This window comes from Phocoena phocoena, chromosome 1 (genome assembly GCF_963924675.1).
Source record: "Phocoena phocoena chromosome 1, mPhoPho1.1, whole genome shotgun sequence".
Taxonomy (NCBI): domain Eukaryota; kingdom Metazoa; phylum Chordata; class Mammalia; order Artiodactyla; family Phocoenidae; genus Phocoena; species Phocoena phocoena.
The window spans coordinates 155,913,088-155,985,176 of NC_089219.1; the positions used below are offsets into that span (position 1 = coordinate 155,913,088).

General features: G+C 42.1%; 3 protein-coding genes across 3 annotated transcripts; all 3 read left to right on the forward strand.

Moving 5' to 3' along the window:
* The first annotated feature begins 18,522 nt into the window (after positions 1-18,522).
* Positions 18,523-19,879, forward strand: LOC136118276 (metabotropic glutamate receptor 7-like). The gene is made up of 2 exons (XM_065871565.1): positions 18,523-18,975; positions 19,679-19,879. Exons 1-2 carry the CDS (start codon positions 18,523-18,525, stop codon positions 19,877-19,879), a joined length of 654 nt encoding a protein of 217 aa, XP_065727637.1.
* A 109-nt stretch (positions 19,880-19,988) lies between these two features.
* On the forward strand, positions 19,989-58,613 carry LOC136118284 (UDP-N-acetylglucosamine--peptide N-acetylglucosaminyltransferase 110 kDa subunit-like). Its single transcript, XM_065871578.1, is given in 4 exon segments — positions 19,989-20,093; positions 23,188-23,819; positions 50,740-50,825; positions 55,612-58,613. Coding segments are annotated over 4 exon segments (3,825 nt in total).
* A 6,777-nt stretch (positions 58,614-65,390) lies between these two features.
* LOC136118291 (sex comb on midleg-like protein 1) lies at positions 65,391-66,323 on the forward strand. The gene has a single exon (XM_065871590.1). The coding sequence runs from the start codon at positions 65,391-65,393 to the stop codon at positions 66,321-66,323; it is 933 nt and encodes a 310-aa protein (XP_065727662.1).
* The last annotated feature ends 5,766 nt before the right edge of the window (positions 66,324-72,089 follow it).

A 72,089-nucleotide genomic window follows, 5' to 3' on the forward strand; every position in this document is an offset into this window, starting at 1 on the left:
AGAGCATGCAGAATTAAATATGACACAGTTCAAATGTTTATTTTAACGTGTATGTTGAGGTGGAGTTTTCAAGGTGCCAGAAAACGAGAATTCACCTTCCAGTGTGTGTTACCAGTTCTTTTCATTGCACAGAATCATCTTCATAAAACATACTGTTTTCTATGTACCTGGTATATATCTCAATTAGTTTGAAGAATTTCTCAGATACCTCTTAATATGTAGTGCTCCAATTCCAATCTTGCCGTGTCCTGTACCAGTGACACAGCACACAGGAGTTTTATTTCTCTTTATTTCTCTGGGTTGTTCAGAACCCAATGAAAGAACAATGGAATGGGATCAAAGAGATCAGGGTTCTTGTCCCAGATTTACCATAAAATAATTGTGTCCTCTTGGGAAAATTATAGTCATTCTAGGTCCCTTTTCTTTCCTTTGACAGAGCTGCACTAGATGACCCCAAATAATATAGCACTCTTTCAGTAGTAGCTTAGATGTCATTGGTATTCTGAAACAAATGAAGACAATGACACATGGAGCTGTGCAACATCTCTGTAACTCTGTTGTCTTAGAGTTGCCTCCCTTTTACAGATGATAAGATGACTGTGCATAGAAGTAGATGTTTGGAACCAGCGGTTCCAAAGTAAGTGGAGGTAAACCGCAAATTTCCTCCCTTTCTGAAGCTCACTAAGCCAAAACATAGGCTTCTGAATATTAAGCTGTAAAGCATATTATCAGTACATTTTAAAAGAAGCTATTCTTCTAGGATTTCCAATTAATAGCAGGAGGTTTTGAAATTCTTAAAATATCATCTAATTTTGTGAGATTTACAGCTCTATTTCCCTGTCAGGCAAGTTGTATTAGTGCCAGAGAGTCAGCTGAGCTTCTGGATGCTTCTCTGAACCTCTTGAAGTTTTCTTCTTGCTATCTGAAATTCATGCCAGATAAGCCTTTTTCTAGAGTGTATGTACAGACTTGTGTATTTTTATATAGGAAAGCGATGCAGTGAGTCCAGTCGGGGGTTAAGCCCTCATTCTCAGAGTGGTATTGAGCTCCTGGTGAAATATAATCATCATTTCCTCAGAAGCGAAAAGCAGTTATCTCAGGTGTATAATCCCATTAACTAGTTATACATGTACGTATGATACGTGTATTCATTGTACCTACGAGGTGTGTTCTCTTTGGGAAGTACAAAGCTCTTAGAGACATAGGTTGTTCATTTTTTGGTTTTCCCACAAATACTGTGACCCTTTGAGCAGGAAGGTCTATATTTTACTAACATCTAGAACCAGCAGTTAACACGGTGTCTGAGATGTAGTCAATAAATATGAAATAGATAAATGAACACATTTTTATGTAAGGGCCAGGACATGGACAAATAGAAATTTTTCATTTTCAGTCACAAAGCAACAACAGACATAATAATGATACAGACAACAAGTGCTACGGTCATTCAAAGAAGGCATAGAATAGATAGAAGGATCTCCTCTGTGGCACAGGGAACTATAATCACTATTTTGTAATAACATCTGTATGGGGCACCTGCTCCACACCAGGCCCTATGACAGGTGCTTACACACTTTCCCTCTCCCCCATCCTATGGGGAAAGTACCTCTGCTATAGATTTAACATTTGCCTCCCCCATTAATAACTTTTTAAAACATTATTCACATTGCATCAAAGGGATGCTTTGATGCAATGCTGAGGTCCTCTCAGCAAAGCTCATGGGAATTTGGTATATGAGGATCCACAATAGCGATCCATTTCATCGGTGTCAATCTTTCTGGACAGTTTGGGTGGAAAGGACAATTCCTGAAGGTGCGATACCTTCACCGCATGTACTAGCATTGGGTCTTGCTTGTGTGTGTGTCACCGACTTCAGCCTTGCTGTAGCAATAATAGCTAAGATACTGTAGAGCTGAGAGGCTATTTAAGTATTTATGGATATATACATAAGATAAAAGCACCTAACTTTTTTCTACCTATTGCTTACTTTCCACAGCGGTGTACACACCACACTTTAGGAAACAGTGATATAGTCCAATTTGTCTTCTCATTTGAAGTTGAGAAATGAAGGTCTGGAGACCTTTCATTGCTCAAGGTCATTCGAGTGTTTAAGGGCAGGGTGCTGGGCTTCCTGACTTCCAGGGAACCTAAATTTTCTCTGAAATTATACTGCCCCTTAATCTCTTAGCAGTACATAAAACAAATATTGGTGACCTCATGACATGCCAGCCCTTGGGTGAAATGGAGATCTGTGACTGGTTGTCAAACTTTTGAGAAATGGGAGTCTAGAAAAAACAACCCAAAACAGTCATGCAAAGACTCACTGGGCTGGAAGGGGAGCCCGTGGTCATCTAGCTCAGTGCTGGGCTGAACCCTGGATCGTCCAAGGAGGCTCTTGGAGGCCTCTCTGCAGGCCAAGTAGTCAAGGCATAAGGGGGAATCAGGCAGGTTTGCTGTATTTCTTCATGTTATTTTCATGTAGGATAGCACTGAAAACTTCAAAAGTAACACTGGAAATGTGCTGTGCTTGTCCGTTTTCATCTTATAGGTAATGACATGAAGGCTCAAAGGGGGATCATGTTTTTCTAGTTGATAACAGACAACATTCCTCATACAGCATTCCTATAGCTTAAAAAAGCAATAGAGGCAAGTGGGTCCATGAACGTGGGTTTTGTGGTCACGCAGATTTGAACTTGCATCCCAGCAGGGCTTGAATGGAGTTTTTCTCTCCAAATTAGGCAAATTGCTTCTCCAAGGCTCATGGGGTGGTCAGTGTTGTTATAGGGGAGTGAGGTAAAAGCATTTTCTTCACCATATCCTGCACCAGACATGTTATCTGAAAGGAAGGAAGGAAAAATGGGAGGGATATATGGAGAAAGAGGGAGGAAACTAAGATGGCAGAGAACATTCCTAAAAGTCCTCCATGTTACTTCTGCTGTGCTTCCACACGCTCCTTGGGACCTCGCTTGCCAACAGAAATGTTGATTAAGCACTCTGGTTCTTATGTACTTTCTGCATTGGGAACACTCATAGTTAGGTTTCAGGGCTCTGAACTCCCCAAACTGGGGAACTTGTCATTAAAAGGTCCTTTTAAAAAGCACAAGTGCCCCAAAGTTTAATGGCATTAGATTTTGGCAATGATTTCTTGAATATGACACCGAAGGCACAGGCAACAAAAGGAAAATAGAGAAATTGGACTTCATGAAAAATTTTAAAACTCTGTGCATCAAGACCCTATCAACAGAGGAAAAGGGCAATCACAGAATGAGAGGGGATGTTTGGAAATCATATATCTGATAAGGGATTAATATCTAGAGTGTACAGAGAACTCCTAAAACTCAACCACAAAGCAAACAACCTGGCTAAAAAATGGGCAAAGGACTTGATTAGACATTTCTGCTAAGAAGATACATAAATGGCCCATAAACACATCAAAAGATGCTCAGCATCAGCGATTATTAGGAGAATACAAGTCAAGACTACAGTGAGACACCACCTTACACACATTAGGGTGGCTACTATGAAAACAAAAAATAACAAGGGTTGATGAGGATGTAGCAAATTGGAACCCTGTGCACTACTGGTGAGAATGTAAAATGGTACGGCCATTGTGCAAAATATCATGGTGGTTCCTCAAACTTAAAAGTAGGATTACCATATGGTCCAGTTCCACTTCTGGGTATATACCCAACATAACTGAAAGCAGGTTTTCCAAGATACTTTGTATACCTATGTTCATAGCAGCATTGTTCACAGTAACTAAACTGTGGAAGCAACCCAACTGCCCACTGACAGATGAATAGATAAGCAAAACGGGGTGTATACACAACAGAATATTATTCAGCCTTAAAGAGGAAGTTCTGACACAGGCTACAACATGGATGAATCTGGAGGACATGATGCTAACCTACCAGTCACAGAAAGACAAATGCTCTCGATTCCACTTGTATGAGGCACCTAGAGTGGTCAAGTTCGTACAGACAGAAAGTGGAATGGTGGGTGCCAGGGGCTGGGGGTAGCGTTTGCTGGAGGGCAGAGAGTTCCAGTTTCTCCAGAAGAAAAGAGTTCTGGAGTTTGGCTGCCGCACAACGTGAATGTCCTGAACGTGTCTAAACTCTACACTCATAAGTGATACGATGATACAATTTTATGTGCATTTCACTACAATTAAAAACCAAACATGGACTTCCCTGGTGGCGCAGTGGTTAAGAATCCGCCTGCCAATGCAGGAGACACGGTTTCGAGCCCTGGTCCGGGAAGATCCCACATGCCGCGGAACAACAAAGCCCGTACGCCACAACTACTGAGCCTGCACTCTAGAGCCTGCGAGTCACAGCTACTGAAGGCCGTGTGCCACAACTACTGAAGTGCATGCACCTAGAGCCCGTGCTCCGCAACAAGAGAAGCCACCACAGTGAGAAGCCCACACACCGCAACGAGGAGTAGCCCCCGTTCGCCGCAACTAGAGAAAGCCCGCGCACAGCAACGAAGACCCAACGCAGCCAAAAATAAATTATTAATTAATAAAAAAATTAATTTTAAAATCTATTAAAAAAATAAAACAAACAGAAGTGCCCCTCGGAGACACAGTAAATATTTTTGTCATTCACAGTTTAGAGCTGCCTCATTGTCAGGGTGTTAGTCTTCAGTCAACTAGCTGAGAACTGATACGGAGGGGATGGGAACTTCCATGAAAGAGCTTCTGAAGCTAAGTAGCCTGGTCCATTTCCTAATTTCTTCAACGAATATCTGAGTGCTTGCTGGAGCCAGTCACTGTACTTGGTCCTCGAGATAGACAGCTGTGAAAACATTATACAGAGAGCCTTGCAATCTGGGAGTGAGAGGTGGGGTAGGGAAGGACCCGCAAATGAAAGCATGGAAGTTTTTAGCATGTTACCAGATGATGCAGGTTATGGGAACAATAAAGCATCAAAGGGAAAGAGGGCTACCGTAATTAGAAGGGGACATGTGGACAGACCAGAGAGAGCAGCCCCTGTAGATACGGAGAGAAAGAACATTCTAGGCAGAGAGAATAGTAAGTGCAGGAGGCTATGGGGAGGGAGCTGCTAGGAACAGCCAGGGACAGCGTGCCAGAGTGTCTGGAAGGGCTTGAGGGAAGGGGAGGGACGGTGTGTGTGTGTGTGTGTGTGTGTGTGTGTGTGTTTGTGTGTGTGTGCGCGCACGCATGCGTGCGTGTGTGTGTGTGTGTGTGTGTGTGTGAGGGAGAGACAGAGACAGAGACAGAGGGTGGGGATGGGGAGGGGGAGAGAGGGAGAAGACTTGCTTTTATTCGAATCCAGATGGGAGCCTCTGAAGGGTTTTGAGCTCCAAGCAACACGATCTGACTTGGGACTTACCAGGATCGCCGTGACCACTGTACCTAGAACGGATTGAATGGGAGGGGGCAAAGCAGAAAAACGCATTTGAAAGCGGTGCACAGAAGGGGTGAGCAGGGCTGGTGGGACCTGAGGGGAGAGGTTTTCTGTCTCTTGCAGGGTGCCAGCTAGGGTTTAGTCTGGGTGTGGCCGCCCCGCTCCCCGTCTGCAGCACTCTGCCCTCCTCACCTCCTGTAAACGGAGGCTAAGTGCATCCTTGAGGCTCGCCCAGAGAGTTGATGGCCTGCCTGGGACAGTCCTGAGGCACAGCCCCTTGGCTGCCACCAGCTCCAGGGATGCTCCTGTCCTGAGCATTAACCTCCCTCAGGGGGAGTCGTCATTCTCCAGGGAGGAAATGGGTATCTCACTGCTGCGGGATCTTAACTCCGGTAAAGCTGCAGGACAAATGACTTCCCTGAACATGCTTCATGCAGGAAAGAATGGGTAATCTCAGAGAAGGGAATAAAACGTCTCAAAACTCCGAACCAGGGGATTGCAGAGAAGCTCGCTGTCTTCTCTCTTGGGTGCCTGTGTGTGAATCTGGGAAGGAGAGGGCGGGCACCGACTTGGGTCTCGGTTCGCCCCCGCGGACCATTCTTCCAGGGCAAGTTTTTCTTAGCGTCACTCAATTTCCTGAAGTGGGAGAATGAATACCCAGTGTAGAAAAGGGGGAAGAAAAGCGTGTTAGTTAGCATGAAATATGATCATCTGATGACTTGTCCATTATGTATTTGAGGAAGCGGAGATTCTGAAGACCTTCACCTACTCAAGGAGAGGAAATTGCCTCTGTCTACACCAGGACCTCTTACTTTTGCCGCTGGTGACATTTTGTGTCCGATAATTCTTTGATGTGGGCTGTCCTGGGCATTGTGGGATACTCCTACAGTATCCCTGGCCTCTGCCCAGCGGACGCCAGCAGTCCTTCCCCAGCTGTGACAGCAGAAATGGCTCCTGAACTTGTCAATTGTCCGGGGGGCGGGGAGCTACGGGGAGGGGGGCAGAGTTGCTCTGGGTTGAGAGCCCCTGACCCAGGCTCAGCAGGCACATGGGTGAAGTCAGGACTGTGTATGTCATGTCCTCTCTGGCTAACAATAATCTATGGAGTTAAAACTAATAGTGGCTTCTCCTTGGTCACTGGGACAGCAGAGCATTCGCTGTTCTGCCTTGAGAGAACAAATTTCCTGTGTTTTAACTTATAAGGCCCTTGTGATGGCTGGATTCTGGGCACCCCAACTAATAAGCGTGCCTATAAGGCAAAGAAACCAAAACCAACGTCCTCCCTGATTGCCAGGGAGGGGCCATGTTTTCTTTCCCCTCCCTCTCCTGGATCCATGCAGTAATTAGTCAAAATAAAATGAATATTAGCTTATGCTTAATTGCCTTTACAGCGTACTCGCCAGCACTGATGCAGTAGTGCTAAAGCAATGTTTTTAAATAAATTTTTTTTTAATTTATTTTTATTTTTGGCTACCTTAGGTCTTTGTTGCTGCGCATGGGCTTTCTCTAGTTGTGGTGAGCAGGGGCTACTCTTCGTTGCGGTTCACGGGCTTCTCACTGGGTGACTTCTCTTGTTGCAGAGCATGGGCTTTAGGCGCGTGGGCTTCAGTAGTTGTGGCACGCAGGCTCCGTAATTGTGGCACACGGGCTTAGTTGCTCCACGGCATGTGGGATCTTCCCGGACCAGGGCTTGAACCCGTGTTCCCCGCACTGGCAGGAGGATTCTTAACCACTGCACCATAAGGGAAGTCCCTAAACCAATTATTTTTTTAACTTTATGGCTTTAAATAATCCTTGGCTCTGAAATTCCCTGTACCCCTCAGCTATGTAACCACAGGCCCCTCTGCCCTAAATCCTTTTCTTACACTTTGTAGCTTTTTAAGCAACGCCCCTCTTTAGGAAGACATAATCCCTTCTCTGTAGAAAACATGAAAGACCTGAACAAATCAAGATTTCTCCATGGAGAATTCAGCTAGTCCTGTGCTTAGCTCTGAACAAGGAAATCCATCTCTACACCAAGCATGCCATTGCCCAGACTAATGCCTGACTTGAATAACAAGCAAATTATTGTGCTTTTAATTGTACCCTGCTGGGTCACAAAGCACGTGTGAGAGAGGAATGTGCCCAGCTTCTCCAGGAGAAACAGGTCAGGCCTCTAATCCTCCTTTTCTGTCACCTTCCCCTCCCCCTTTCCAATCCTTTCTCTTCTCAGCAGAGCAGAGGGACAAAAAAGAGACAGCTAAATTATGTTTAAAATGGAAGAGTCTAAAAGAAGAAAAACGGCGGTCAGTACTGACTTGGGAGAGGATGCATTATCTATCCACAGCCTCTGCAGTGTGGGCCATTTGAGGACAATCAGTGTTCTCACTGGATTGCTGGAGGGTGATATCTGCGAGCCTAAACCAGGCTTTCTCAGCCTCAGCACGACTGCTGGGTGGGGTTGGATGCTTCTTTGCTGTGGGCCTGTCCTGCGATGGAAGGACTTTTAGCCTCCCCTAAGCTGTGACCATCCAAAGTGTCCCAAGACACTTTCAAATGTCTCCTGGGTACAAAATTGCCCCTGGTTGAGAACCACGGCCCCAAGCCCTTCCATATTGGGATGTACTTGCTCTCTCTCCCAATCTCTCCCCCCCCTCCCCAGTACACAAAACCCAAGAAAATCATGGTTCCTGTGTTAAAACTGGGGAGATCAACGTGCTCTTCATGTAGGTAGAATGAGCGGAAAGGAAAAAGACACTGACTTGTGTGTAGACAGCGGACAGAGTAGGAACCCCCTCAACGCCAAGAGTGAAAAGAGTCTTAGGATGTGGGTGTGTTTGTGGCTCCCTCTGGGAAGTGGCAATGCCCCTGGTTGAACAAGCCAACTTTCGGACGCCTCTACCCTGTGCACTTTGGAATCGGGCTTGCTGTGGGCGAGATGAGGAGTGATGGCGAGGCTGCAGAGATGAAGGCGCCTCTGAAGGTGCTGTCTCCTCCCACACATACTTGGGACAGGGGAGAACTACCCAGCTTCACAGAGATACCCATTGCTCAGACAATGACGATCCTGTCTTGGACCTAAACATCGGGATGAAAGAGGGCTACTGACAAGACAGACGTTGTGCAAGCATGGGGTTGCACTTTCATTACAGACATTGAGGCAAACATTTCACTCCTGGTGACATAATGAGACCTCCCCTATTTTTAGGAATTTACAAGAAGCATTATTGCTTGTCCTTACCGGCCAGAAGGAAAGGCGGGAGAACGAGCACAGTGCAGGGAGCCCCCATATCCACTAGATGGCGGTGTACATCTTCCTCAGAAGCCAGGCGGGCAGCGCTCCGGGCAGCTCCTTGGCCTCAGCAAGACAAGGGCCACTCTTCTTTTGGGAGACAGGCGTCTCCTGTCATTGTGGGCACAAACAGCCCCAAACAATTGCACTGACCACACAGCTCTAAGCCACGTTCCAGGGCACTGCCGTCTGTTCAGGAGTGAATGCTGGGAAAATGAACCACGCTGCTAATTTGCTTGATTGGGGGAAAAATAAGATCTCAAGTGACACTGGGTGTAATTTATTTTTCAAACAAGAATAGGGGCAAAGACATTTCATCCCCCCCCACGCCAACTGCTACCATAAATGAAAGGAATCACCTAATTAGTCCTAAATTACTAACTGGCAGGGTAAAGTTCTGCTGGAAGTCAAGCTGAAGTGGGGAGTCTGGAGAAAGGGAAGTGATTTCTGCAGGGGAGGAGGGGAGGGGTAGGGCGGGGTGGGAGGGGCGGGAGGCGAGGGGAAGGCCTGAAGCCCATTGTGAGGTCCTGCGCCCCTGTGGTCTGGGGGCCGTGCTGGCCCTGACCCTGGGGGAAAAAGAGGCTCAGTGATGTCTTCAGGCCGTTTATTTTGTGCAGGAGAATAACTTTATAAACTGAAGTAAAAAGAACCTGTTGGAGAAAACCTATCCGAGAGTTTCTCTGAAAATGCTACAGATGGAGATGAACTGGCTTGGGAAGGAGAGCACAGCCCTGTGGCGCCTGACCACCCCGCTGCTGGTGGACCCCCCAGGAAGGTTCTGTCACGGAAACGACAGGCAGATCTGAAACCAAGTTGGGCCTTACATCATTAAGAAATCCCCCAAAGGAATGGAATAAAGGCCTCCTTTCACACTTTGGGTTTTGCATGTGTCCTGAGGAAGCGCCTCTTCCCCAGCTGAGACAGCGCGCTGTCCCCGCGACCCAGTGAGCGGCCCTCGTCCTGCGGGGAAAGCAAAACAGCAGCGGGGTGGGTGAGCGCCCAGAGCTGCCCCTCTCGCAATTGATTTGTTCAGGGGTGACTCCTTGCGTTCTAGTTAGATGTGACTTTAATCGAAGTGCTTTCCTAAGGCGATATATCACATCTGTGAACGGTCAGTTTGCACAGCTGCTGCTCTTTTAGGGAAACGCACAGGCTCGGGAGGCGGAGGGGCCGGCGCGGGCTCCCCTCTTTCCCACGGACCGGCCCGCGTGGCCCTCGCCCACCAGAAACATGTGCGCCGCGTCCTCAGAGGCCGCCGCTTCGGTGCTCGGGCTCCTCTGCTGTTTCTGCCTGCTGAACAGCCATCTCCTCTCTCCTGGGAGGGGCAGCTGGTTTCCTTTTGGGGCGCTCCCCTTCTCCCCGTCTCAGCTCCTGCAGCGGAAACGAGGCTGCCCCTCTCTCCCTGCACGCTGTGGGCTGGGTGTGCAACCCGGCTCCGGCCACAGTCCCCCACCGTCTCCGCCGACCCCGCTCAGCGCCCACCACAGCCGGCAAAGCCCACGGGGGGGGGGGGGGGCAGTTAAAGCTGAACCGCAGATGAAAACCACGACTTTTTAGGGTGTCTTCAACATTGCATGCAACATACTTCTACTAAAAAAATTACTGTTTATCTGAAGTTCAGCTTTAACGAGGCGGGCATCCTGTATTTTGTCTGGCAGCCTTCTTGGTTCAAAAGAAAATGTTTGTCCAGAGCAGGTCAAATTGGAATCAGCCTGGGACTTTTAACTGGAGCTTTGGGGAAAAAATACTTAAAAGGTATCTGTTGGGACTGCTAGGCTGGTAGGATTCATGCTTGCAACCGCTGGGAGCCAGCTTTGTTATCATGCGGGGAGAGCTGCTTGAACTAGAAGCCAGCACCACAGAGAGCAGACCTGTTTCATTTGAACAGGTGGATCCAGCTGTTCTTGAAGTTGGCCCGGTGGGTGGTAGAGGTCAGGGTGCTGATGGCCAGGAGGGATAATAATTTCCTACCCCTCAAATCTGGGAAGTGAAAACAGCAGGGCTGAATGTGCCCACGGGGCATGGCTTCTGTTCAACTGGAAGAGTGGTGAATGGCTATTGGGTGACAAAAACAGCCGTTCTACTATATTCTTACTTTGTTTGCTAATTGTTTTGCTGCATGTAAACTCTTTGTTGCATTAGCTCTAGTTCATGACATCATGGCTGGAGACAGGGTCTGATAGACTTACATGTGGAATTGGAGACTTAAATTTCAAATCTGCCTCTGCCTGGTTGAGTGGCTTTAGGGTCCTCGTAACCTCTACAAAGTTGAGTTTCTGGGTCTGAAACCTAAGGACAGAGGTTATCGTAAACCATTGGGGCTGCTATAACAAAATACCAGAGCCTGGGTAGCTTATGAACAACAGAAATTTATTTCTCATAGTTCTGGAGGTTGGAAGTCTAAGGTCTGGGTGCGAGCAGATTCACAGTCCGGTGAGAATCCTCTTCCTGGGTCACAGTTGGCATGTTTTCTCTGTAACCTCCCATGGCAGAAAGGTTGAGGGACCTCTGCGGGGTCTCTTCTATGAGGGCACTAATTTTGTTCATGAGGGCTCTACCCTTATGACCTTATCACCTCCCAAATGCCATACCTCCTGATACCATCACTTTGGGGTTTAGGATTTCAACATATGTATTTTGCGGGAGGCAAATGTTAAATCTATAGCAGAGGTACTTTCCCCATAGGATGGGGGAGAGGGAAAGTATTTAAGCACCTGTCATAGGGCCTGGTGTGGAGCAGGTGCCCCATACAGATGGTTATTACAAAATAGTGAGTATAGTTCCCTGTGCCACAGAGGAGATCCTTCTATCTATTCTATGCCTTCTTTGAATGACCGTAGCAGTTGTTGTCTGTATCATTTTTATGTCTGTTGTTGCTTTGTGACTGAAAATGAAAAATTTCTATTTGTCCATGTTCTGGCCCTTACATAAAAATGTGTTCATTTATCTATTTCATATTTATTGACTACATCTTAGACACCGTGTAAACTGCTGGTTCTAGATGTTAGTATAATATAGACCTTCCTGCTCAAAGGGTCACAGTATTTGTGGGAAAACCAAAAAATGAACAACCTATGTCTCTAAGAGCTTTGTACTTCCCAAAGAGAACACACCTCGTAGGTACAATGAATCCACGTATCATACGTAAATGTATAACTAGTTAATGGGATTATACACCTGAGATAACTGCTTTTCGCTTCTGAGGAAATGATGATTATATTTCACCTGGAGCTCAATACCACTCTGAGAATGAGGGCTTAACCCCCGACTGGACTCACTGCACCGCTTTCCTACATAAAAATACACAAGTCTGTACATATGCTCTAGAAAAAGGCTTATCTGGCATGAATTTCAGATAGCAAGAAGAAAACTTCAAGAGGTTCAGAGAAGCATCCAGAAGCTCAGATGACTGTCTGGCACTAATACAACTTGCTTGACAGGAAAATAGAGCTGTAAATCTCACAAAATTAGATAATCTTTTAAGAATTTCAAAACCTCCTGCTATTAATTGGAAATCCTAGAAGAATAGCTTCTTTTAAAATGTACTGATAATATGCTTTACAGCTTAATATTCAGAAGCCTATGTGTTGCCTAAGTGAGCTTCAGAAATGGAGGAAATTTGCGGTTTACCTCCACTTACTTTGGAACTGCTGGTTCCAAACATCTACTTCTATGCACAGTCATCTTATCATCTGTAAAATGGAGGCAACTCTAAGACAACAGAGTTACAGAGATGTTGCACAGCTCCATGTGTCATTGTCTTCATTTGTTTCAGAATACCAATAACATCTAAGCTACTACTGAAAGAGTGCTATATTATTTGGGGTCATCTAGTGCAGCTCTGTCAAAGTAAAGAAAAGGGACCTAGAATGACTATAATTTTCCCAAGAGGACACAATTATTTTATGGTAAATCTGGGACAAGAACCCTGATCTCTTTGATCCCATTCCATTGTTCTTTCATTGGGTTCAGAACAACCCAGAGAAATAAAGTGAAATAAAACTCCTGTGTGCTTGTGTCACTGGTACAGCACATGGCAAGATTGGAATTGGAGCACTACATATTAAGAGGTATCTGAGAAATTCTTCAAACTAATTGAGATATATACCAGGTACATAGAAAACAGTATGTTTTATGAAGATGATTCTGTGCAATGAAAAGAACTGGTAACACACACTGGAAGGTGAATTCTCGTTTTCTGGCACCTTGAAAACTCCACCTCAACATACACTTTAAAATAAACATTTGAACTGAGTCATATTTAATTCTGCAAGCTCTTGTAAGTCAGCAAAATATTCCATATATCATTTAAGTTGTCACTCACTTTTTAACTTGACTTTCAATTTCTAAAAGTCTTTCCAAACATAAAACAGAGGTGGGAAAATGGTATATGGGAAGCTGCAGAGATGAAATAAGCTTATTTCACTAGGCATAAAGATGAATATCCAAACAACTGCTTCATGGCTGAAAGTGTCCAAATCTACTGTCTTCATTTTGTAGTCAAGCCTTCCGGAAAAATATGCTAATGGTTTCCTTATTACCCAAATGCCCCATATCAGTTTCAGTAGGTATCATTATATATTATGGAAATTTTTCTCAGTGACAGTGAAAGACATCCTGGCTGAACATCCCCCTGACCGTGACACAGAGATGATGGTCTCAAGCTATCTTGAAGGTATTGGAGCCCACACTATCCGTTACTAATATTAATGGAGGATAAAACTTCATATTCTGTTTGCTCTATATTTGTTCAATCACTTCTTCCCTTCATTAAACTGGACGGCCCATAATTGAGTCTGTAGTGTGTCTATCATTGGAAACTGAACAAATTTTTGTTGGTTTTATTAATATCATACGTTTCTCGGGAGGGTCTATTCAATAACTAAGTCTAGTTTCACAGTTACAAATAAATTAGGATGTAACTTTGAATAAATTAAGCTCATCATAAGGGAAGGATACTCATAGTTGCTACCACCCCTTCCTTAAGGGGCTTTCGTAAAGCACTAAGTAAAGTAACAGAGGTGTATATGTACACATATATTTTCAATGATATTTGTACAGACTTAAAAAGAACTCTACAGAATGCATTATAAAAACCTTAATGCTGTGTGTCCCTAGTTCCCAGCTCTCTCATTAAAACTACTTAAATGAACACAATCTTATCAGTTAGGATAGCTATCTGAGTACTCCAAATACTGCTTCTTGCAGTACCCTGTCCCAACCATTTGCCATCCTCTTCCCATTAGTCCTCAAGTCAGAAGCCCCGCAGATCTGTTCATTAATTTATGAATACATTTCTTCATCCAGCCAGGAAAATTGATTGACCCCTTACCAAATTTCAGGCACTATTCTTCAGTATGATTTATAGGCATGTTCAAGAAATACAGCAGTGATTAACACAGATGAATATAGTCTCTCTTGAGCTGAGGGGGGAGACAAAAGTAAATAAGCAAATATAAAATCATAAGTATAGGGCTCTCCTGGTGGTGCAGTGGTTGAGAGTCCGCCTGCCGATGCAGGGGACACGGGTTCGTGCCCCAGTCCGGGAAGATGCCACATGCCGCGGAGCAGCTGGGCCCGTGAGCCATGGCCGCTGAGCCTGCGCGTCCGGAGCCTGTGCTCCACGTCGGGAGAGGCCACAACAGTGAGAGGCCCGCATACCGCCAAAAAAAAAAAAAAAAAAACTATGAAAATAAAACCTATGGATGGAGACCTACATGAACGATGGAAGGGTATAATAATGGCCAGAGTACATTACTGTGGCAGAAGCAGCAGCCCTTAAGGAGGACAACTTTATAAATTACAAGTTCGATTTAAATAGACAGGGAATTGGAGGTGGAGACATTATTTTCTGCAGAAGATGATGGACAGGGGAGAACAAAGAAAATAAACCTGAGATTGTTAACAAGATACAATGCTAAGCATATAAGTTAGGACTGAGTCCTTCACTTTCATTTTTATTAATGAGTGGGTGAGTATAGATTACTGACTACACAGAACCAAGCCTGGGAACACATTTTATATTTATGATCTTTGTGCCTAAAACTAGATTCTCCTGCAACTTAATATGACACTAGGACAATGACTGGCCAAGTTTTAGATTAATCACTCTTACACAACGATTTTTCATTCATATAATCTCAAACAAATACTGCGTCACCAATTAAGTTCCAGATCCTATGCACTCTGCCTGAAGATATAAATATCTTGCAAGCCCAGCGTCACTTTCCTCTTTCTCTGGTAACAAATCACACTTTCTATTATGACAGTGGCCCCAGTTATCGGCCCAGGAATAAACACTTGACTCAGGAAGAGCCAATTAAAGCCCTCCTTTAGAGTTGATCGAGAGCTTTAAGGTTAGAGTATTTCAATCTTACGAAATTTTTGTAAAACAAAATTATTTCAAAATCTACTGATTATTCTTTAAGTTCTAGAAACTGCATTCTGTGACTAAGAGGACAATTTATTTGCTGTCGTTTCTGCTCTGCCCACTTTATGTTTCTGTTATTGTGAGATAAAGGCAGTGGGGAATGGCAAACCAATTCTGATTCATTCAACACATGAGTGCTTCTTAGGTACGAAACACCATTCTGAACATTGTCCGAGGTAAAAAGATAAATAATACCTAGCCCCTTATAATACCTAGCCCCTTACCCTCAAGGATCTTCCAGCTTAGCAAGGGAAATAAAACATGCACACAGGTGACTGCAACAAAAAGAAGATAATGATTGCTGCCAGATGTTTGGGGAGAGTGAGTAGAGCAAAGAGAGAACACAGAATAAGGCAACATTCAACAGCCAGCCAAGAACTATTTGTTGAGCAATTGCAAGCTGTGACCTGGAAATGGAAGAGGAGAACATAGATCTTCACATGGGCAGGTGAAAAATCACGTGTTATTACTTGTAACACAGCTCTTCAAATATAGTTTTTGGCACCAAGTGCCCACTAGATAGCCTTAAATTAAAAACTAAATAAGGATACAGTCTCTATCACATATAGCCTGAGGTACTGATGCCTAAATACTAGGATCACAGTATTTGTGTTCCCAAGGATGCCTTTCTATTGCTTTGCTTCTTTCCCCCTTTCCAAATTAGCTAATGCTGCCTTACCAGGATATCTATTTCACTTGTTCCAGCCTTTTTGATCCAATGTATTGAATAGCAGAATAGGTGAGTTACAAGAGGCTATTTTGACTTCAAACAACAGAAATAAAATACTATATAATTGAAAAAAAAGAGGCAATCTTTCAGGCACATGTGGATCCAGGAGTTCACATGTTTTAACCAGGTCCCTTTCTCTCTTCCCCACCCCTTCTTCTCTCTGCCTTTTCTCCTCTCTGGTATCTCTCATTATGGGATTCAAATATTTCCCTGTTTATGTGGGAGCTTCTGGCACAGCTGCGGGCTTATACGCTCGCAGCTCCAGGGCTGGCTGGAAGGGGCGGGCGCATCACAGCATAATGTTGCACAAGATGTGCACTTATATAGCAGGGCATCACATCTATGAGTGATGGATGATCACATTGTATACAGGGGTAGCTTCGCATAGTTTTTACATCACTTTTCTTGAAGATGGCAGTAAAATGGTATGTTTTTACAAAATCAAATAGTGTAACATTGTCCAAAAGATATACATAAAGCATTTAGAGGAAGGAGGCTCCATTTTCTTTTAACTCTGGCACGGATTGTCTATTGGACAGTGGTAACCCTATGTCATCAACCTCGTTACTCCAGCAGAAGTCCAGGGATTATTCCTGCATAACTCTTGTTAGCCTCTATTCCCTTCCTTGAACACTGTAGCCAGAAGGTTTTTTTCCTCCTCAAACCTTAAGTATTGAAACCTGGAGGAGGGGCATGTCTGAAAAGAAAATGATGGACTGGACTCTCCCTAGAAGGAAGATAAATGGGTGGTCAACAAGAAAAAAAATAAAATCCTCTGTACCAGGAAATGTTTGAAGTGTTGCTTGGGTATCAAAAAACGGGTGCCCTACACATAATGCAACAAAGGATATTGGTCTAAAAAGAACACCGTGGCCAAAGGTGCATGGCCTATTTCAACAGAGGATTTGAAAGTTAAAAGTTAACCTGTAAAACATTCAATTCAATTTCATCATTTTACAGATGGGCAAAGTAAAACTCAGGCACAGGAACAGAAGTGCCAAGGTCATACAGGCGGTTGGTGGAAGAGACAACCAACTTCCCAACTTCTGACTTTTTAGGTGTGTGTGTGGGGGTTGTTTTGTTTATGTGCAAGGATATTTTTCTTTAGTACACTAACATTACAACAGAAAGTATAGTCTTGTTTTGGTTTTCTCTGCGCCCTCAATTCTGTATAAGACAGTTTCGCTGCACTCCAACAGAAAGGCTCAGCAAGAGTAGAGACCACCATAAGCAGTACACGTGGGCACCAAGGGCAGATATATTGCCCTTCCTTGTGTAGGAACTAGGGCCACTTGTTGCTTTAATGGGCCAAGTTTGGGCTGGACCTGCAGGAGGGGACACCTTTGAAAAACAGCTTCCTAACTGCACTACAACCTGCTCTGGCATCCTGATTCCACTCCCCAAACCCCCCAAATCTTCAGCCAGAAAAAAAAAGAAAAAAGAATGGATCACTGGATCGATGGGGAGATTTCTGTCTGCTCCTCCTACTGTCACCTCTTTCTTGCTATTTCCTGCCCGAGGAAACCTGACATCAGCCCCAAAGCATCTCTGGAAATGGGTAGGAGGGAGCCTTACACCTGTCAGCGCCAGAGAAGAAAGTGCGCTCTGCAGAGTTCTCAGTTGTTCCATCTCTTGCGATGAAAGGAAGAAAAGGAGCGAATCCGCCACAGATTTACTGGAGACCAGGGTTGCTTCATCGGGCTCCGGCCACAGTAACCCCTGAAGACCAAAGATGCATTTCCATTCCCAGCATTTCTTGTTGGCGTTTTTCCCCACAGGCTAGCCCAGTGCCTGGCCCCGGAGAAGTCTCTGCGTAAAGGTTCTTTAGGTCATAAATCAGGCTCCTGTGTGTATGTGTGTGTTTCTTAGGAAAAACTGGCACAGACGAATTAGCAGTAGAGACTGGGGTCTCCCTACTACCCTTCATGCTTGGCGGCATCACCTTCGACTACCTCGCATTCTCCCGGCGCTGACAGCCCCGGCTCCGGACCTCAGGGTTGGAAGCAGTCAGCCCCAGCTAGAACCGCCCTGTCCGGGGCTGATGCCACCCTGTGCCTAGAATGTGCGTGTGGGTGCAGGCGGGCGAGCGAGCGGCTTCTACAGTGAGACCGAAACAGGAGCTCAGCCTTCGCCTGCGACCTGCAATCCTCAGATTCCCTGGGGACCTCGAAACTCCCAATCGGAGGTACTCCCCCACACACAGCCGCCCACCCATTCCCCCCCCCCCCCGTTACCTCAGCACGCAGCCCCTCCCTGCGTGATGATGCAAAACCGTGGGGAGGGTGGGCGCTGGGAAGGGTGGGGAGAGCCTGAGAGCGAGCGAGGGTGGGAGGGAGTGGGCAGAGGAGGAGAGGGAGCCGAACGCGCATTTAAAGCGATAGCCATCCTCGCTCTCTCCCCAGTACTGGGCTGTTGGAGAGCTCGAGCTGCAAGCCACCGAGCGCGAGCTCGAGTGCGGCGCGCTGGCCAGGAAACCCAAGAGCGCACGGCGCCCCAAGCTGGCAGGCGCCACGGGACCCCCCACCCTCGCCGGCTGCCCTTCCCCGGGCGCCCCTACCCTCCTCGCCCGCAGGAGACCCTGGGCTTCCCCGGAGGAGCTCACCCCAAGGGGCCAGGACTCCGGCGAGCCCGCCACCGTCCCCTCGAGTGCCGCCGCCACCACCGCAGCCGCGGGAGCAGCATGGTCCAGCTGGGGAAGCTGCTCCGCGCCCTGACTTTGATGAAGTTTCTCTGCTGCGTGCTGGAGGTGCTTCTGTGCGCGCTGGCGGCGGCGGCGCGCGGCCAGGAGATGTACGCCCCGCACTCCATTCGGATCGAGGGGGACGTCATCCTCGGGGGGCTGTTCCCGGTGCACGCGAAGGGTCCCAGCGGAGTGCCCTGCGGCGACATCAAGAGGGAGAACGGGATCCACAGGCTGGAAGCGATGCTCTACGCCCTGGACCAGATCAACAGCGATCCCAACCTGCTGCCCAACGCGACGCTGGGAGCGCGGATCCTGGACTCTTATTCCAGGGACACTTATGCGCTCGAACAGTCGCTCACTTTCGTCCAGGCGCTCATCCAGACGGACACCTCCGAAGTGCGCTGCACCAACGGCGAGCCTCCGGTTTTCGTCAAGCCCGAGAAAGTAGTTGGAGCGATTGGGGCTTCTGGGAATTCGGTCTCCATCATGGTAGCCTGTACATCCTGAGGCTTTTCCAGGTGGGGGGCGCTCCCTCCGGGGCAGAGCGCGTCGTAGCTCCCCGCGCTCTTTATCCTGAAGGCTGGCTTGGACTCCAGGGGTGCGGGGTCTGGTCAGCCTTCGCTCATTTCCACCCTGGAGATCCTGCCGAATCCCTCCCACCTCACGCGAGGAGGTACTTTCCCTGCTTGATTCATTTCCCTTCCATCTCTCCCCTGTCCGCGCTCCACTCCATCCGGCTTGACATTCTGGATTTATGGCCCCATTGACAAGAAACAGTCTCCGAAAAACAAGGCGATGATTTAAATGGGTTTGCATTAGAGTGAAATATGGTTCCAAAACAGGCTTGTAAAAGTGCCGGGCTCCTGTGAGAGCCACTTAGGCGCAAAGAATATGAAAGATGAGAAGACGCCTAGAAACTAGGCATTTCTCAACTCCTCAGCTTCCCTGCCCCAAGCCGCCCGACAAGCTGCAGCTGCCTTGGAAATTTTCGAGAAGAGCTTAGGGAGGCAGTTCTTAAACCGAAGGCTAGGTCTTCACCTACATTTGGACGTGAATTGCCCATTTCGCTCGGGTTGGATTTCCCGACCTGTAACCTGTCTCTGCGAGGGCATGGGGCGGAAGGCGTGGGGACTGTGCTCAAGCGGGGAGAAGCCACCCGCAGACGTGCCCCCAGGTGATTTGCTCTGGGCAGTTGTTTGCACCGTCTAAACTGCCTTTGCGATCCGGCCACTGGCAGGAGCCGGGCGATCAGCTTTCTACTCCTGCCAGCTCAGAGCCCGGAGGTGAGCTCATGCTAACTGCGAAACACAGTCGCTTTTTCTGCACCCACCCTGTGCCCATCCTTTCCCACGACCTCCCTAACGCAGCCCCCAGCCCCAGTCCTGGGTTTTGAGGACGATTCTCAGAGCCAGACAAGAAGGCGCCTGGAGGGAGGCAGTAGGGTGCGCTGAGCAAGGCCGGGCGGTCCTCTAGCGGCGGGTGCAGGCGGGCAACGGCGGAAGATGCGAGGACGGCGGATCGGGCCCGCTGAGCGGTGGGCGGTGCTGCAGTGCTCTCTCACCGCCTGCTCCCGCAGCCTCGGCCCCAAGGCTCCTGTGCCGCCCTGGGTATAGATGGATGGCTCTGGATGAAGAAATTGAGTTTCAGGGTCTGCGTGACTATGGGTTCTCTTGTTTCTCTGTCTTTCCTTGTGTGTCTCTCTCCCTGTGTCTCTTTCTCCCTGCTTTTTTTTTTTTTTTGTCTCTGTTTTTATGTTCTCCCTTTCAATTTCTGCCTCTCTTTTCCTTCTCTACTCCTATCTCCAAGTTTTTTGTTCATCTCTGTCTTGAAGTGATCTTTTCCTAATGCACAGCTCTCTCCCTGCCTGGTAGGACCCAAGCTCAGTTAGTCCCTTCTCCAGATGTTCTGGCTGACCCTTATGCTCCCCGTAGCTAAAAAGTTGGCTCCCTCTCAAGTGCCTTTCCTGAAGCACGTTGGGTTTCTGGAGGGGACTCCTTGTGAGATTCAAGCTGTCACTACATCAGCACCCAGGGGTATGAAGTTTGTGTTTGTGCTAGAAGGAGGGGTGCCTGTCTAAAGCTGCAGCCTGGTATGGCCCCTCTGAGCCTCTGAGCATCCCTAGCACCTGTTGAGTATGCCACCTCTAGATGTTTGCAAGGCCAAAAGTGCTCCTGGGCAGCCTTCACTTTGAGGTAATGCTTTCAGGAAGAGCCTGGGTTGTTGTAAGCAAAACCCAGAAGCACTTCCTTTACCTCTGAGCTTAAACTAGAGAACCTGAGGAGGCAGCGCTGCAGGGAGGATGAGGCCAGAGGTCACCTGAGAACCACGGGGGCAACTCACAGTATTTTTACTGGAGCTCTGGGGGTTGAAGGCACATTTGCTGTTTGACATTTTTAAAATTATTTTGGTGCCTTCACTTGGAGCTTGGGAGCTTGCAGATGGGCCTGCGTGTCGAAAAAAGAATGAAATCTTAAAGTCAAGAGAGAGCTTGCAGACTAGGCTGAAGGATTGTGTTTGCTGAAAAAGATTCCAGGGGGAGCTGATTCCTTCTCTGGTGTGTGGATCTGAGGCACTTGCACGAAAAGAGAATGCTTGCCTTATGCTTAGTTCCCCCGTTCCCTGGGCTGGGAAGGAAAGGAACTGAATGCCAGCATTAGCAGTGCGCGTTGGGACCAAAACCATTCAGAGAAAACATTGTCATTTTCCTCTAATTTGCAAATTGCAGCTATTCGTGTTGGATTGAACAGCTGAGGGAAAAGAGCCCCCAGTTTTCACCTGCATTTATTGAGAAGAGGCTGGTAGTAGGAGGGATGCACCAACTTGTAGCTTGTGCTGCAAGCTGGATATAAGCTTGGTGTGAGCATCCTGGTTAACCACTGCCCATGTTCAAATATACAGAGATAGATTCCAACAATCTCTTCCAGTAGCCTTATTTTTGCGTGTGATCTTAGAAGCTCCTGGCATGTAAGTCCAGTCCCCAGTTTCCCAGCCTCTGTAAACCTGCAAAATGAATAGAGAGAATAGTGGAACACAGACCCATTGTTCAAAGACACAGTCACTTTAGGGATAGAGGAAAAGAACGGGTAGGTGAATCTTCTCTGGGATTGCAGGGTTCAGCTCAATGAAGACTGTCCTGTATAAAAGAAACTCCTCTAAATGGTTGAATTCTTAGCTCTCCAGAGATGTGAGTTTTCTTTTCCCCAGTCCCTGTGGGTTGCTGTGGGGAATGTGCCTAACCTATCATTTGAGATAAAAATTTATGGTAAGGTAAGCTTCTAGGCTGGGGGAAGGAAGACTTAGTGACTGAAATGGGGGATGCTAAGCACTGGGGGGCAGGAAGGAACAAGGAGCTAGTAATGGATGTAACAAATGCTGCAGCTGCCAGCAAAGCCTGGATTGAGGTTCCTTCCTGAAAATGAGGACCTGGGCAAGAATGACCAGTCAGATGTCAACAGTGTCTCTGACTGGGAATTCTCATCTGCCTGCCGGTGGGCCAGAGCTGAGCAAGTCCTTTCGCTCCTCTGTATGCACACTGAATTGGTTAGTAAGTGACATGTCAGAGGACAGGAATCATATTCAGTGGATCTTTCAAATCCAGGAGTTTGAGGCTAATGAAATTAGTGTGTGGCCAGGGCTCTGCCAACTAGAATTAAGTCACTGCAGCCACCCTGCAATGCATTTTCAGCCTGAAGGGAGCATCAGGGAGGAATTTCGGGAGATTTGTTTCTGAGCCTGTACAAAACAATACTCTCCTAATGCTAAGAAAGATTAAATGTAAATTAATATTGACTACGAGTAACATATTTAAAAAATAATCGCCGAGTGGGGGATGGCTTAAAGTGGAGAGATTATATAATATGGTGTCCAAAGAATAAATCTCCTCTGACCACTGTTTCATGGGCTATAAGTAAGATATATTACAATGGAAAGTAATGGGAACGTTTTTATTCAAGGCTCCTCTGCTATTGACTTGAGAGCAAACACTCTGAGAGTATAAATTACTCTTGCTATGTGCTGACTCTGAATGAACAATATTTCATGTACAGTGACATGGTCTAAGCTATAGACTTGGAATTGAATGGCATCTGTTTCAATTGTTTTGTTCTCTCAAGAGCAACTAGATAGAAAAAAGTGGTCAATTTGACCCTCGTGGGAGCGTGTTGCAAATCTAAACCTGTGTCCCTCATACCATAAATGAAATACATTTGTAAATTTGTAAGTGTTTTCCTTCTGTTCATTGATGCTTGAGTATAATCTCAAACCTTGGGAGCAACATTTTATACATAAGTACTTGGTTTTCTTCCTTTCTTCTTTCTCTTTCTCCTCTCTCTCTCTCTCTCTCTCTCTCTTTCTCCATCTTATGTAATAGGATAGAACTGGAACCTAGGATGATGTGGTGTTACTATAGTGGGATTTTTTTTTAAAAAAAAACAACTCTAACTTACCCTTTTAAAAATTTCATAAATACTGGTGTCAGTGCCATTTGGAATAGTCTCTATAACAATTTCTGTCTCCACATTTACTGTTTCCGCAAATTTACCTAACAGATGGTGAGTGGCAATTTTTAAAGGGGCATTTTTTAAAAGAGCGGAGAGGGAAAGAATAGAGACAGGCACATACTATATTTGAAGTTACCTCCACGTGTATTTTATGTATGTATACCCATACAATTAAGAAGTCTTTGGATGTTTTACCTTCAAGAATAATTCAGATAATGGATTACTTGAATATCATAAACATTTAGGGTTTAACAGATTTGTTACATATAGACGTTGTATCACGGATTTAAAAGACCATAGCCAGCGGGCAGCGGCGGGCGGAGCGACCCAGGGGCGGCGCGGGCTGGGCGGCGGGTGCGGGGGCCCGTGCTTCCTCGCGGTAGAGGGCTGGGGTTCGCGGGGGACGCCGGGTTGCTCCGCGTTGCCAGGTTACCGAGCGCGTGCCCCGCGCCCGCTCTTCCGCCCGGGCCGCCCTCGGCGCCGCCTGAGCCGCGGTGCGGGCTGCGTGGGGCGCTGGTTCCGCGGAAGCCTGGGTCGGGCGCTGCGTGCGGGACTGTCGTCGCTCGTGGACGGGGCGCGAGCGCGCGGGGTACGTAGGGCGCCGACCTGGGCCTCCCCGGCGCTCCGGCTCCGCTCAGGGCGCCCGGTCAGGGGCCTCCGGCGCGAGGCCCCCTTGGTGGTCAAGATGGCCGCGCCCAGGCGGGCCGCGCCCAGGGGGGCCGCGCCCAGGCGGGCCGCGCCCAGGCGAGCTGGAGCCGGGCTCGGAGAGAGGCGAGTCAGCCACGCCCAGGACTTGGCCCCCGGGCTGGTCTCCCGTCTCCCGGGGAGCCGCGGGTGAGTGGGGGCGGCCGCGCGTAGGTCCCTCTCGTGGGGTGGTCAGCTCTTCGTGCGTCCGCAGACTTCTGTCGCCTGATAGTCAGATCTGGGGTGGCCCAGGTTGGAGGCGAGGGTGCTTGATTGGGGAAACCTGAGGGGTTTAAGGACTCTATTGGGATCCTTTCAGACCCCAGCAAGAAGCTTAGCAAGTTTCCTCCTGACTCTCTTCCCTGCTAAGTTTTCTCCCTTCTCTGAGGGCGCCAGCTTTTCTGAATCACCTTGTTACTTGGGGGGATACAGTTGGTGGTTCTGACCGTGGAACGTAGGACCCGGCGCGGGGAAGCCTGAGCTGGTTCTAGTTACTTTGTTTGCAAAGAACTTGTCTTGTCTTTGGAATCTTTGTGTATGTAACCAACGTTGGGAAGAGCCAGCGTTTTCTCCTCCAAAACACTGCGAGGGATAACTTTATACGTAAGAAACAAGTGGGCGTTCACATCGATCTCTTTTCCAAGCACTGAGTTTTGGTTGTGTTTCCTTTCTTTAAGTTTGTCTCGTTCTGAAGTGATAACAAAAAAAACAAACAAAAAAAAGACCATAGCCAATTACACAAAGTATACTCTAGTCTCAGTCCTGCCATTAATTAGCTTAAGTCATTTAATTTTTCGAGGCCTCATTTTTCTCATGTGATGTTTTTTCTTTGAAAAAGCATAGTTTCTAGAAGTCTCTAATCTCTGTGTCATAGTTCAGCTTGGAGAAAACCTGTTCTTATCCAAACTCCATGACATTGTATTTCCAGCTCCAACTTTGGACTTTGAGTGAGTTGGGGGCAACTTTTTAAGGATATTTTCACACAGCTTTTTTAGTTAATATCAGTCTAGCTGACTTGTCATACTCAGACTTTCTCCCATATTCTTTTACCAGTGTGTTCCTTAGTCATATATATAAAGACTGTTGTGGGAAAAATGACCTCCTGGGTCAGCTTACTGCATGGTCATCGACACAGGGCAGGGAGTAAGATTCTGTGGATTTTACAGAAGCAGATACAGGTTTCATTATCCATGTCCTCTCCCCTTTCATCTTACAAAAACAGCAGGCTTTTCTTGGAGAACTGCCAGATAATGCCATCCTGCCTCCTCAGGGGCCCAGGGGATGAGTCGCCCAGGGACTGAACTCCACTAAAGCAGGTGATTGGCTCATGGGTAAGCATCTGACCTCGGCTAAGTCTATCAGACTCCTCCCCAGGATGTTTCTCTCAGAGCAAAATGGAAGAATTGTCTTTTCTCTCTGGAATTTCTAAGCTGGGGAGATATGACTCTGGGACTCACAGTGACCATCCAGCACAAGAAGAGACTTTCTGTAAAATAAAGTCTTGCAGAGGTAAGCAGGGCTGAGCGATGGAGAGAGAGCTGGAACCCTGCTGACACTCTGGAACTTCCAGATCCAGCTGTATCTGAATATGGCTGCATCCCTGAATTTCTAGTACTTGTTTGTTGAGGTGGTTGTTGTTGTTTGGTTTTTGTTTTTAAATTTCCTTTGACTATTTTGAATTTGTTTTCAGCCATGTGCATTTGAAAGCATCATAGCTAAAAGAGCTAATTTCCTACATTAGTGTCAGGTTTGCTGACTGGCATTCCTTAAGTGAAAAATCATATCCGCTCTTTTCTTTAAATAAAGTCCTTATAGCTCAGGTTTGAGATATTCAAAACTCTGCCTCCTACCCCCCTCTTTTCCAACATTTACTATATCACCTTGAAGCATTTGTGACCACATCTTTCCCCTCTAGACGCAGTTGAGAGAGAGAGCAAAGACTTCTGATATAAACTGCAACCTATACGCCTCCTACCTGGAAGCTTTAGAACATACTTGATTCTTGTCATTACAGCAAATCTTTTGTTGTTGTCTCCAGGGCACAGAAGCATTTTCATGGCATAACGGAGTGCAAAGTACATTAAGCCTAACTCTACCTCTCACCCTCTTTTACTTTAAATAGGCGGAAAAGAACAATCTCAAACACATTTTCCCAACAAATAAAATACATATGCAATTATGTTTAGAAGACGTTTATGCAACATATAGTTAGACTGATTAATTAATGGACCTTTCGCCAATTGGCACAGTAAATATATATGTTCAATGTGCTCAATTAAAAAGAAGGCAATAACATATTTTTACAGGTTAATTATCTGAGAAGAGTATTGTGCCAGCACACTTGATACTACAGTATTTCATGTTTGACAGGTAATCTTCTTTCAGTTATATTTACTGCTAAATGTTTCTTGGATCAAGCTATTAAATTATAAGGTCAAAAGTAAAATGATATGAAATTACAATGATAAAGGGACACATATCCCACTTTATGAGAATAGAAGTTCTAATTTCTTTTCAATACTACTAGTAGTGACCACAGTACTAATTTGAGCCCTTACTATGAGCCACTGTGCCCATATACATTTAGTTCTTACAGTAGTTCTGCAAAGGGCATATAATAATCCACACTGTAAAGCTGAAGAAAGTGATTCTCATAGCTGAAAGTCACACAGCTGGTGAGTGGCAAAGTCTAGATTCAAACTTAGAGTCGTCTGACAATGCCCAGGTTGTCGACCACTATGTACACTGCTCAATTGTTGCACCAATAAAGAAGTGCTTGAAATAATTATAGATTTGCCTACCCTGAAACTGCAGTGATTTAAAGACACCAAAGTTGCCAGTTGCTTAACCACATCTACTTACAGTAAGAAATTAACATTTTATTTCATTTCTAAAACAAGATTAATTCTGCAGGCCCATCGAAACTTGAGCACACAAATCCTACCTCCAAATGAAAGGTGCTTGTTTTCCATTATTCAACAGATGGCCCTGTACAGAGACAATAAATATATAGTAGAATTTTCATTCAAATAAATGAGAAGAGAGGTTTCTTCTTGTCCTGATTCAGTGCCCATCATTATGGATTATGATGGCTCTTCCCAAACTTTACTTCATTCACTCCACTCTTTCTACAAAACTCCAGTAATGGAATCCATCATTCAGATATATGTGCAAAGCGAAAGGACTGTATTAATACAGTTGCTGAAAGTCAAGTTGCTAGAGCACAGGAAATACATCCTAATAAATGCAACATTAATGTTTGTGTGGGCCTTGGAGTGAGGGGTAGAAGAATTTTCAGTTTAATGGAATATTTTGCCTCTTGCTATGAAAGTGTGGCTTAATAGTCTTGTAATTGGTCATTTACAGAATCCTCCATCTCTGGGTTTCATGCTTTCTTTACTCTGTCATTACAGAGCTGTTGATTCCTTCTCTTGTTCTGGATGGAAGATAGCAACGAAGCCACTTCAAAGGGCTCAGCCTGCCTTTTTGTGTTATTGTTTAGATGAAGATATTTCCATTTATTAAAGCACACTATTTAAACATTTTTATCATGTTTCAAACTTGACTGTGTTCTGAAGGTATGAACACAGGCAGACATAATGGGGGATGTTTTCCAGGAGAGAACATACCCTTATCAAAGGAATTATCAGAATTTTCATGCATGGATTGAGAATCAAATTCTGGAGTTAGACCTGAATTTAAATTCATACTCACAGCTTATTACCAGTCTCATCTTGATCAAACGGTTACCACACTTCTCATCAATTTCCTTATCTTTGAAAGCGGAATAAGAGAAGTATGCCTGGTGGAGTTACACATAAAGCTCATCTGATAGAATATTCATAAGGATTTTGCACAAAATTTACATGGAAATATTTTAGCACCGAGTTTAGCATGCGATTCGTCTTCAATACATTTAAGAGCTATTATTTTATTATTATTATACTATCATTAAATATCGCTATTACTTAAATGTCATTATTGCTAAAATTGCTGTAAAACTACCGCAATAACCCATGATGAATTCCCCTCTTCTGTTTCCTTTGTTTAAATGGAAAAAATATATATAAATCTAGACAGAGAACACTTTAGTGATCCTATTCAGTGGAGTGAGAATTTCCATGGCACTGATTAAAACAAATCCTGAATTGCATGGACTTAAGATAGCAGAGAGGGGCTTCCCTGGTGGCGCAGTGGTTGAGAGTTCGTGACCCGATCCGGGAAGATCCCACATGCTGCGGAGCGGCTGGGCCTGTGAGCCATGGCTGCTGAGCCTGCGCGTCCGGAGCCTGTGCTCCGCAACGGGAGAGGCTGCAACAGTGAGAGGCCCGCGTACCGCAAAGAAGAAAACAAAGATAGCAGAGAGGCTAAGAGATTTGAAGTTAGACATCCCCAAGTGTGAATTCTACTGTGACCCTCTTCTAGCTCTATAACCTTGAAGTTTCTTAAATTTTCTGAGCTTTACTACTAGTTTCCTCATCTGTATCTTATTCAGGACTATTTATCAAGCATCTTCCTGTTCTCTATGCTTGGACGTATCAATGAATAAATTAGACAAGAGCGTTTGCCTGCGTGCTCCTTCTTGCATGCTTTCTCCCTCCTTACACTCTCGTGTGGAAACGGATGTTATAAATAAATTCTATGCTTTGTCACAGGTTGATGGGCGCTACGGGATAAGGAAAAGGATGTGAAGCTCACTGAAGAGGCTTGGGTTGGGAGTGCTGGAGGAGTGTACAGGTAGGTTCTGATTTTAGATAGGGTAGTCAGGGTGGATTTTATAAGTTGACATTTGAGCAAAGACTTGAAGTGAGGGAGTTGTCAGAATGTATGATGGGGAGACCACTCCCTGGGAGCAAGAATAACCAGTCCCAAAACTCTAAGGCAGAAATAGGGCGGGCAGCTTGGAGGAATATCAAGGAGGCCACCCTGGCTGACTTAGTCAGTGGGGAGGAAGAGACAGCAGGAGGGCTGGAGGTCGGATATGTGATGGGATGGATTGGGTAAGTCCTGGGAGGCCATCACATGCATTGTGTCTTTTACTCTAAATGTAGGCAGCCAGGGGCAGGATTTTAGCCGAGGTGTGGCATGAACTGTCTCTTGTTTGAAAAGCATAACTCTATCTGTGGTCTTGAGGATGTGGCAGAGAGTGGAGTCAGGGAGAATCTCGGGAGGCGACTACAGGATCCTCGAGGTCTATGTTGGTGGCCTGCACCAGGCTGCTAGCGGCTGGTAATTCTCAGTAGTGGCACATTGGGAAGGTTGTGACAGTATTTTGTGGTAGATTGAATGCAAGAATGGAAAGGAAGAGGGGGTCAAGGGTGAATTCGAGATTTAGGGCCTGGGGAACTGGAAAGGTGTGGTTACTGTCACCTAAGATGGGAAAAGTTTGGGGTAGAGCATGTTTGGTGGATTAAAGACCAGTTTTGGAGGTATAAGATTTGAGATGTTTTCGTGACGTCCAAGTAGAGATGCTGAGTACACAGTTGGATACACAAGTCTGCAGTTCTGAAGAAAGAACTAAACTAGAGATACACTTTAATGCAATGGAGATATTAAGAATAATTACATGGAAGCGCTATTTTAAAGATAAAATGAAGTAATGCAATTAGCATTCTCAAAACATTTAATAACTGTTATCTAAAATAATTACCTGAAATGAAAAAATACCTATAGTTTGTTTTGTTGTTTGCAGTAAAAGTGAATAAAATGTCACAATTATTTTAATAGTATTTGTGACACAGTAGTTTTAGTTAAGACACCATGACTACAAATATTTACAATAAACCTTTCAGTCTCCTACTTTTCACTCTGATAGGGTACTTGGAACCATATTTTGTAAGGTTTAAGTTATTTGTCATAGGGTACCTCTTTAATTAGAAGTAATTCTGAACTGTCTAGTTCCATGCAGTTTTATATATATATATATATGTATAATTATTATTTTATGATTTATCAAACTCAGTTGAAAATGTGCATCACTGATATACATTAGAATTTAAGCATTTACCCAGGTATTCAAGGAAAAAAATGTACTTGTAATTTCCATAGGGGTATGTACTTTCACATCTTCCCTTCACTTTGCAATTGAAAACATGGCAGGGGAAATACTATCTTACTGGTCTTTGAGTTCCCCTTAGCTATCTGCAAGTCCTTAAACAGCCTTTGTGGCTTAACCAAAATTCTCTTCCATCTTCATTCCGCTAACAGATATTGGTCTAAGCATGTACTTATACGAAAAAATGCATGACCACGTTGTCTCTACACATCTATAATTTTATGTTAACACTATCATTATGTAAGCTATACTTTAATTGTAATTATAACAGATTTTATGTCAACACACATCCATTTCTAGTGTTCATCTGGTGTTCAAGGGGAGAGCAGCATGCCGTAAATTTTATCAAAATATAACATCTGAAGAATAGAACAGAGGGTAATTGTGTAATTCTGTATTCACTCTAATTAAGTTCAGTGGAGTTGGCATAATAGAATTAAGATGAAAAAAGAAAAAGACATTGAGGTACCATGGCTCCCTCTCCTTAACACACCCTTTCGTATCCGAGAGCAGAGACTCAGCACCTTTCTGTACAGAAATGGAGACAGGAAGAGGCCAGCGGATGAATGACAGGCACGAATGAGGTGGAACTTTGAAGAGCAACATGGAAATGAAATACTTCTTTTGTATTTGGTAGGTGGGGAAAATGTACCAGCGTGTATGCCTACTGGGACCACGTTTTCCAGAACAGTTAGGCCCAGTGTCAACTATGCTGTCCCACCTTCCTCGTAAGTAGGAACATACTGTTACTTGAATCTTTGCTTCCTGTTTCTTGATACCTGGTTGAGAAGATTATCACAGGAACTGCATCTTGTTAGCAAACACACTGTTTTGAAATGATTGACACTCACTGAAGAGTGGCAACTCCAAGCTGCCTCTCTCTTGATCTTGGACTATTTAAGTCTGGAGTGCAGGAGTGGGTTATGGGGAAAGACCATTGGAATTCTTATGTCTTCAGCATAATGGTTATAGCATAATGGTTAGGAGTGTAGGTGCTGGTTCAAATCTCTGCTTTCCACTTGCTAACCATATGAGCTTGGGCAATTTACCTGATTACCTGAACCTCAATACTCCTGCCTATAAAATGATGTTAATAATATTTCATCCTCATAGACTTGTTTTCAATGTTAAAATGAAGTCACTTACACCAAGCACTTAATACAATGCCTAGAGCATAGTAAAGCCTATTATTATTACTATTACTACTACTACTACTGTTATTATTATTACTGTCACGATGCCAGGTGCTATTTTTCCTATGCCTTATTCCATTATCTTCTGCCCTGTCCCCCCATTTCTGTCTTGTTTCCGTACAAGGGTAGGTTTGTCACAGAGCATTTTCTTTCCCTAGTGTCTGACTCTTAGTCATCAAGGTGACTGGTCCACGACCCGGCATTCATTGCTGCTCGTTGAAGCAACCCATTTTGAGAAGGGGAGTTGGATATTGATGCCAAGTTGGGTCAAGGAGAGAGAATTTTCTCTCTTCTGCACTCAGAGAGCTAAGTGAAATATTCAGGCCTCAGAAGGAGAATCAGGCAAAGGGCAACATGCTTAATTTCATACCTTAGTGATTAAGAACAAGTCAGACAGGCTGGATTTGAACTCATTTCCGTCATGTACTGACAACGGGATCTTAGGTGCTTTTGTAACCCGTCTGAGGCTCAGTCAACATCTGAAAGAGACGAATAACATTATCAGGACCTAGCGTATAGCCTCGTTGTAATAAGTGAGTAAATCCTTTTAAAACGTTCAGCACGTTGTTTGGCATATAAACACGTAATAAAATTTAGCTTCTTTGACTACTACCGCTGCTAATATTATTAAGTAGCTGAGCAGATCCGAGGCCCATTTTTTTCTTAGATTGCACATAATCATTTGGACAACCAGCTCACATTGATCAACCGTTGCTTATATATAAACCCCCATGAACCCAAAGGTGCTTTAACTCTCTCCCAGTCAGAGCCTGTTCTGGGGGCAGAAGCAACACCAGCACTACCCCCGTCATCTTTGCCTTTATTGTCACTACACTCGCCTGCCGTACTGAGCACTTTCTGTTTGCCAGGCACCAAATTTAGCCCTGCGTATGCACTATATCATGTAGTTCTCACACTCAGGTGGGAGACATTATCATCATCCCCACTTTTCAGATAAAGACGCTGAGGTGTTGGAAAGGTGAGAAACTTGACCCACAGCAAGAGATGGAGCCGGAGTATTCAAACCCTTCTCTCTGACCTCAAGAACCCTTAAATATTAGCATACTACTACATCCTGGTAAGAAAATCTGCTTCCAGCCACTCTGGTGAGAGTAGAAATGATTCTCAGTCCCCACATTCCTCTATTGCCCATGCCACCCTAGCCTCAGGACTAGGGGGGAAAGGAAGTGATCTCTTCAAAGAGCAGCCAAAGGGAACCTACTCCCTTCTGCCTTTTCATAATCAACTAACCCATATTTTATTTCCTTCTTAAGAGTCCCCACATGTTCCTTTTGGTACTTAGCTTGGCCTTTTAGAATTCTGACATTCTGTACATGACTCATCCACTGTATTTCAAGTTAATTTATTGAGGTCAAGTATAGGGTCTTACTCATCCTGAAGTCCAGTTATCCCCTGTCACATCTAACTCTGTTCTTTTCTTCTTGTAGGACATCTGCAGATATTTATTTGAATTTTGTTGAATTGTTCTCATCAATAGTACATTAAAAGTTATACAGAAAGTGCTTTCTTATAAGGAAAACCATCTAAATAGATTTCTAGCTCTTTACTTTTTATAGCTCTGTTGTAGAGATTATAGATCTCCAGGTAATATTTTTTAGATTGAGTTCTTCATATCATCTTATTTTTACATATAATGATAAATCTGAATTTTCTCTATCAAAGCTCCGAGACTTCACTGGCTTGTAACTTAGCTTGTTGATTATGTGTTGTTGACTTTTCCATTTACAATGATATTTGATCCTGGTAAGGATGGGGCTGGGTGGGAAGGTACATCTTAGGGCCATGAATTGGTTTTGCAGAGAACTAACATAAAGATCTAAAGTCTCATCATATTTCTGCAGAACTCGTGAATCATTTTATTATAATTCCATTCATTCAGGGAGTATAAAACCATTTTCAAATTGTTATTCCTAATTTGTTCATCTTCTCTTCCTTAGTCGTAGTGAGAAGAGAGCAGGCTGAATGGAATAAAGTCATTATGACCACTGGGGCCACTAGGGTAGGCATCAGTCCCAGAGTTTTGTTATCATCTCTCCGCTATTAATATTGGCTAATGTCTTGAGTGCTACTTGGTGCCAATTACTTAGCCGACCATGGCAAATGGATTGTGTCATTTCATCCGCTGATAGTCATACAATTAATGTATGTATTCTTATGATATCCCATAATGCGTACATGGAACAGAGCCTCAGAAGTGGTTATTTGCTCACAAAAATATGGTAGATGTGGAATTTGGACTCAGGTCTGATAGACTCCTAAATCACTCCTAGTGATTTTTACCACGAAATTAAAAGTTGTATATCTCTGGAGAGTAGATAGTTTCTAAAATTTCCTCAGCTCTAACGTTTTATAATTAACTTTTTGTCTGATGGCAAGCTTAACAGTTAAGATGGGTAGGAAGGAATGCCAGCCTGTTGAATGGAATTTCCCTGAAATAAGCCTGTTTTATGACACCAGTTCACTCATTCATTCACTCAGCATGTATTGAATGTTTGCTCTGTGCAGAGGCATTTTAGGCATCACAGTGGAGTGAGCGCCCCTTCCATAGACTCTCCTGCAGCACTCAGAGAAGTCTTGGACTAGTTTGCCTGTTATGGAATGGGGCTTGGTGATAGAAGCCTGGTTTGTCCTCCACTGATAAAACTAAGACACACTCATATGAGTTTATAGGTATCTTGAAGCCGTGGGATAGTAACACACATGAATCTTACCATTTTTGCCTGGGATTAATGATATAAAGGCTTTGGATTTGGGTATGGAAAATGGGTGCAATTATGGGCGTGTTGGTTCTACATATATATGGACATCACGTGTCATCAGCCTGCAGCTACCTGCCATTCCTCACTACTCCTTCTTTTCACAAACCAAACAAGTACCTTCTTATCTGTCCTGTGGATAAGCTCTTGACAGTGGCACTAGGGCCTCCCTGAATAAGTACATCATTGGCTAAACCAGTGGTTTCTCAGATATGCTCATTGAACAACCCTTAAGGTGGATTGACATTCCACTGCCTAGAATAGAATATGGTGTTCTTTAGAAATCGGGGGGAAAAAATAGGCCACCAGATGTACTTTCTTTAATTTAAATTGTTCATATATACATATATATATATATATATATATGGACAATTGTTATATATGTGTATGTATACTTGTTCATATATATGAATGATTTAAAATTGAAGAGAGATATATATACACACACACACATATATATATATATGTATATTTAAATTTTGGCTTCTGTTAGCAAGTAGTAAATTATTAGCAGATCCATACTGCAGGGAAATAACCAATCAGATTTCATTCAATAGCTTGCTTTTTTGTAGATTTATGGTTGTGATTTTATATCTGCAGGTATGTTTGCTGAAGAAAATATTTCTACCACTTTACACAAAATTAAATTCATTTAATACCAATGCGGCATGTCTCAAATGTCTTAATACAGTTTTAATCTTGAATCGCATCAGAAGTATGAAATTAGAAACATACCCCAAAATCATTTGAAGATAAATTACTTTCATTTCCCTTATACTTTTGAGACTTTTGAAAAATAAGTATTTAGTTGTACTTATCTGTTTCTGTCTCTCTAAGGATAGCAAACACTGAAACACAATTCTTTTTAAAAGTCAATATTAAAAATATATTGTCCAAGATGATCAAAACTAAGGAAGTGGCAAAGAAATTCAAAAATTTAAACTTTCAAAGGGTGCTTTTTTTGTGAATGTGTAGTACTTGTTCTTGTGAAGGAATTAATCTTTTTAAAAATTTAATTAACTTATTTTTTATTGAAGTATACTTGGTTTACAGCGTTGTGTTAATTACTGCTGTACAGCAAAGTGACTCTGTTATACATATGTATATACATTCTTTTTCATATTCTTTTCCATTATGGTTTATCACAGGATATTGAATATAGTTCCCTGTGCTATATAGTAGGACCTTGTTGTTTAGCCAATCTATATATACCAGTTTGCATCTGCTAATCCCAAACTCCCAGTTCATCCCTCTCCCACCTGCTTCCCCCTTGACAGCCACCAGTCTATTCTCTATGTCTCTGATTCTGTTTCTGTTTCATAGATAGGTTCATTTGTGTCATATTTTAGATTCCACATATAAGTGGTATCATGGTATTTGTCTTTCTCTTTCTGACTTACTTTGCTTAGTATGATAATCTCTAGTTGCATCCATGTTGCTGCTGCAAATGGCATTATTTCATTCTTTTTTTTATGGCTGAGTAGTATTTCATTGTATATATGTACCACATCGTCTTTATCCATTCATATGTTGATGGACATTTAGGTTGTTTCCATGTCTTGGCTATTGTGAATATCGCTGCTGTGAAGATCAGGGTGAATGTGTCTTTTTGAATTATAGTTTGGTCTGGATATATGCCCAGGAGTGGGATTGCTGGATCATATGGTAGGTCTATTTTTAGTTTTCTGAGGAACCTCCATACTGTTTTCCACAGTGGCTGCACCAACTTACATTCCCACCAACAGTGTTGTAGGAGGGTTCCCTTTTCTCCACACCCTCTCCAGCATATGTTATTTGTAGACTTTTTATTGATGGCCATTCTGACTGGTGTGAGGTGGTACCTCATGGTAGTTTTGATTTGCATTTCTTTAATAATTGGCAGTGTTGAGCATCTTTTCATGTGCCTATTGGCCATCTGTATTTCTTCTTTGGAGAAATGTCTCTTTAAGTCTTCTGCCTATTTTTTTGATTGGGTTGTTTGCTTTTATTGTCATCAAGTTGTATGAGCTGTTTGTATATTTTGGAAATTAAGCCCTTGCTGGCCGCATCATTTGCAAATATTTTCTCCCATTCTGTAGGTTGTCTTTTCATTTTGTTTATGGTTTCCTTTGCTGTGCAAAAGCTTGTAAGTTTGATTCGGTCCCCTTTGTTTATTTTCATTTTTATTTCTATTGTCTTGGGAGACTGACCTAAGAAAACATTGGTATGATTTATGTCAGAGAATATTTTGCCTGTGTTCTCTTCTAGAAGTTTTATGGTGTCAGGTCTTATGTTTAAGTCTTTAAGACATTTTGAGTTTATTTTCGTGTATGGTGAAAGGATGTGTTCTAACTTCACTGGTTTATATAAGGCTGTCCAACTTGCGGAAACGACTGTCTCTTTCCCATTATATATTCTTGCCTCCTTTGTCAAAGATTAATTTAACTGAGGTGTGTGGGTTTATTTCTGGGCTGTGTATTCTGTTCCATTGATCCATATGTCTGTTTTTGTGCCAATACCACGCTGTTTTGATTACTGTGACTTTGGAGTACTGTCTGAGTCTGGGGTGGCTATGCCTCCAACGTTGTTCTTTTTCTTCAGGATTGCTTTGGCAATTCTGGGTCTTTTATGGTTCTGTATGAATTTTAGGATTATTTGTTCTAATTGCGTGAAAAATGTCATGGGTAATTTGATAGGGATCGCATTAAATCTGTAGATTGCTTTGGGTAGTATGAGCATTTTAACAATTAACAATTAATTCCTCCAACCCAAGAACATGAGATATCTTTCCATTTCTTTGAATCATCTTCACTTTCCTTTATTAATGTCTTACAGTTCTCAACGTATAAGTCTTTTGCCTTCTTGGTGAGGTTTATTCCTAAGTATTTTATTTTTGGGGTTGTGATTTTAAAAGGCATTGTTTTTTTACATTCCCTTTCCGATATTTCATTGTTGGTATAAAGAAATGCAACCAATTTCTGTATGTTAATCTTGTATTCTGCTACCTTGCTGAATTCGTTTATCAGTTGTAGTAGTTTTCATGTAGAGTCTTTAGGGTTTTCTATATATAGTATCATATCATCCGCATCTAATGACAATTTTACCTCTTCCTCAAGGAATTAATCTTGAAGTTCTACTAAGACTTTTGGGATACCTGTTTTAATGAGGCACTACTTCCTGCCTGAGATTGCACTATGCACAGAGGCACCAGAGATTCTAGAATTAGCATAATAAAACTAATAATGCAAACAACAACAACAGATCTTCACAAACCTTCCTTGCAAGGAAGTAAAGTCCACTGGAAAAACAGACAGGTGAAACACACATTCCAAATGGCAGTGATTCTCAAACATTTATGTGCTGAAAAATCATGACAAGCATGATAACCAGGGCAATCACTAGACCCCTTCTCCAGCTGGTCAGGTGTAAGGTCCTGTATCTCTATTTTTGGTGAATGCCTCCAGGAGAGTCTGAGACAGATGTTCTCAGTTGTCGTCAACCTTTAGTGTGCATCAGATTTGCCTGAGAATATTGTTAAAACACAGATTGCAGGGCTCCAGTGCCAGAGTTCTAACCAGTTCCCAGGTGTGGCTGATATTGCTGGCCCAGGGACCACATTTTGAGAACCACCTTTCAAAACTCTGCAGTATGCAGTTGTGTGTGTTGTGAATGCAGTATGCGGTTGTGTGTGTTGTGAATGAGCCGGGCCCAGAGAACCAAAGGAGGGCAAAGGGACTGCCCTAAATTAGTCAAAGGTAACAATAGCAGCTAGAATTGATTGACCCAAGAAAAAATTATAAGAACTTTACCTGCATTTGCTCATTTAATCCTTTCAGTAAGGTACATAGGTGCTACTTAGTGTTCCTCTTTTACAGGGGTGTCCAGAGAAGGCAACTACTTTGCCCACGTCCTAAACTGGTAAGTAACAGATTAAGAATTCAAGTCTAGGAAGTCTGATTCCAGAGCCCACACCTCTACCCTTTCTGCATGTAGAGAGGAGTAAAGGGTTGTCAGTGAAGCCTTCCTGGGGGCCCTGGCCTCTGAGTGTAGATAGAAGGATGAGTGGACATAAAGCTCATTATTTGTGTGTGGTGGGGGTAGGGGAGGAAGTATGAGGGCTTCCAGAAGAGCCCGCCCTCCCCATACATCTGCTATAAGCAAGTCTGATGATCAGGAGTCCGGAACATGAGTATGACTATGGGAGACTGAGAAGGGTTCTAGAACCCTGAGGTTAGAGTTCTGGATCAGTTAGTAGGTAACAGAAAGTGAATGAGTGATCTACCTTACTTTCCACGGGTAGCAGGAAGTTTGGAGATAGTCCCTCTAGCGTTAGTCCAGCTGCTGAAGGGCATCACCAGGGGACTGGGTTGCTTCGCTCTTCCAGCTTCCACATCTCTAGCACGTCCACATAGCTTCAAAGTGACCCCAGAATCTCCAATAGTGTTCCAACAATTTGGGCAGGAAGAAAGAAAAGGAAAAAAAAAAAGAAATTAAGTAAGAAAAAAAAGGCAGTGTCTAACTCAGAGAGCAAATTTTTTACCACAGATGGTCAGCAGACTTGCACTTAGATCTCATCAGCTCGGATTTTAAACTGGCCACCTTACCCTTAAGGATAATGGGGTCTCCTAAACCAGGGCTCTGATAGTAAGGAATAAGGAGAGAATGGTACTGATTAGCAGTGCCTGCTGTCCCAAACAAATATTATCCCCAAACTATTTTTTTGTATCCTATATTTTACTTTAAAGAATGGAGGGGAAACATTATGTATCTGTAAATAGCCTTTTAGAAAGGGTACAATTATATAGTTATACAACCCCCTGGAGGGCTCCTTTCTTCTAAAATCTCTTTAAAAACTGTTCAAGGTTAAGGACATTTTAATCTTAATTTAGTAACTTGCAGTCGGTTATCTTGGAATGACATCCTCTCTCTGCAGATGTTCTGTCAAGCTTTAGAAAATTCTAGAAGTGGGCAGAGAAGTGTTATGGTGCATGTATTTGCAATATGCACGTCTTTGAAATGAAATCCATTTAGGGACCAAAAGGCATTTCACGTCTTTGCTATACATTTTCACATATTTGCCTTTCCAGAATTCCTTTGAGCAAATCTGTTAGATGTAACCCATCCGTTTCTCCCATCTGAATTCTTTATTACTAAACATTCCTCAGTATGCTCTCACTCCCCTCTGTCAAAGGCGTTTCTCTGGGTCCTCACCCTTCTCATCTCATATGTGAATGCGTATCTTAAACTGAAGCAACAGTCTGCTATGACTTCCCCATAACTTGAAGAACCCGTCTTTGTGGGAAAAAAAGTAGACTTACTAACTTAAAAGGTAAAATGTGCGCAGTGTTTCTGAGAATTAAAAGCTAAGATAAAAACATAAGCAATGGAAACAACTTACAGTGGATCCTTTTCAAAGACTTTATTTTACAGAGAAGGCAACTGAGGTTTAAAGAAAAAATGCGTTAGTTAAACACTAAATAATAAACCTTAAACCTCAGTGGAGCAACACATGGACAGTTCATTTCTCACTCACTCAGGAGTGTAGTATGGACTTTGGTGGTCTGAGGGTCAGTTTTCTGCTCAGTTATTCAGGGACCCACCACCTTCACCAAGTGGCTCTACGTTTGTCCTAAAAAGGAAAGGAGAGAGGAAGCTGCAAGCTACAATTATCAACTCGTTATCCTTCAGACATAAACTCTTCAGGTCACCTCTGGTCACATTCTTTGGGATAGAACCATACCCAGATGCAAGCGGAGATGGAGAATGTTGTTCCTATCTTGGTCCTAGTGATGCCTCTACAGGCTGGAGGAGCTAATTAAAGTGTAGTCAACAGCTCGTTGTTTCTGCCACAATGAGTGATTAGCCTAAGACTGTGGATTAATTATGTGTGTGTGTCACATATACATATAATACACACAAACATATATATGTGTGTGTATATATACATTTTTTAGCATGAGTTGACACAGGGGGCTTCTGCCGTATCAAAAGAGTACAAACTGCCTCTTGTTGCTTTTTCTTAATTGAAGTTGACTACTACTATCTATTTCCGTTCGTTTTGCTACCCTCCCCCACCTTTCAGTATTATATGAAAATTCTGAAAGAAATAATTTCAAAGTTTCCAGTGCTTTTAAAGGTAATAGAATACTCAGACCTTAACAATTTTCCTGTGTGAAACTTTTGCCAGACTAAAATAGTTAACTTATGAAAAGTAAATTTAGATTGATACAAAAGAGAGAATAAGCTGATTTTTTTTTTTTTTTACACAAATGCCCTGAGCCAGGGTGGAATATAAATGGAAAACTGGAGGAATTTAGATCCTTTTATTGTAATTTTAAATATTTTTAATTGTAAAAATAATACAGGCTCATTGCAGAAACTCCAAAATTGAAAGGATTTAAAGAAAAAAGGAAAAATAACTCAAAATCCCATTTCTGATAAATCATCTCTGTAACATTTTTGAGGGTATCTTTTGAAACTTTTTTGTGACGGGGTGCATATAAATACAATGCAAGTATAAAATACCTTTAATTATTATATCCAACTACAAAACAGTTCTATAACAATTTTATTTAGTAATATAAGTATGATTACTCATCACCTAATAAAAATCTGCAGCATCATTTTTAATGGTTGAACAGCATTCTATTATTTATTTAACCAGTCCCTACTGTTCAACATTTAGATTATTCCTGTTTTGCTTTGCTAAACAATGAGACAAGCATCCTTGTTCATATGTCTTTGAGCATTTGTTTATTTCCTTGGAATGGACTTCCAGAACTTGAATGGCTGGTTGTCAGTTCTGGTACATACTGACATCTTGTCTTCCAGAAAGGTTACCGTGCTTTTTATTTCTACCAAGAATTTAACATCCAGTGTGGTTTCTTACACACACTCATCAGTACCAGTATTATCAATATCAATACCAGTATTATCAAGTTTTTTAAAACTTTGTCATTCTAGTCAGTAAAATATGACACCTGAATTATTTTATTTGTATTTCTTTGATTAATAATAGCAAGGTTGAACATATTTTCCTATCTCTATTGGCTGTTAATACTTTTTAGTTTGTGACTTTATGACATCCATTTTTCATCGACGTATAACAACCTTTTATATATCAATGTGTTTATTTTGTTGTTGTAAATGCAATTTTTTTCTCTTCATTTATTAATTTTTATTTTGTGTGTGTTGAACTTCTTTAATACTGTCAAGTCTATTCAAAAACCCTTTAATGAACACGACAAATGTGGAAAATCAGTCATTCTCCTGCATTTTGTAATCAAAGTATTTCCTTTTGGGCAGTATGGAAATGTAAGTTCTTACTTCATCTTATGGTTGGAAAGAATCTATTCCCTCGGAAAGGGATTATAGTCTCTATGATGCAGTAATGGGAGATTTTATAGGGTAGGCAGGGTCTACAGAAGAAAAAACCCTAAATCACACTCCATTGGTGGCTGCCTTATTTATAAAAATGGCATTTGAGGTTGTGTGACTGCCATCAGGTAAGCAAAATTAATTTTTAGCATGAAGTACTCCTATCAGCAAGAACAGCCTAGGATAGGCTAGCGGTAAGAAGTGAGGGGTTATGGGATTGGGGCATAGCCTCTGTTTCCTCCAATGCAGCTGGAAATTTAAACTCTGGGGCTCCTGCTTGATCCAATCAGCCCAGCTAGTATGTGTTGCCAGGTAGGGTGAATAGACTCAGAAGTACAAGAGCTCATCCTTGGTCCCCTCTGGAAATGAGCAGAGAATACTGTGTCAAGCAGAGGTGATCAGTCCATGGTCTGGAGACTTGGATCTCCTCACATAGTCCTTAAAGTCAGGGTGAGACAAAATGCCAATACAAATTATATTGATGACAGTATCAATGAGGTGACATTGAGTCCTTTGACCCAACGTGTGTCTGCAGTATGCCATCCATTAGTAAATGGGCAAAGCCATTTGACAGATCTATCTGATACAATGAATGAATCTGACACTCATATTTTGAAAACTGAAACTGTATCCGTTTGTCAAGAACAGTGGCTACTTGTTCTGCTTTATTCCCCCTGGTAGAACTAGGTAACATTGCAGGCAGTAAGACGTTCCGGCATTTCACCCTGGAGTAGCCCCAAAACTGAAGAAGCTGTCTTATCAGTAGTTAGCTCCTTGTCACCAAGAATATTAAAGTAGATTTGTATGTTTAACAAATTAAAGAGACTGTAGTGCCTACCACTACTGTATTCACTAAGGCACCCAAGTTATTCTAAAGAAATCCTAATAATACATTAGGACCGTTTTGAATATTTTTATTTGATTAGCCATAATCTTCTAGTTATAACATCCATCACCATTTTGACCACTGAAACTTGGCCTTCTTTTCTTACAGCCTAGCCCTGTGGTCTTGGGCTAATCACTAACCTGCTTAGATACAATTTTCTTCTCTATGAAATAGAAACAATATTATATGCTTTGAAGGGCTGCAGGAAGATGAGCTGTAATGTTTATCAAGTGCCTAGTAAGTAGCCTGGCCCATAATAAATACTTGGCTCATTGTAGATGTTAGTTTCATTTTTAGTTTTATTTCCAAACATTGCTCTTTACTTTTGGAACTCTAAAATTTGTTTTGAGAGTGGAGGACTTGTTGTTTGGATTCCTCCAACACTCTCTGTATATTGTGTACTTCTCTCCCTACATCATTTATCTTAATGGAGTAAATGATCTTTGGTCTGGTGATTCCAAGGTGACGAGGAGCTAAGTGGAGGTTCAGTATACACCTGGAAGTATGGATTTTCATGCCCAGTGCAAATGTGAGAAAGGCATTATTCCCACATTATAAAGGGGGTAAAGACCTCCAACTTGAGGAGACTCTGGGTTGAGAGATGAGAGCTTTACAGGTACTGTGTTTATCCTACAGGGTACCACAGGGGCTTTTATGTTCTGTAGCAAGAATTTGCACCTTATACCCTTGTAGTTAGAAGTAAAGCATACCACATAACTAATACCTAGTAAGCATTAGAGTTAGAATAAATACCATTTATTGAACGTTTCCTTTGTGTTAAGCATTTTACAGTTACAACATATGGATGGATACTATATTGTAAAGGTTAAGAGTGTAGTTTTTTGAGCTGGATAATCCTGGATTGGAGTCTCATCTTTATTACCCCTTTTTTTTCCATTTTATTGAGGTATAATTGACAAAATTGTAAGATAGTCAAAGAGTATATCATGATGATTTGATATACATACGCGTTGTAAAAGGATCCTTCCCATCACGTTAATTAATACATCTAACAGCTCATGACACCTTTTTGCTTTTTTTCTTTTTTTGGTGAGAACACTTAAGTTCTATTCGCTCTGAAAATGTTAGTTATACAATACAGTATTATTGACTGTAGTAACTATGTTATACAGTAGATCCTCAGACCTTATTCATCCTGCAGCTGAAAGTTTGTACCCTTTTACCAGTCTTCCCCTCTTTTCCCCACCCACACCCCAGCCCCTGGCAACCAGTTTTCTACTCTGTTTCTATGAGTGTGGCTTTTTTTCTTTTTAGATTCCATATATAGATGATATCATTCGTATTTATCCTGTCTGGCTTATTTCATCAGCATAATGCACTTCTGTTTCATCTATATTGTCACAAATGAAAGGATCTCCTTCATTTTTTTAAGGCTGAATAATATTTCATTACCTCTTAAATGGGTGACTTTTGGTACATTGTTTACACTTTTTTTTTGTTTGTTTACACTTTCTAAGCCTCAGGGTTTCTTTTCTTCTGTAAAAAAAAAAATATATATATATATATAAATATATATATATACACTAACAGGTTATTTTCTGATACGTGGAATGTTTGTTGAATCAACAAATAATTAGTTGAGATCATAAATGTGACACTTAGCACTGTATTAACATTTATTAATACTCTCCCTGTTAATTTCTACAATAAATTGTATAATAAGTAACAATAATAATAGTACTGCTAGTAGTTTTAGAAAATGCATAGGATGTGCCAGGCATCATATACTGTACTGTCCTCCTTCATGTGCACCACAAGTTACATGTGGATATCATCTTCCACGTTGTTTCCTTTAAAGAAAATTGAAGCTCAGCAAGATTGAGTAGCTTGCTCCGGATGTGAACTCAGGTCTGAATCACTCCACATATAGGTTCTTAATGACTCCATGTCTTTAATTCCACATCTGCATTTGTTTGTTGTTGTTGTTTTTAACTTTCCAAGCATGTGATGTGAAATTCCTTTCTCTTTGGGGAATTTTCCACTTTGTGGGTCTTGGTGAGAAACAGAGCCTTCCTCTCCTTATACAAGCTGAACATGTCAGATACACTGTTTACTCACATGCTCAGTCTCCCTTACAGATGGAAAACAGTCGGGCGCCCTCGGGTTGGCCAACTGCACCCCTCTCTTGGATTTTGAATTACAAGTAAATGATGTAAAGAAGCAAGGCCAGCAGTGCTGGGTCAACCTCCTGTTTCCTGATCCTGCTTGGTAGCAAGGCCAGCTAGGACTTATAACATTCCTTTGGCCTGATCCTATAATTGAAATAGCATAGCGTTGGCTTTCGGTTGTTTAGTCTGCTTCTAGTTACTGAGACCTAACCATAAACTTCCAGAAGTTTCCTTTTCTACTCAAATTAGCTGGATCTGGTTCCTGATGATTACAAATAAGACCTTTCCTGATATACAATGGTGACCTACTTATCCAGGCAGATGTAACATCGTCCTGGCGGGGACAGAGGTCAGGCAAGTTCCTTGAACAGCTGAACAAGAAGAAAAAGACCTAAGAAGGAAGAATTGAAGCCAGTTCTGCTTGTGTTATAATTCTGCCCGCAGCTGCCTCTGTTTCACAGACCACATGCTAAGGACCACGTCCCTTCCCCTGTAACAGACGAGCAAAGTAGACCCAGGCCTTCCAACCCAGAGACCAGCTGAGTTGTGCCGTGGACAATCTAGGATGTGAAAGACTTCACTCAATGTCTTTGTCACTTGACACATTGTTCCTCTCTTTGGGAAGTAGCTTCTTTGTGTGACAAGAATATGCTAAACCAACACTTAAGTGGACAGAGGTGAAAGATGCCAAAATTAGCTACAGAAAAAAAGGCGTAAAGACTTGTATTTTCTGTTATTTGAAGGTGTTAAGACCCCACATAGAATATGAGTCCTTTAAAGGAAAGTTGTGAATGGCCCAGGGAATGTTGAATTTCCATGTGGCAATATGTTCTTGATCGGTCATGATGATGATGATGGTAGCATCAGTAGCATTTATCAGTGTTTCCTGGGTGAGAGGCACTTTATCCTAATGACCTTTTATCCCCATGACGACCCTGTGAAGTAGGAAATACTGTTTCAGCATCTTCAGCGTTTTTCTTTTCTTTTTTTTTTTTTTTAATCAGGAATTTACCCTAGATCACAGTTGGGTGGTAGAACGACGAGAACTGGACACTAGCCTTTCCTGAATTCCCAGAGTGTGATCTTAGCAGTTGTATTGCCTGATGCAGAGCCATGTAAATGTTGCCAAAGCAATGAAGCGTGTACCTATTTCTAACAGATTCTAACTCAGAAGCTCTGGGGTTTAAGTGCAGAGCAGTTGAGTGTGATTGTCTTTACAGACAGTAGATAACTTAAGAGAAGTTGTTTAAAAGTATATTTGCATATTGCACTACACTGTCATATCTGTGATTGGTTAGCTATTGAGTAACTAACACAAATCTCAATCCCATCTCTAATCTCATTCATCTCTTGTATGATATTTGACCTAATTGAGGCAGTATTTTTTTGTTCTTTCCCACAAATACACATCGAACATCCAAAACATGCTTACCATTTGTGAGCATATTCTCTTAGTTATTTAGGAGTTGAGTAAAAGTGAGAGAAAAGGGCTTCCCTGGTGGCGCAGTCGTTGAGTGTTCTGCCTGCCGATGCAGGGGACGCGGGTTCGTGCCCCGGTCCGGGAAGATCCCACATGCCGCGGAGCGGCTGGGCCCGTGAGCCATGGCCGCTGAGCTTGCGCGTCCGGAGCCTGTGCTCCGCAACGGGAGAGGCCACAACAGTGAGAGGCCCGCGTACCGCAAAAAAAAAAAAAAAAAAGTGAGAGAGAAAAAGACACATAAATATGAAATACGGTCATCATTTTTTTAATATCCTTTATGTTGTTAATCCCTCTTAGCATTTACTGCCATTCACTCATTTGTATTATTTGGGGTATAGCAGTTTATTCACACAGCATTCTTACATATGGCTTATCATTTGTATTCTATTTTAATAACACTAATAATTATAGACTATTGACAAACTCATCAGATCCTACATATTCATTTCAAAATCATGAAAATAAGGTGGAAAATGAGGTGTAAAGTGGAAAATCTATGTGTACGTTTTCATTGGTGGAATGAGGAGCTACCTGAATATCACTCCTTTAGCTTTTCCTTCAAATGGTGCACTTTTTCCTCCATGCATAGGAGTCACTTCCATTAGGTAAACAGTAGTCTTGAGGGCAAACCTCAGAAGTAGAAACAGGAGAACTTTTCAGTTATGGTAAAATCAAACATATTTTTCTTCAGTAGGGGAAAAAAAATTCTTCATGAGAAGTTCAACCGCCATGAGTTCCATGGTGAAAAACTTTCCACTTATAGATGCAACTTCCCCCAGAATTCTGAGAAATGTCGGTAGTAGAGAGGGGTGTTGCATACACCTGTTTCATTTCCCTCTGACTTTTCCTTCTCCTTTCTCTATTGACATTAAAATCTATAGTGAAAGCACATAGTAAGCAGTCTAGGACAAAATCTAGAATTATTCTTATGTGATCAAATGTACTAAAATAACAAAAGCAAATCTTATTTCTAGCTAATAAAATAGCATTCCTTATATGATGTCATATTATGGCAGAAAAGAAATATATGCATCTATTTTCTTCTATATTAAGAGTGCTAAGGAGTGGGGACCCATGAACTAAATCAATTGTTTTGGGTTCAAGTTGTAGTTTCTGGTAGCCATCCTTCTTAGCAAGTTTTCAGAAGCAAATGTAGTTCGTTTACTATCACCAGTAAATGTGCAATTGTGTAGATTTTTGGAAAAAAGTATTATCAAATATATATTCTTTAAAATGATTTGTGTAAATTTATCTATTCATATTATTATTCTCCCCAAGTAAATCAAAATCTATATACTGTGTTTTTCTTCTATATCTTAAAAGGGGAATGTATGTTGAAACTTATTCAAATATTTATTAGGTATCTACTAAGTGCCAGGCACTCTACTAGGCAGTAGAGCTGTTGTATTAGAGGTGGAAAATGTCCTTGACCTCCAGAACTGATACTCTTGTAAGAGAAATACTGGGTCAAACGAAGTCAACAGTTTCTTTGCTACAGAGCTTTTTACCAGTCTTGTGAATTATGAGTCTCTGATAAGGAGATGTAGTGGATAACAGATCCCAAATTTATTTGAAATCTTTTCCTTCATGGACTGTCTCATAGGATTTATGATCCACTGAACACACTTGAGAGACACTAGTATTCTGCAGTGGTTAGTTAATTGTTTTCTATTAAACAACTATATACTGAATCCATGATATTATTATCTGGACTTTTTGGAGGATACAATGATGTACACGGCCACTGTGATGATAAGGGGGTCCAGTTTAGTTAAGAAGAGAAACCACAGGAGTTATAACTTAATGTAGCAAAGAAATACACACACATGTACATATATTTATATGTAAATTACTATTTATATAGTATACAATGTCTTCTGAAGAAGATAAGAGTTGTTTGTAACTTGGGATCTCACAGGAGGTTTCACAGAGAAGGTAGACCCTGAGCTGGGCAGAATTTCAGTAAGTTAATTTGGTTCTGACTGTACGATAAAATCAGGTATTTGCAACTGGTCAGTCTGACCTTGATGGAACAGCATTCCATTTGCAGGGAATAGTGTGATCAAACATGCAGTGGTGGAGATTGCCAGATTGTAATATTCCAGTACCTGGAAAGTGTTGGAACATCTGCTTTCTCCACGGTCTAGAAAAGTGAATCTCAAGTGAAATGCACGTATAATGGAGGCCAGTGCTCTTTGCTTTGTACACTGCTTTGATTCTACAACATGCAACAATGTAGTGATCTGTTTCAGATTGTCATTATTCGAGAGGGTTCTTAGTAACAGGAGTGGAAAAGGAAGACCTCTCTTCTGTGTTTCTGCCCTATGCTCTTAAGCCAGAAAAGGTACCAACATCACTGACCTGACCTTGTCTCAGGTATCTATCAGGATCTACTAGAATCATTCTAGTGAAAGGTAACTAGACGTCCAAAGGACTTAAAAGATACACTATAAGCTTTATATACTTTATATACCTGGTGAAACAAAAATGTCACCTGAGTGGTCCCCTTCCCTAGAAATACCAGTATGTTTTTCCAGTGCATGGCAGAACTTTGCAGGTAAAACTGGGATAAAGGTGAAGAACAGTCTTAAAATTCTAGTCCTTGAACAGCACCTAACACGCAACAGGTTTTCAAAAATCTTAGCAACAGTATTCACAAATAATGACCATCAGCGTAACTGCTCTTTTGTGCCAAAATACATTACCATATTCCTTTTTTTCCTTCAGCTTTACAACTTGGGTTCTATTATTGTTTCCATTTTACAGATTAGGCAAGTGAGTCTCAGAGATGCTAAGTCACTTGGGCAAGGTCACAGAGCTTGTAGGAGATAAACCTGCACCCTTACTGTTGGATCCTACAAACCAGACCATAATTTAAGTCCTTCAAAATATACCTCAGAACATTTGAGTAAATTACTGAATAAATCCTCCTAGTCAGACTGACCAGATCATTATATTAGGTTCAGCTATAAGTGGAGGAAAGTCATAATCATAGTTGGACAGTTAATACAGTAATTTACTTGCTTTGAATTTTCTAAATGATGTTTAGCTGGTAGTTTCATGATGATAACCATCGAATAAAAACAGGCATATTTTGGTGTTTGGAATAAGATCTCATATTGAGTAAAATACATATTGATTCCTAGACCTATATGATGTGAGTAACAGATGACGTTGAGATGTCATCCAGAAGTACTCCTGTGCAGTTCATCGTGTCAACCCAGCTAATAATTTTAGAATGTTCAGAGTGAATAATATATGCAGCCATAAAGCATATTTCTAATCAATGCAAATAATATTTTTCCTATGCTAAACCCAGAGTTAAGTTATAACACGCATCATAAGATTAATGGGCCATTTTTTCTTCATCACTTTGCTAAATTTCTTAGTCTGGAAACCATTCAGAAGGTTGCGAATTGGAGCTGAGCAGTAGTAGTGAGACTGTGCCTCTGATGATGAAACTATTTCCACCCCGACCCCTACTGCTCCCTTCTTGGGAAAGAAGGCAACATGTCTCCTAGAAAAAGTCACAGGTTCATAAGCTGGCTTGTATAATACGTTTGGAGGAATAGTGTGTCTTTTAAGCAGAGCCTATCTCGGCATCTAATTTTTACCTGCCATTTAATGAAATTAACACTCACTTTGAGGCTCGGTCTTTTGCCATTTGACTCCTGGATCACGTCTATGGATATATTTTTTTCTTGAGACGAAGTGTGAACCCAATATAGTATCCATCATTCATTCTATCTAGCTGATGTACGTCCTCTGAAGCACAAGCTTCCTGAGGCCAGGCACTTTATCTGCTCTATCAGTGTAGCCCTGATGCCTAGTGTCTAGCTTTTGGAGATTCTTAATAAACATTTGTACTGAATAAGGTATGTATATGGTGAGCAAAAGTTGGCTTCCCATTTTACAGTCAAGAGTATCCCACTCATGTTTTGTGAACACTGGATAGCAGAATCTTACTGTTATTTTTCTGTTCCCTTTGCAAGATTCCTGAAAGGGCATTCCTGTCCTTAGAATGTCCATCTCCTCCCATCTTCCTGGAGAATAACTCTTCTTTCTTAAATATTTAGCCCCATTATTGACTCTTTATGATTGAATGTATTACCTTCTTACAAACAGGAAAATGCAGTGCTTTTTTTTTCAACATTTATCACCAGAAAACTATTCTAACACCTGAAATTCTGGACCTAAAATGCCTGGACTAGTGGTTCTCAAAGTCTGGTACCCAGACCAGCACATCAGCTGCACGTAGGAATTTTTAGAAGTGAAAGTCTTGGGCCCTGCTCTAGACCTGCAGACTTGGACACTCTGGGGATGGGGCCCACTACCTGTTTCAGCAAGCTCTCTGGGTGATGCTGATGCATACTCAAGTTTGAGAGCCACTGCTTAGACCTAGAGCTTAAGGTTTAGGCTTTGGACAGATCTGAGTCCTAAACACTACTGAGACACTGGAGTGACCGTGAGCAAGTTACTTCTGGGAACCTCTTAGCATCTGTGTGCCTTGCTTAGCTAATAGTGATTTTAATTAATTAGAATAATGCACACGGTGTACTCAAGAGAGTAACCAAAGCATACTTTATGTTCCATAAATTCTAGCTGTTTACCATTATCATCAATCAGAGCTTACTGACACATCCTGAAGACATTCTTCTAATAAGTGTAATAATGTGGTTTGTAAAATTAACAGCTTAGAAGAGCATATTACGAAGTTCATCAGACAGGGTCTCAGCAGGAAATCAGGGGTACATCAATAGGGATAAATTGAGCCCAATGTAGAGAATCAAGAGATAGTGTAGTGCCCTGGGTTCAGTAAAAGTGTGGCTACTTTATAGGAGATGAAAGAGAAAGGAAGCCTTGCTGGAGAGAGAGTCCTCCCCAAAGATGCTGTGATGCCCCACAGAGAAGCACTATACATTAGTTGGGGGATGCAGCCAACTCCCAGCAATTTGGCAAGAATTAATACCCTAACTTCACTCCCCTCCTTCATTCCCTACAATCTTCTCTTGGTACTCATCATTGGTGAGCCAAACAGAAGCCAGAGTAAGGACACTTAGTAAGATAGGCCATGCAAGCCATCCATATAGAGTTGGGTGGAGAAAGGATGTGGAAGGGCAAATAGGACATATTTCCCGCAGGTGGTGAGTGAGCTGTAAAATCACTCGCCCTTCTAACATCATTGCCATTGCAGGAGCACGGAGGAGCAAGTGGTTGGTTCTGACTTGGCAGATCCAGGAGACTGCAGGACGGAACTGGTATATGAGTTGGGCTTTAAAGGTAGATTTGAATTTTAATGGAGAGTATGGAGTAAGAACTGGGGAAGAACCAAGGGAAAGGGAGATTCATTGCAAATGGGGAAAAGAAAAGTGGCATAAAGACAAGAAAAGTCAAGACTTATGGAAGAGATAGCAAATACTCTGCGTGTGACTTGAGCAGAGAAAGGGTAGACAAAGGCTGAAAGTTAAGATGAAGTCATCCTTGAATAACATTAAAGTTTCCTCCTTTAACCTCAATTTCCACCTTCTACTCCCTTCACTAACATTGGAAAATTAAAAGTGAATTTGACTGGGTTGGTGGCAATGGCAGTATGAAGCAAAGAGAGGAGAATAAGAGTAAAAAATTTAGTAGTACCTTGGTGAAGCTGGGTAAATGATGGGTGGTGGTGTCATGTCAAAGCATGGGCAAGTGATTGTGACAAATATAGGCTTATTTCTTGACTATATGACTTCAGTTAAGGTACTTAAGCCCTCTAGGCTGCAGTCTCCCAACCTTGTAAAATGGGGATAAAACCTCGCTTCCTCCAAGGTTTCTGTGAGGATCTAATGAGCAATGGAAGTAAGAGTTGAGTCCAGTAATCAGTTTTTAATACATATAAACTAATGTGAGGATAAGGGTAAGAATACTTGCTATCATTTATTGAATACTTATTATGTGTCCAATATTGTGCTAGTCTATTTACATCTTTTCTCACTTAGCTTTCTTTTCTCTTATCTGCCTTTCTATAGGCAAGAGATAACTGATGGCTTAGTTATGAGGAAACGCAGTTGTGAGGAAAATGTCAGAGGGAAAATGTACCAGAAAGTTAATTCCTAATGGATCTGTCAGCCTTAAACAGAGCATGTCTGTGCTAAAATGTGTAAAATATCTGTGCTACAACTACTCAATTGGACAAGTTTTGATAAAGTATTAACTTAATGAATAGGCATAAACAGCTTGGAGCTTTTCGGAGGGTATGTGGTAATATTAGTATTGGTGTGATGACTTTTGAAGGTTCTATGGCGTATAGAAGTCAAAAAGAAGACCCGGAAAGGGGGAAAACTCTCTCTGAAAGTTATTGGGGAAGTCTGGCTAGTAAGACTCCAAAAGGGAGAATCAGTAAGAGGCCAGGTTATTCATAGGCCTTCTAAGAATGTGTCCATGAGAAATATTTACAATGATTGGATGCCGGAATAAAGGAGAACACTGGCTCCATAAATGGTAACTTATTTTACACAAACAGGCTGATGATAAAAATAATGAAAATCTGATGGATTTTTGAGAGTTTCATTGACCAAACTGAGACAAAAGTGCATACCAGCTAGATGCTCATAGTTTTAATCAGTTCCCTTTGGAGTCAAGCAAAGATAGCACCTGAAATGGTAAGGGATGTTTATGCAAGGTCACAAAGATTTTTGGTGGTGCATTTGGGATATAAACCCATTTCCATAAGAATTCTTTCAGAAGTCAAATGTTTGCTTGTCAAAAATAGCATGAACTTACTTCCAGGAAATGTTCTTAAGAAAAAATAATTTGAGTAATGAAGAACACTGATGTAACAGTTAATTTAAGAACCCAGAAATAGAGGTAAAGAGTAAAGCAATTATGGGTTAAGAGTCTGCATAAATTCCCCTGGAAGGGGGATATGGTCAGAGATGGCAATTTGAAAACAGTGAGTCACCAAAAGTAAAAGTTTAAATTACAAGCTGTTTTGGGGGTCTTCAAGAGAGGTTTTATAGATTGAACAACAACAGCAGCAAGGATAAGATATAACGCTGTCATGTAGACTGCAGCCTGAAAAGAAAGCATTGCAGAAAAGCCACATCATCCTGAATTTATATTTCCGTGCATTTGAACAGATTGGAGAGCAGTAAAGTTGTTTTAAGAGCGAGTGATTTAAGTCAGCCAGCTTGTGAATAATATGAGATATTTTTGCATTTACATTAACTTATGTCCATAAATAACGAACTTTAACAATGAACAAAATCCATAATCCTGATAATTAATGCTAAGAAAACTGGAAAGATACCTTTACCTTGAAAAGACAGGATAAAGAAGACAGCATAGAAATTTAGGGAGATTGCAGTTTTGGAAAAATCATATTAACATTTATTAGCTGCTACAGCTTTGAAATGTGATGATTTAAAGAAAGAAGTAGACTGTTGATTTCTAAAAGGTAATGTGTTGGCTGAAAGAGAAGAGAATCTTGTTGAGACCTAAAGTGTTCTTTTAAGGATATATTTCAATGTCATTTCAAAAACTAAACGCATTTCCCATAACAAAACAGTGAGGTTAATGGAATAATGCAGGTGAAAGCTTTTTGGCCCGAAGGAGTTCCGTCCTTTGGAGCAAAGTTTTATTGTTGAACACACCATGACCCAGGCCTGTGAGTGCCAGCACAGTGGCTGTTTTTACAAGCTCTGGTACAATATTCACAGTAGTTCTGGCCTTAGCACTAGGCAAGGATCATTCTTTTTATATCTTCCAGATTGCTTCCTCTACAGAAATGGGATAATCCCTCCTCTTCTAAACTGGAAAGTAGTTTCTTCCCTCCATAAAACTAGTTTCTTCTCCAGGTTGAGCTTTTCCAACTCTTAGAGGTCTAAAGTGAATGGTAGGAAACATACTATATTTGCATCTATTTTTATTTAAGAGTTATCTAAGGAGATTTATCTAATTAAATAGGAATTTCCTAACAGATGCCAAAATAAACAATCAACAAGTTTTCTTTAAAGATCATATATATTATATAACAAGATCCACCTAAGAGTTAAAATATAAGTAGGTATACAATTTAACTATTTGAAGATAATTTTTCTTCTTACCACTGAAGCAATAAGCAGGTAGTAGTACAATTTGGGGAAAACGATATTTCTGGCTTTTGTTTGTTTTATTTTAATTTGTGATATTCATGAGATCTTTTGTGAAGCCTTTGGGTATATAGTAAAATTCATGGGTTTTTAACTTTGTATTGACTCGTATTTTTGTAGGTTTTAAATTTTTCTTCTGGCTTTAATTTATACTATCTCCTTTTACTTCTTCATTTAGAAATAATGTATTTTTCTCAGGATTGCAATCTCAGTGCAGTCCTCTACTTTTCTATTTGTTGGACGTTCTCTTAGACATCTACATTTCTATCTAGTTAGTACATTTCTAGTTTTTTATACAATTGATAAGAACTCTTTAATCTTATGAATTCTTTATATTTTCTCTTTGGAGACAAGATTTATAGGGATTTCCTTGGGCTTAAACTAGAAAGAAAAACGAATTTGCATATGAAATGTTGAAGGCTTTGTTACAAAGTGGACTAACATTATATGTATGTTTGAAATAAACTGCTTCAACCAGAGCACCTAGCTGTTAACCTCCAGATTAATATCTATCATAAAATATGTGCATGCTTCCAACACATGGCATTGCCTCCTATTACTGTATGTCCAGAAGAAATTGTTTTGTCTTCTAGCAAAAGACATTAGCTCTTTGCACATTTTTTTTTTTTTTAATGACAGCTATCCAAAAATCAAGCGTTCCCTTGTATGTGGGGACAGAAAAGGACAATTTTTAGACAGGTCTAATATCCAGTTGTACCTTTCAGTCACTTAGAGAGAAGGCTTAGACCCCTGAAGCCCAAAGTCACAGGTTTTTTAGGATTATGGTGGTATATACCTCCAGTTTATAGAAAAAAAATGCGTTGTAGAAAATCCAAGTTAAATTAGGACTAAAATCCAAGTTAAATCTAGAACTAAAGTTTTACTGCCCCCAATACTTGTAAACTCTAGGTTACTGCTCTGTTGTCCATTTCATCAGTTGCAGAATATTCAAGTTAGTCTTTCAGTGCTAACAAGAACATAAAAATGCATTATGTCTAAAAGCAGAACATGATTGCCAAGCCAGATCTGCGCATTACCTGAGAGTTTGGGGGGCCACCCAAGCGGCATCTACTTGTTTGCTACTGACCTTCAGTTAGACTTGCTCAAGAATTGTTACAATGTAATAACATAAACCCTTACGTACTCTTGAGTTTATTGAAAACACACAGCAAATGTGCACACACACACACACATACACAACAGCACACCAGCACACACCTACTCTAGAGCCTAGAATTTTAAGAGTCAGAACTTTTTACTTGCTTCTGGATTAAGATGGACCCTGTATTTCCTCAGCATGCTAATTAGAAACTCTATAAACAATTCAAAACCAGCTTCTTAAAATTCTGTTTTACAAAAAAAAATTGATGTTAAATATTATCCTCAGAGAGTTCTCCTCTGACTTTTCAAATTGTTTTTTTCTCCCTTCATGGGATAAACAGTTAGGGTTTCTTTTTCTTTGTTTTTTTATCTCTCATTGTAAAAAATTCTATCTTGAAAGCTGATTTATTATTTATTCCTTAGCACGGATGACATGGGCACAAAGATGATATTTCATCAGTCTTGTTTTTATTTAAGTTGAAAGGTTATATATTTCTACTATCTACTGCAATACTGCTAAATATTTTTATAGTGCTTGTAAATCTTATGACATTATTTTTTTAGTTTGTATTTAAGGCATTTACTCAAAAGAGACCATATGCCTCAGTTCATGTCACTCTATCATCAGTGTGTATGGTCACTCTATTTTCTAATACTTTTAAGATTGGTTTTGGCCCCGACGTTCCTCTGCCAGATTTATTTCCTTTATTTTCCCCTATATAGCACCATTTGGGCCATTTAATATGTAATCTCCCAACTCACCTTTATAGTTATTTGAAACATATGTATGTATTTGAAATACCGAATTGTTTTGTATTTTCTAATTTTTGCAAAAGTAGTAACGACTAAAAATCACATCCTATTCTTTTATTTTCTACTTTCATCTCTACACTTCCAGTATCGAAGGCTGGACAGATCTGCCCACTTTAGTACTCTGGCAATTAAACAGAACCCTCTTCTGGCAGAAGCCTATTCGAATTTGGGGAATGTATACAAGGAATGAGGGCAGTTGCAGGAAGCAATTGAGCATTACCGGCATGCATTACGTCTCAAACCAGATTTCATCGATGGTAACATTAACCTGGCAGCCGCTTTGGTAGCAGCAGGCGACATGGAAGGGGCAGTACAAGCTTACGTCTCTGCTCTTCAGTACAATCCTGATTTGTACTGTGTTCGCAGTGACCTGGGGAACCTGCTCAAAGCCCTGGGTCGCTTGGAAGGAGCCAAGGCATGTTATTTGAAAGCAATGGAGACGCAACCGAACTTTGCAGTAGCTTGGAGTGATCTTGGCTGTGTTTTCAATGGACAAGGGGAGGTTTGGCTTGCAATTCATCACTTTGAAAAGGCTGTCACCCTTGACCCCAATTTTCTGGATGCTTATATCAATTTAGGAAATGTCTTGAAAGAGGCACGGATATTTGACAGAGCTGTGACAGCTTGCCTTTGTGCCCTAAGCTTGAGCCCAAATCATGCAGTGGTACGTGCCAACCTGGCTGGTGTATACTATGAGCAAGGCCTGATGGATCTGGCAATAGACACCTACAGGCGAGCTATTGAATTGCAACCACATTTCCCTGATGCTTACAGCAACCTAGCCAACGCTCTGGAAGAGAAGGGCCGTGTTGCCGAAGCAGAAGATTGTTATAACACAGCTCTGCGGCTGTGCCCCACCCATGCAGACTCTCTGAATAACCTAGCCAATATCAAAGGAGACCAGGGAAACATTGAAGAGGCAGTTCGCTTGTATCGTAAAGCATTAGAAGTCTTCCCAGAGTTTGCTGTTCCCCATTCAAATTTAGCAAGTGTATGGCAGCAGCATGGGATACTGCAGGAAGCTCTGATGCATTATAAGGAAGCTGTTCGAATCAGTCCTACCTCTGCTGACGCCTACTGTAATATGGGAAACACTCTAAAGGAGATGCAGGATGTTCAGGGAGGCTTGCCGTGTTATACTCGTGCCATTCAGATTAACCCTGCATTTGCGGATGCCCACAGCAATCTGGCTTCCATTCACAAGTATTCAGGGAATATTCCAGAAGCAATTGCTTCTTATCACGCTGCTCTGAAGCTTGAACCTGATTTTCCTGACGCTTATTGTGATTTGGCTCATTGCCTGCAGATTGTCTGTGATTGGACAGACTATGATGAGCGAATGAAGAAGTTGGTCAGCATTGTGGCTGACCAGCTGGAGAAGAATAGGTTGCCTTCTGTGCAGCTTCATCATAGTATGCTCTATCCTCTTTCTCATGGCTTCAGGAAGGCTATTGCTGAGAGCCATGGGAACCTCTGCTTGGATGAGATCAGTGTCCTTCGTAAACCACCGTATGAACATCGAAAAGACTTGAAGCTCAGTGATGGTCGACTGCGTGTAGGGTACGTGAGTTCTGACTTTGGGAATCATCCTACTTCTCATCTTATGCAGTCTATTCCAGGCACGCACAGTCCTGATAACTTTGAGGTATTCTGTTATGCCCTGAGCCCAGATGATGGCACAAACTTCCGAGCGAAGCTGATGGCAGAAGCCCATCATTTCACTGATTTTTCTCAGATTCCATGCAATGGGAAAGCAGCTGATCGCATCCATCAGGATGGTATACACATCCTTGTAAATCTGAATGGTTATACCAGGGGTGCTCGAAATGAACTCTTTGCTCTCAGGCCAGCTCCTATTCAGGCAATGTGGCTGGGCTACCCTGGGACCAGTGGCGTGCTTTTCATGGATTATATCATCACTGATCAGGAAACTTCACCTGCTGAAGTTGCTGAGCAGTATTCTGAGAAACTGGCTTATATGCCGCATACTTTCTTTATTGGTGATCATGCTAATATGTTCCCTCACCTGAAGAAGAAAGCAGTCATCGATTTTAAGTTCAATGGGCACATTTATGACAGTCGGATTGTACTGAATGGCATCGACCTCAAAGCATTTCTTGATAGTCTCCCAGATGTGCAAATTGTCCAGATGAAATGTCCTGGTGGAAGAGACAATGCAGACAGCAGCAATACAGCTCTTAATATGCCTGTCATTCCTATGAATACTACTGCAGAGGCCGTTATTGAAATGATTAACAGAGGACAAATTCAGATAACAATTAATGGATTCAGTCTTAGCAATGGACTGGCAACTACCCAGATCAACGTTAAGGCTGCCACTGGAGAGGAGGTTCCCCGTACCATTATTGTAACCACACGTTCTCAGTACGGGTTACCGGAAGATGCCATCGTGTACTGTAACTTCAATCAGTTATATAAATTTGACCCATCTACTTTGCAGATGTGGGCAAATATTCTGAAGCGTGTTCCCAATAGTGTACTGTGGCTGTTGCGTTTTCCAGCAGTAGGAGAACCTAATATTCAATAGTACGCACAAACTATGGGCCTTCCCCAGAACTGTATCATTTTTTCACCTGTTGCTCCTAAAGAGGAACATGTTCGGAGAGGCCAGCTGGCTGATGTCTGCTTGGACACTCCACTCTGTTATGGACACACCACAGGGATGGATGTCCTTTGGTCAGGGACACCCATGGTGACTATGCCAGGAGAGACTCTTGCTTCCCGAGTTGCAGCTTCCCAGCTCACTTGTTTAGGCTGTCTTGAGCTTATTGCTAAAAATAGACAAGAATATGAAGACATAGCTGTGAAACTGGGAACTGATCTAGAATACCTGAAGAAAATTCGTGGCAAAGTCTGGAAGCAGAGAACATCTAGCCCTCTGTTCAACACCAAACAATACACGATGGACCTAGAGCGGCTCTATCTACAGATGTGGGAGCATTACGCAGCTGGCAACAAACCTGATCACATGATTAAGCCTGTTGAAGTCACTGAGTCGGCCTAAATAATGACTGTGTGCACAGGAGAATTACCCCTGTACCTGAGCCTCAACCTTCTGGGGGAAAGGCAACTACTTTTTCCTTATCTGTACAATACCATGTTGCAGATGGGTGACAGACAATGATAAGAAATAGCAGAGCCAGACTTGCTTCCTGCATGATCATGATCATGATCGGGAGAGACACAAGAGATGGGAAACTGCTGTTCCACAAGGAGTCTCCGTAGAATTTTGCAGCAGCCAGGTGTCTGGAAGGTCTGGAAGGTAAGTCTGGAAGGTCTGATCTCCCTTGGTCTTCCATGGGATGGATGGTTAGTGTGGAAGGGAGATAGAGATTGCCCAGCCGTTTTGTGATTATCATGGATTGGTTGAGTGTTCTGGATTAATATTTTTCTTTATATTTTGGGTATTGGAGCTTTTAAAAATGTTTGGTTTCAGGTATTTTTATTCATGTGAAGTGTATATGATTCTCTTGAGATAAGGTTTTAACCTAAAATATTCCTTGTTTTAGTTTCTGAACTCTACAGATAAAAGGGGACTTTGCTGGTGTAGTCTTTTTATAGGTTTGATAAACCACTTGAGCCTATATCAGTCATTTTAGTTTCTGACATAATGTTTGGAACTATCAGTGCTTTGTTGGTTTATAGATGATGACTTAAATTCTTTTTCTGGTCTGCTTCCTTCTTCCCTTCCCCCCACTTGAAAAATTCTCCTGTAACTTAGCTAACAAAAAACCAAGTCTGATTCAAAACCTCCCAGAGTGTTTCTCTTAAACACATCTTCTGATGCCAGTGTTTTACCGTTGACTGCCCCTCTATGCTGCTTCCAAAAGTGATAGTGTGTGATAAGATTTTTACTTTCATTTATAAAGTTTTTTTTTTTTTAGTGAGTCCTGTTCTTCCTTTTTCTTTCAGCAGAAATGAAATCCCAGGTAAGTATAAGTATTCAAATATTTGATCAGTAAGTCCCAGTTATCTCCAGTACATTAAATAACTTTCATCAAAAAACATGTTATAGGTAAAAAGCTCTGAAGGACCAGCTATGTATATGATAATTATGTTTCAGACCTTCTAGGGTATTAAGTATAATAACTTGTCTTCTGGGCGTGGTCTTGAAGTCTTTATGGATTCAGCCTCAGTAGTAGCGAAGTGCACTGCTACTTGGTTTGGAATACAAATTAGACTTTAGCCCTCCTGGAGGTTGAGTTTTTGGTATTGAAAACCATAGAAATGAAATTATTGTATTTCAACAAAGGATCGAGGGCTTGAGGCTTAAACAAGGCAACATATGTGTGGGAAGCAGTCAGCCTTGAGAGCAGGCTATGGACATGCCAGGCATGCTGCTCGAAGGGACTGTCCCTACTTGTTCCCCTCCTTGTTCCATTCCATGGGAGATAAATCACCAGGGCCCAGAAATCAGAAATAATGTAAAATAAGACAAGCAAAGGTGTCTCCCTCCTGCACATGCAGGTTATTTTTGACACTTCTGGGTTTATGGGTTTTCTCCCAGGGAAGTTAACCTTGAGCCGAGAAAGTCTGTAGATAATGTAAACCACCATCTGGCAACCTTCCTTTTTCCAGTCTATATACTCTGCAACTGTAGCAGGAAGGTGTGAGTCTTCCTTTGGTTCCAGAGTGAAATGCGAGTTGGAGTTGGAGTTGGAAAAGAGGCCCACAACCAAGTGTTAGAGAAAGAAATGTGAAGTCATTAGTGAAAAACCATGTTAAAGTTAAGGTGAAGAGGCATGAGGAAATGGGCAACTGTTACAGTATTACAAAGATCATCAAGAAGCATATCCATGAATGTGGTTTGTATTGCAATCTGCTGAAAAAGAGACAAGTATCCTGGCCTGGCCTTCATGGAGATTATGTTTTATTGATTCTGATAATAGATTATTGTTGAAAAGGGCCTCCTATAAATTATAACCATGCAAAGGCAGCAAGATAATCTTTTTTCTTTATGTATGTGTTTCTCATTCCTACTCACTTCTCTCTTAGGGGAAGAGAAAATCACACACAAAAAAATGTCAACTCTCAGCTATTCATTTTCAAAATAATTTTTTTCCAAATTGCAGTGGAGGCAATAGGTTAACTGTTAAGATTTGTAAGGCTCAAAAAGCTAGATTTTTACAAAGTGTAGCCAAATTTTATTCTATAAATAATAGCTTTGGAAAGAATGTGTCGTGATGCAAAGTTGGAAAAAGCTGGTTTTTCTTCCGTGAATGACTTCAGTGTGTTGGGAGAAGAGGCAGAGAAGAAATCAAAGTAATTAAACATGGGGTGAGTTTTCCTGATAGGGGACTCTAGTGCTCTAAAATAGACTAGATAACCCTAGGGATAAGCTGAGGGTAGAACAGACCAATGCCTCATTTCCAATCTGGTACCCTGGAAGAAAACAGTGTATTTCCTTTGAGGTCTGGAGAGGTTTCTCTTCTGCTTTGTTTTGTTTTTGGTTCATTTTGTAATCAACATTATCAAGGTATCATTTACATACAATAAAATGCAGACATTTTTAGTCAACGGTTCAGTGACTTTTAATTATTGTATACATTTGTATAGCTACCACCCCCATAAAGATAGATAACAATTCTAAAATCCTAGAAAGTTTCCTCCTAGGCTTTTGCAAAAGTATCCCCATCTCCCACCCCAAGGCAACCACCGATCTGTTTTTTATCTTTAGAGATGACTTGCCCAGTTTAGAATTTCATGTAAGTTGAATAATACAGTAGGTGCCCTTTTGATCTGGCTTCACTTGCTCAGCGTATAGTTTTTGAGATTCGTTCATGTTGGGATGTTTTAAACCAGGACTTTAGCCTGGGTGGCTGATGTTGTCTGAAGGCACCTATAGGTACATCTGAGTCTCTGGCATTGTCACTGTCTGTTCTTGGCTCTGTACTTTCAACTTTACTAAGAAGCACAAGGTTGAAGTAAGGAAGATCATTGGTCAGTATAATGGAGGTGAAGTGGGTTCTGTTATATAATATTGTCAGCATAAATTGACCTGCTTGGAATCATTGTGTTGATAATTGACAAGGATACTCTTCCTCCAAAAACCTTGATACTATAAAACTTCTAAAGGACACTGTCCTAGGACTCTTTTAGTTTTCATTTTTTGGGAAACATTTCTGGAAAATTCAAATGCTCACAACCTGAAAGAAGCAATTATTCACCTGAAGGCTGACTCTGCTAAAGTTGAGTTGTCCGACCTTTCCATGCTGATAGAAACCTAAAAGCCTTGCAAAACAATGCTCTCTTATTGGATATAAGCATATAGATTGTTTAAGATGGACGTGTATATGCAGTAAAGTGAAAAAACAGAGAATCTTTGAGATTCCCTTGCTGGGTTTTTTTTACTTTTTCATTTAAGTTTCTATAGCGTATGCTAATAATTCAGGGTAACCTCAGGTTAGTTTTAGTTCCACTCTTTACATAAATGTTGAAGTACTCCATACCCACCTTTTCTCTACCTTCCTTCTTTTGTTCCATCTTTCCTTTCTAACTTCTTATAATCCATTATACTTCATCCTGCATTTGCTGAGGTGGCAATTAGTGTAGGAAAATACCGTGAAATTTTGCTGTTCAGAATGCATGTTGACCAAATTCTATATTGAGAAAAGGTCTGAATTTACCCAGAGTAACCCTTTCTCAGCGTCTTTGAATAAAGGCCATAGAAAGTGGGCTATATATAGTATCCTGACAGGTATGTAGAATTCATAGCAATTGCCCTCAAAGAGCTTACCTATCGTAGATGCATATCAATGCATTTAATGATTGCTTTGTTGGCAGCAGTGCCATCATACACGGTCTGTTTGGTTTTATATCATTCTCATTACCTGCTGATTACCACTGTATACATTGCAAATGGAGTGGTTTCTATGGCTTGTGAATTTCACGGCCAAATAATATGTAATTTATTGCACACTTTAGTGTAGAAGATGGAGACTCCATAACTTTTCATGTGTTCTTTGCCCCTTTGGAATGTATTACCCTGAGATCAGGCAAAGTAATAAATTTATTTCAAATGTGCGTGATAGCTAAACATCAATTAGGAATGGTGGGCAATATTTCTTCTTCCAGCAACATAACAGTGTTTAAAGACTAAGCCATTGAACGTGGAGTCACTGAACATGGGACTCAGTTCACTGGGATCCTTCTTAGAAAAATAAAGGACAACTTGAATTGGATTTGTGTGGCTTATTCAAGTAGTAACTTATCAGCTACATCTTGGTGAACTTAATTTGTCACAAACGTTTGGTATTTTATTAACTCTCTTCCCCTTCTTCCCCCGACTCTCACAAGAATGGATCATGAGTATCTTAAAACATACTAAGTCGTCTTCCATCCCTGTTAATCTAACTACAAAAGCACACTTTCCTTATCCAATGCAACTTACTGTCTTTTAGAGTAGCTGTGCTTTTAATTCTGTACAAAATTACAACCAGCAAAGAGAAACATTTTCAAGGAGCCACCACATTGTAGAGCTTTAGAAAGAAGACTTTAGAATTAAGGGCAAAGATATCAATTTATAGTTAAAGCACCTGAGGCCTAAAGTAGGCAGGTTACCATTGAGGTCAGGGAAAGGGGTGGAAGATCAGGTTTCAAGCTGAGGAAGAGTCTACAGGGACTCAATCTGAGCAGGTCAAACACTGAAAGGAGGCCACGAATGTTCTGGGAAGGCTGGCATGTGGCCTCTAGTGTGGGATTGAGACACGGAGTGGGCCCGGGGGGAACTGAGCTTCTGCAGTAGGCAGAGAAGTCCACCTCCTCTCCAGAAAGTGCCGATGACATCAGGGAGTTGAGGGGAAAGAGCAATGAGTTCCAGTCCACCTGAGAAAGCAGGCCAGTCTGATTAACTCTGAATTTAGGCTTATTTCAGATACTTCTTGAGAAAGAACTTGGACAAGAGCAAGTCCCACGCAGCCTCTTTTAAATCCATGCCCAGTATTTTCTGGTGGAGTTGCTTAAACCCTCCAAGTGACTACAGCATTTTAATTTTACTCTGTAAATAATTCCGACAGTTCTATGATTGATTATATAATGGGCAAATAAGTAGGGTCACAAAAGAGTGTGAATGTATTTTACAGAATGAGGCTGGGCGGAGTGGAGCAGTCTGGAATAGCACACCAATAAAAAGGGATCTTGGTAAAGAAGAATGTCTATTAGAAATGGAGAGGAATTCGCGAGGAAATTAGTGCCTGACTCCACGCCCTTCTCTCTGCATGTTTAAAAGCTAGTTTCTAATTTTATTTTCATAGGAGATGTCTCTGTGATGAATTGTCTTTTACCTCCACACTATTTATCACATGGACATATTGTGAAGTTTGTGTGAGAGAAAGCAAGTATTAGAATTTGTCTTGCAGGCAGCTATAAGCACTGCCTGGAACAATGTAGAAGGAAAAGGGAAGGAAGGTGGAAACAAAGGAGAAAGACAGCTGATGATGCTGGAGTCTCTCGCTGGGATTTGTGGTGTCTCTTTTTGAAAGTAAGTACAGAAAGTCAGAATTTTACTGATTGTTTCTTGATCACGGTTTGTTTTCATTTTTGCTTTTTCCGTGCTCTCTCATCAGTTATTTCAGCCAGTGCCATGTCATTTTCAGTTTCAGTAAGCATGCCTGTCTTGTTTCCATTTGCATTATTCATGCAAACGTTGATTGAACTGATGACCCCGAGTTATCACGGAAACATTAAATACACCAGTGGATGCATTTCTTAATTGTAGAAAAAAATTACCGAGTGAAGGCTAAAATAACTCCTCTTCATTTTGTCATTTTAAAAAAACTTCTCCTAACATACCTCATTGCCTAACAATGCCAGATAAATGAAGAATTCCTATGTATTCATGATTGCAGGCTAGTCTGTATATTTTTTGGCAGGTATGACCGTTACCGAGGGTAATGGCCTGGTTTGCTGGCCATGTCCTGTCTCCTAGAAAGTTGTACTTTCTGTTGTCTTTCAGTTGGTCCATTACATATCAGAGGTGAATTTATAAAACTATACTTCCCTTTACACTTACTTTGTTTTGTTTTGTTTCCCTTGAAGTATAGTTGATTGACAATGTTGTGTTTCAGGTGTACAGCCAAGTGATTCAGATATATATATATTTCTTTTTCAGATCCTTTTCCTTTATAGGTTATTACAAGGTATTGAATATAGTTGCCTGTGCTATACAGCAGGACCTCGTAGTTTATTTACTTTATATATAGTATACACTTACTTTCTGTGATCCACGCTGGTCAGACCACATAATTATTTTCACTTCTGATATAATTTTTTCCGGTCCAACCTCAAATCTTTGATAAGAAGATATTTTAAAATAAGTTTCGCATGTGTGTGCTCTAAATCCAACAGTAGTTATTAGAGATATGATTTTGCACTAGGTATTCCTCCCTTTTTTGTTCTTGGCCGACCAATTGAAAATTAGTTTTTATTTTCTGGTTGATTTGCTAGATGTTTATGACTATAATAAAAGTCTTAAATTTTGTCTCATATCTTAAAACACAATCTGAATTAGCAATGGATATTGTGCTATACATAGGGGCTGTGATATAAATATAGTTTCTAACTTCAAAAACATATAACCTAGAGAGGCGCCGTCCGTTGCTACCTGCGTCCGGCGCCCTCCGGAGGCCGATTTGGCGGGCTCTGCGCCAGCAAAGGCCTGTCAGGAATTGAAGATTTACCAGTCCTACATGGCCAAGGAGTTTCGCAAATAACCCGCCAGCAAGTTTAAAAATAATTAGGCCCAACTCAGAGAAAGCAGAGTTGCTCTGGTTGCACAAAAAAGATGTCTAGCTGCTCCAGTGAAGTCGATGTGGTCATCTATTATGCTATTCAAAAACTGGATAAGAAGTTTGATGTTATGCATGCAAAGGTTACAAAAATCAACCGTCTACGTGTGAAGTCATGGTTGCAAAATCGTAAGCCACTTGGATATACATTTAAAGATTATAATTACCTGCTTTCTAAAAAGATCAGATACCAGAAAATGAGGAAGAAGCGGTGTCTCTCTGCATCGCCTTGCCCTAAAAGTTATAGCCCCACTATTCCAGTACAAAGGCCGGAAAATGATTCCCAGAGCAACCCTCTAGAAGCACCTTTTGAGTCCCGGATGCCTCTGGATCTGGAGCAAGGCCTTAGCCTGAGCCCGACGGTCCCCTCCACCTACCGCAGGCATTCCTACCAGGAGTACTACTCGCCCGAGGACCCCACGCAGGGCTCCTCCAGTCCAGAGGCCCACAACACCTGCAGTCTTTTCTTAGACACCCAGTCCACTGCAGTCGAGCCTGCAACCGTGCTGACCCAGAGTGAACGCAGTCCAGCACATAGCCCTGACATGATGACCTACCCAGCTTTACTGGAAAACAATAGATTCAGCCAGGCTGGCTCACCTCTCTACGTCCCGACCAGCTTCGCTCCAAGTTCACCAGTTGGAAGTGACCCGGGTGTCCTCAAACAGAGCCTCCCTGATGACCCTTCAACCTGGTCTGTGGATGAAGTGATCCTGTTTCTGAAATACCTAGATCCTCAGTTATCAAGCGCCCTCGCCGACCTCTTCATGCAACATGACATTGATGGGAAAGCTCTGCTACTGCTCAAGAACGACATGATGATGAAGTACATGGGGCTTAAGCTGGGGACAGCTCTGAAGCTGTGCCACTACATTGAAATGCTTAAAGACAGACAGATACCTCAACAATTTAAAAAGTGTGTAGATTAGATTGGACTTAATTCTAGGGAGACCAATGCCACCTTTTCTCTCTGCCCTTAGAAGTTTTTGTTGTGTAGAAGGTTCCTCTAAAATACGGTGTATCCAAAATCACAGAACCCTGGGACAGTCCAGTCTACTCCTTTAGAAGCCATTTAACATGTTAGCACTAGCATAGTCAAACTGGTGGTTTGTTCTTTTCATTATTTTCCTTGCATAGTTTACAGATAGTTAGTTACACTTCATGCAGGAAAACAGAGAAACACCTTTGATTTTGGTTAATGTTTATATGTAAAACCAAAACAGCCAAATCCCAAAGGGGAAAGTAGTCAGGGAGGGATTGACGGGTTCTCTAATGAAAAAAATCATAAGGTAGATAGTCATTTTATGCAAGAGATATTACACTACAAGGGTGGGTTGGATGGAGTCTGACTATATTCTTTTCAATTAATATGTTTTATTTTTAAACTTCCTTATTTTGTCTAAGCTTCAACATTTAACTAGGCATTCATTGTTCACATCTCCATGAAGATGCCTGTGTCCAAGTTTTTTAAACATGTGTTTTATTATCTGTTTATTCCTCATATGGGTACTGTTTCATATTTATATTTTGTTCTGTATCTGAAGTAGCCACACAAGTAAATCTTTTTTTTAATTTAAAATGGCACTTTACACTTCCACAGAGGTAAAGATCAACTCTACATATAGTGAGTTTTTTATTCTGTAAAACATATGCACATCGTTTGACATCACTGGTACCTCTCAGCTCACACTTCAGGGTTTCCATACAGGGAAGTTCTGTCTTGTGCAATGTTTCTAGTTAATTTCCTTTCTGAGCCATTTATCCTACTAAACTTTGGAAGGTACATCAGTTCTGATTTGTCATTTTAAACTTTATTTTAAAAATCAGAACTTTCACATGGAACATGTTCATTGTTGTTTTATTTATTACATCATTATATTGTATAATATTTAGTGTAATGTTATAAGCTATGAGAAATGGTGCTAATTGTATTAGCCATTTGTTATAAATGCCAGTAAGATGTTCACCATGGGTAAGATTGTACGTTTTCTTTTTAGAAAACCAAGTGTACTTTATAAGCAAATGCAACTATTTACTGGGCGTATATGATTTAAAGGGCTTTTTCATCCATGTTATTTCTTTTGTCTTATAAGACAAGATTCTAATTTAAACTTGTCCTTCTTTCAAACTGTCAGCGTGAAGATGCTGTGCCACTTGAACAGTCCTCAGGTGTTTGTTAAACACTATGTTTTACAGTTTTTAGATTTTAAAATATAATAAAGTTTAATAACCGCAAAAAAAAAAAAAAAACATATAACCTAGAAGGGAACACAGACACATATGCAGCAATTATGGTAACTGCATTTGTTTACTAAGTGAAATGGATAAAGTGCTAGCGAGCCTTGAACAGGCAAATCAGCTGCAAAAATAGATGCGCAGTTCTTTAAAAATATTTTTAACATTTTTCCAGGTACATGTAGAATATAACTTAGCATAAAAACAGTATGGGTTTGAGGATATGGGGAGGGGGAAGGTTAAGCTGTGACAAAGAGAGTGGCATGGACATATATACACTACCAAACGTAAAATAGATAGCTAGTGGGAAGCAGCCGCTTAGCACAGGGAGATCAGCTCGGTGCTTGGTGACCACCTGGATGGGTGGGATAGGGAGGGTGGGTGGGAGACAAAAGAGGGAGGGGTTATGGGGATGTATGTATATGTATAGGTGATTCACTTTGTTATAAAGCAGAAACTAACACACCATTGTAAAGCAATTATACTCCAATAAAGACGTTAAAAATAAATAAGTAAAAGAAAAAAAAATTAAAGAATTAATTAAATTAAAAAATTTAAAAAAATAAAGAAATTCTCTCATCCTGGATTCAAGAGAAGGGATGAAGTAAAAGGATGAGGAAGAACAAGAGGAGGAAATGTGAGCGTGGAGAGGGTAGGAGGAAGAGCAGAAGGCAAATAAGTGTATGTGCTTCCCTTGCCATCCCTGACTTTTTTTTTTTTTTTTGGCGCTTCAGGAAAACCCAAAAGCCAGAGAAGAGCAGAGAGGTGCTCACCACTGCATGTGAACAAAAAGGTGAAGAGAAGAGAATGGTGGTAATCTGCGCAGGCAACTGGAGGATGACCTGAGTGCATCTCGCCAGGGAACGGTCCCCGTTCCATAGAATCCCTGAATATGCCAGGCTTTTATGTTTAGATGGGGGGCCGAAGGTGTCTGTGGGGTCCCCACATACATCACTCCTGGAGGTGTTGTTCCCATTGTGTTCTTTGTAAAGAGTGTCCCTGGTGAGGTTCAACATCTCCCTCTGCAGGACCCAGCCTTGCCCTCCCAACCCGCCAAGGTCAGCAGGCAACATCCCCAGTTAATCACCAGGTGTAGTGAGATATCTGGAGTGGCCCTGGTACCCCCCAGTTCAGGCCTCCTGGGGTAAGGGTGAGAAGGACAGAGGCACCGGGGCTTCTTCTCAAGCAAGCAGACAGCTCACCTGGCCCAGCGCTGCTGCATCCCTGTGGGCACGCAGTAGCCCTGGCATCCGGTAGGGGACACTGCAGGATCCACACCTGCCTGGGATTTGCCCAACCCCTGGGGACCCCTCAGCCTCTGTGGAGCCCCCCTGAAGGGCCTGGGTCACCTCATGGCACCATTTCTCAACCTGAGGTTCTATAGCTTTTTCATAGATGTGTAAAAATTGAATACAACACACACACAAAATGAAGGCAATTCAAAGCAATGCTAATTTAGGGTGAGTTAAAGGGCCAGGATTCCAAATTAATTATGACCTTAAAATTAGATAACAAATACATCTGGTTTTATTACACGCTGAAAAGCAGTGTCTTCTACAAACTTTTCATGTTGGGATGCAGCAAAGCTATAGAATTTATGATTCTATGACCACAGCATCAGGATATTTTTAAATTAAAAAGCACAGGCAAGTTTGGCTGGGGTGTTAAAGAAAGAAAAACGATTATTAGGGGGAAAGGGAACATTGCGGTTCTCTGCCCACTTCCACTGTGCTGGTCTCATGATGGGCCGTGTTGCGTGTAGGCTGGAGGGACAGGGTCACTACTGCCACCTGTGTCATCAGACCTCCCACTCCTCACAGCGCCCAGGTGGGAGGGACCCACACTTTTCACCCTGGAGCCCCAGAGCCTCCCCTTTCCTCTGCATCACTTTCACTGTTCAGGGGACCAGTCGCTTGAACGCCGCCCGGCCAAATGCCCAGGTTAAATCGCCCCTGTAGGACAGGTCTCTCTGCTACCAGAACACACTTGGCAAAGAGCAGCAAACAGGCCCCAGTGCCCTGGGGATGTGAGCCCTGGGGATGTCAGGGCCCAAAGTCACTTGCAGGGTCTGAGTAGCCCCCTGGGTCCCACACACCGACCCCAGGGAGCCCACCTCCCCACTGACTCCAGTCCCTGCCTTTGTGTGCTAGGTTTTGGTCTGACACCTGTGAAGACTGTGACCTGGAGGCCTCAGCCTGAGACTCAGAGGGGATGGAGCTTGTGCAGCGTCTGGCAGCTTAAATGAGACACGAGGCCAAGGAAGCAGGGCCGCCTCTCTGCTCCCCCTCCGCTCCTGAGTCAGCTAGTGAGTGCTGCCCTTCCTGTCGGAGCTGTACAGATTTAGCATAAATTTTAGATATATGTCTTATTTTTAACAATGAAAGGCTGTTACATCAAGCAAAATTGATCTCCTCTTTTTTTTTTTTAAACATTTCTATGTAAAATAACACACAAGTATAGAAAAGCACCCTCCGCAAAGGGAGGGCTCAGTGAATTACAATGGGCGCTCCACTCTGGGGAGCAGTAGTTTTTCCCTCTGGAAGCCCAGATGCTTCAGAGAAGCTCCTCTCAGCTTCCTTCCTCTGACCCGACCTCCACAGTGGAAATCCCAAAGGGACTGGGTTCTCCCAGCCCTCCAGCACCCTCCACTACTTTCTGGTTGTGCTGCCACACTCATTTTGAGTTGTTTGTTTGTAAATCACTGCACTTGGAATATACATGGAGTAACTGATTTCGTTCTTATAACCGAATAAGTTAGCACTTATTCTTCTCCCCTTCTACAGGGGGCAGCCAGGGTGCTGGGGACGTCCTGTATATTGAACTGGGTGTTGGTAACAGATGTGTTTATATTTACAAGGAACCCTAAAGCTCTATGCTTAAGACCTGTGCCCTGTACAATACACCAAGTAAACTTCAATTAGAAAGAGATGCCAAAAAAATTTCCCCACAAAACAAACTTCAGGGCCAGGTGGCTTCCTCTGATTTCTACCAAACATTGAAGACAGAAACGATGCCCGTCTCCTACACACTCTTCCAGAGAACAGATACAGAGGGAACACACCCGCACTGCTTTCATCGGACCAGAATACTGATGTCATACCAGCAGCAGATATTACAGGACAGGAGAAATGACAGGCTAAACACTTCTGAATGTCGATGTCAAAATCTAAAAGCAAATATTAGCAGTCTAAATCTAGAGGTTTTCAGAAAGGAAGGAAAGTGGGATTTCGTGGCGGTATTTGCAGTGGTTGATGTGGACAGGATCACTGGGTGTTTGGGCGCTGCCTGGGAACGTGGAGAGAAGGGACAATGCCATCGGGTTAGTGGAATGAACATTTGGTGACAGAGATTAGGAGGGCCTGGGTCATCCTCAGAGACAGTCCTGGGATGGGGTCTCTAGGCTGTGGCTATGGAGGAGTCCCTCTAGAAGGGCATGGGCCTCTCTCCTGTGCCACTGCAGGGTCTAGGGATGGCTGAGGAGTTTGTAGGGGCTGGATTTTGATGAGGAAGGATGAGCAGGGAAGGTGCGCCCTCAGAGCCAGTGCAGCCACGGCCCCTCCCCAGCCAGGCCGTAGCCCAGGCTACTCAGACAGTTGCTCACATCAATAGTCAGGTGACAGCGGGGCACGCCAGCTTCACCCACTAAACCACCAAGCACAGCCCAGCAGGCCACTGTCCTCATTAATCAGCACTAACTGTGCATCCAGGGCTGGTTGTTGAAGACCAAGCTAATTTGTTAGAGACGTGGCGTGTGGGCAACTGGCTTGGAGAGACCAGGGCTCTGAGCCACGTGGAGACAAGCCGACCACTGGTCAGACCACCAGGAGGCTCACCCAGTGTGTGAAGACGCTGAGGGAGGAGGGACGTAGATGGGACCCCCTGATCCTTCAAGGGACCTTCTTTCAGGGATGTTTAAGAGCTGTGGGGTCAGGGATCAACATGTAAGGGAGGCAGCAGGTCAGGCATGGGCCCTCCTGTTGGCTCAGACCCCTCCTGTCCTTGGAGCAACCATGGGGCAGGCAGGAGGATTGGGGGGATGGAGGGAGGGGAGCCCTGGGTTCAGGAGTCCAGAGCACCATCTAGAGGATTCAGGGGTTCAGGGATTTCGGTCCCAGGGAACCAACTACATTCCTGTCCCACATGCATCTGTCATCAGCTTTGCGACTCCGGGAAAGTCACTTAAAATCTCAACATTTTAGTGCCATGTACCATAAAATATGGCTCACAGCACCTGCCATGAGTTCCCCACGGGGCTGATGTGGGGATCACAGGAGATGATGACAGATATTCTTCACAAGCTCTAAAGCATCACACCCATAACCTTCCCCACTCCCCTGCCCTGTGGCATCCAGGTCCCCTCTCTGGAGGCAGCACTACCACATTTCTTGCTTATTCTTCCAGACATTTAATGTTTGAACACTTAGGTAGCACTTATGAAGTAACCATCATTTTTCATCAGG

Excerpts from the sequence above, each read along its gene's own strand:
- LOC136118291 (XM_065871590.1), top strand. The coding sequence starts at position 65,391 with ATGTCTAGCTGCTCCAGTGAAGTCGATGTGGTCATCTATTATGCTATT.
- LOC136118276 (XM_065871565.1), top strand. The coding sequence starts at position 18,523 with ATGAAGTTTCTCTGCTGCGTGCTGGAGGTGCTTCTGTGCGCGCTGGCG. Across the intron at positions 18,976-19,678 it reads GGAATTCGGTCTCCATCATG|TTGTTTGCACCGTCTAAACT; the intron begins GTAGCCTGTACA and ends TGCTCTGGGCAG.